Here is a 60,948-nt window from a genome sequence, read left to right as displayed (position 1 = left end):
CTTTCTAACGTTCTTCATGCTCCTGACATTAAGAAAAATATTGTCTCTGTTTCCAAACTTATTGATGATAATAATGCTTCAGTTGAATTCACTCCCTTCTTTGTGCAGGTCAAGGACCTACACACGAGGGAAACATTCATTGAAGGAAAGAGACAAGGCAATATGTATGTCTTTGAAGAAGCTCCTTCTCATGTTGTTCGCTCTGTCCACCTAAATTCAAAGCCCTCATTAGAGTCGTGTTCATCCTCTTCTGCTAATGTTTTTAGTATTTTTGAATGTAATAAGACATTCTTATGGCATAGTCAGTTAGCACATTGTGGGAGTCATTTTATTGAGAAACTTGTATCTAATAATCTCATTCCAAAAGAAAGTCTCAATAGGGATGAGAACAATCATAAATGTTCCAGTTGTCTTTCCTGCAAGAGTCATGTATTGCCTTTTCATTCCATTAATAAGAGAGCTTCAAAACCTTTTGAGATCATCTGTTCTGATGTATGGGGACCCTCCCCAATTGCCTCTGAATCTGGAAGCAAATACTATCTAATATTTGTTGATAACTATTCTCAATACACTTGGATATATTTCATAAAAAATAAGTCGGAAGTCTTCTCTTTGTTTCAAAATTTTCTTTCCCTTGTCAAAAATCAATTTTCTGAGTCCATTCAATCTTTTCAATATGATGGAGGTGGGGAATTCTCATCCCGTGATTTTATTTATTTTCTTCAAAATAACGGAATAGGAAGAAGGGTGTCATGTCCTCACACCCCTCAACAAAATGGAATTGCTGAACGAAAACACAGACATATCGTTGAAAGTGCCATGAGCATGCTTCATGACAGCAATCTTCCCATCAACCTATGGACAAAAGCTTTTTATTCTGTCGTGCATGTGATAAATAGACTGCCTATGGTTGTTCTGAAAAATAAGTCTCCTTATCACTGTCTTTTTGGAACTCATCCTTGTTATTATGATCTGCGTGTTTTTGGATGTGTTTGCTATGTGCATATCGACCAGTCCCTGAAAAACAAGTTTCAAGACAAGGCCCAAAAGTGCAGATTTGTGGGACATGTAGATGACTACAAAGGATATAGGTGTTATGATCCCACCAACAAACGCATCAGAACTTCAAGAAACGTTGTCTTTGATGAACAAAATTTTGATCACGGAGCTGACACAACGAATATGCCAACTGAAATTTACTATCCTTGGCTGAGCTCAGAATTTTTGGTTGGCTCCAATGAAGCATGTTCCTCAGATTGTGTGCAACAAGAAGGAGAGGTGTTTGAGAACACTGGGACGTTGGGGTCACAGAATGCAGAGGAAGTACCGGGCAGATACAAAGGCATTGTCTATTCTAGACAGAGACCGACAACATCAAGTCATTCAGATCATGTCTCAGTCGCCAATCCTGCGCCTTCTCATACTCTTGCAGCCAGAAAATCAAACCGCATACGACATCCTATTGACAGGTGGGTTAGTTATAACAATTTGTCCTTGGATCTTCAACTATTTTTAACTGCCATCAATAAGGATGAAGAGCCCATCATGTATTATCAGACAGCCGCTTCTATGAAATGGGTAGAAGCCATGAATGATGAAATGCAAGCCTTGCATGAATGTGGAACATGGAAAGTTGTTCCGAGACCACCTGACAAAAATGTTGTCGGATGCAAGTGGGTCTACAAAATCAAGTACAAGCCAGATGGAACCATTGAACGATATAAGGCAAGGCTTGTAGCAAAAGGATTCACTCAAGAAGCAGGGCAAGACTATGATGAGACTTTTAGTCCGGTTGTAAGAATGTGAACGATTCGAATCATCATTTCTCTGGTCGTTGAACATGGATGAAAGTTGAGTCAGCTTGATGTAAAAAATGCATTCTTACATGGGAATTTGAATGAGGAAGTATACATGGAACAACCTTCTGGATATCAAGAATAAAATTGTAAAACCCATGTATGCAAGCTAAAAAAAACTATCTACGGCCTAAAGCAAGCATCTCGCTCTTGGTTTGATAGCTTCTCGCTAGAGATTCAGAAACATGGATTTTCACGTTTCATGCTGGACCACTCATTATTTATTTTTAAAAGCCCGCTTGTGACCACTCTATTATTAATTTATGTTGATGATATTATCATCATAGGAAACTCTGCGGACCACATCCAAGAAATAAAAGACTTATTAGGTCAAAGGTTCAAAATGAAAGATCTTGGAGTTCTACGCTATTTCCTTGGTGTAGAAGTTGATAACCAGGCTCATGGCTTGACACTCACTCAACACAAGTACACCGTAGATGTTCTCAGCAAGGCAGGCATGAAAGATTGCAAACCTCTGGGAACTCCGAGTGTAATTCATCAAAAACTTAGCGCTCATGATCAAGATCTGTGTGATGACCCCACCAGGTATCGTAGCATAATAGGAATGTTACAATACCTCACATTCACTAGACCTGATATTGTTTATTCAGTCAATCAAGTATCTCAATTTATGCATACGCCACGTACTGGACATATGGAAGCAGTCAAGAGGATCCTTAGATATCTGAAAGGGACTATTGGGGATTGATTGATATATTTACCACCGTCATATGGCCAAGATGAGCACGAAATTACTGTATATTGTGACGAAGACTGGGCAGGAGATCCTGACGAACGAAGATCTACATCAGGATATTGTGCCTTCATTGAAAGAAATTTAGTCTCTTGGAGCAGTAGAAAACAAAAGGCTATCGCTAGATCAAGCACTGAGGCTGAATATAGATCCATGGCTGCTGCCACTGCCGAAGTCACATGGATCAGGCATCTTCTAACTGAAGTAGGAGAAAAGATCTCCCACACTACCTTGCTCTGTGACAATCAAAGTGCTATCAACATGTCATTCAATCCAGTACATCACAGTCGTGCCAAGCACATTGAGAACGACCAACACTTTGTGAGACAGAAGGTTGAAGAAAAAGAGATCTTTCACGCACGTGTGCGTGTGTGTGCATGGTCAAATTTCTACTTTTCCGCTCATTGATTTCTATTAACAAAACTGTATTTTATGTTTCTTTGCAACATATCGTGGTATGTGAGCTTTACCTTTTTAAGGTTTTTGAAGTTTGATTCACAATTTTCCATGTATGCTTTCACCTGCCCGTAAATTTTGAGGTTCAAAATTATCTTTGTGAGGTAATCTACGTGTGCCGTTGTTATTCATGCTGGCAAATCTGCTTCAGTGGATCAGATGCATGGGCTTCATTCTTGTATGTGCTCAGTTTTGGGTCTTCAGATCGTTCTAAGCTTTGATCTTGCTTCTGAAATTCCAGAAAGAAAACTCCATGAATTTCTACACAAGGAATCATGTGTAATGATCTGATATATTTTACCTTTTTCATTAAGTTTTTTGAAAATGAGCTATCTAGGGCTACAAAATTGTAATTGAAAAACCGAATGCTACTGGTATAGAAGACAAAACATCAACTGGACGTGACCTCTGATGCACTTGCAGGCTCAGGGAAAAAATACCATTTATATAAATCCATAATAGGGGCAGTTACAAAATGTTCCAAGATTGCATCAAGAATATCAACGAATCACAAAGATACCACCACGATATATTACAAAGAATTGCACAACAAAGAATGATATAAACATTCAATCTGGGCGACCTGCACAAAATTACCAAATGCCTCTGCTAGACAGTTGGTCTCGCACACTCACTCAAGTTGTACATCATGTTGATACATGCACAACTTTTTTTTAAGGTACTGATGTCTCATCTTTGATAGCCCCTTCTGCCAATGTGTGCAATTTGGTTCTCAAAACCGATAAACTTGTGTTTCACCTCTGCTTCAGTTCTTTTTCTAACAAAATGGTAGTCAATCTGGAAATGTTTTGATTTATTGTGAAATGCTGCATAAGCATCCAAGACAAATGAACTTTTATGATCATAATAGGTAGTAGAAGAACACGGCTTGAACCCCAAATATTCATAAATCCTCTAATCCATATAATCTCTGCAATAATGCCTGCAAATACTCTGTATTCTGCCTCTGTACTTGAATCGTCCATGCTCTTCTATTTCCTACTTTTTCAAGGAACTAAGTTTCTTTCAAGAAATGTACAAGACCCTCGTATGAATTTTCTTGTATTGGCATCTCCAGCCCAGTTGAAATTTGAATAATCATCCACTGATTCAATTGCATATTTGTTTGGATCATTTCTTTTGTAAATAATGCCATGACTAACAATTCCCTTCACAATTCACATATCCAAGAATGCTCTTCAAAGCCTTCGTCTGAATTGTTGTTGATGCATTCATGAATTGATACACCTGGCTGACAACATATGGTATATCTGGCCTCGTGATGGTGAGGTATTGTGGCACCCTAATAAGAGTTATCTTTATGGTTCTCCAAGTGACTTCTTTTAGATAACCTTCAATTCATTACACATTCATTCGATCATCCAATGGGGTTTATTGTTTCTTCAATTCTGCAAACTGTTTTTAGTCTGATTTAAGGACTGGACCATGAAGGTGAATTTACTGCTACGGTTGAGAAGTATTATCAGAGTGGACAAGCATTTTGATTTCAGCTATGGGGGCCTTCAGGATTGTATTTCCATTTTTCTACACAAAGATGGGTTTGACACGGGAACTGGTTAAGTAGGTGTCATTCAAGTCGGAATATGCTCTGATATGTGCTGCTGTCTAGACGGAAGTCTTTTTATGTTTTCCTATTAAAAGCTTATTGGCTCTGACCAAGCAGACCTTTCTTAATTATGCCAAGTCTTTTCCGCAAGACTGGTTTGCTGTCATTTTTATGATTGATACCTTCTGAACTTGTCATATAGTTTATTGGGTAATGGTGATGCCGCTTGGTGTAGCCTGTTGCCTTTAAAGACACATTTGAAATTCTTGTTGGCCTTGGATAGAGCGGTTTATTCTTTCGAGGTCTGCGCTCATATGCAATAATCACCCAGGAATAATTTACTAAATGGTGGTGGTTGTATATGCTTCATGTTTCATAGCTCAGCAAGTAAATTTGCCTATTATCATTTGTCCATTGCATTTAGCTTTTAAATGAGTAACCTTCTATTTGTTTTGCAGGATGATTGTGTTGAGGATTCAAAAGGGCTTCCCAGAAAAACAAAATCATTCTTTGTTCAAGCTGCGGATACTTGGGATGCAGAGTTCTATGCAAAGGTTAATGATGATGTCTTTGTTAACTTAGGTTAGTGACAGACACATATCATCAATACTTTTCTTAACCTTGCTATAGTTGCTATTACTATTAAGTTTTATAGTTATATTACTTGAGTATGTCTCCATACTTTCCTTATTATTTGCCCTGCAGATGGTTTAGTTTCTACTCTTAGAACACATTGGCATAATCCTCGTGTTTATATTGGGTGCATGAAATCAGGCGAAGTTTTCAGGAAACAGTAAGTTCAATTGCTATTTTAACATTTTGGCGCACAATCTCCTATTGGTAATATCTGAAAAACATTGAGCTTTGATATTTCCTTTTTGTCTTTAAATGTGTACATTGTTCAACTTCTGTAGGAGCGATAGATGGTATGAACCTGATTGGTGGAGGTTTGGAGATGGAAAATCGTAAGTATGTTTGATTTTTTTCTCAGCACACCCTTGTATTGCCATATGAAAAATAGTTATGTATTTAATTTCTCAAAAGCCTCTTTTGTGAGACGTGGCATTATTCTATGGGAAAGGTTCTTGTACTCTTCTGATGTTGAAGATGGTTATCTCATAGTGCCTAACCAGTTGATGATGACCTCTAAATGGCATGTCTGTATCCTTTTAATTCAACTTCAAACCTTAATTTCTTTGTATTTTTATCATTAAATTCTTAATTGGACAATGCATTGGCTTGGTTTCAACTTTCTGTATGGCTTTTCTGGTATACTTTCTTTTATATGTTAGCATTTATTTCCTTGTTAGCTTTATTTTTTTGTGCTTAAATTCTCACTATTTTTCAGTTTTTTTATGGAGGTGAATTTTTTTCTAAACTTTTCACTGATGTTCAATTATTGAACCTAGAGCTAGCTAGGTGAATTGTCGATATATTTGGTGAAATCACTTGAAAGCAAATCTAAAAAAATTCGGTGCATGTGACAACGAGTCGTGCACATATGTGACATTGTGGATCATATGCATGAAGTACACATCACCTTTTTTCTGAGGAAGCCAGCAGTAATGGTTTGGATCAGATATATAATTTGACTAAACTTGTACGGTCAGGTTTTGAAAGGCCTTCCTGGTCTTGATTAGTTAAATGGTTTAGATTTGGTTTTAGGCTTCTATGTCCGAATAGCAAAAGAATTGTCCAAATCTGATTAACATCCAACCAATTTACATGTTAAAGTGTATCCAGTTAGGGCGGAGATAGTTGGATCCAGGTATGGTAAAGGCTTTCGCTATCCATGTCCAAATCTCTGAGTCTGACATGTTCACAGTCCCTAGATGCTTGGAGGAAAATCCTTATCAACATCCATGATCCAACAATGCCTAAATCAACCCTGAGTCTGACCTGTTCACAGTCCCCAGATGGGTGGAGAAAAATCCTTGTCAACATCGTAAAGAAAACTGGGTTTTGGTTTAGGGTGGAGTTGAGGGTTGCATAATATCCTGACATAGTATGAACTAGTGCTAGTGTTACGTTGTGCTGAAGTTCTTGTTGATTTTAGCTAGACCAATTTAGATTATGCTGATTCTTTTGAAATAGAGACATTGACATGATTTTACGACGTCACACACAGATGTCATTGAATTTTAGGTTTATAGGAAATAAAGGATAATAGGCACACGAGTCATTGTATTTTAGAGTATAATATATGCCCAGTATGTCATAACCATAATTGTTTTATTTTATGATGTTGATAATTGTTCTCATATGACACTGGTGAGGAACAGGGGTCACAGGGAGGTGGTTATGATCCAAGAGCAGATGCCTCTTCCCTCAATGTTGGTGGATCTAGGGTTAGGGTTTGGGGAGGAAGAATCAATCAAGATGTCAAAAATGGTAGTGGTTGCTTCTACTTTGGTGTAGTTACTGACGGTGGCAGAGATGGTGATGCTCTTAGAGGAAGATGGGGTGCCCCCTCTTCTTGTTTCTACCCATCACAGGTGATATATATATATATATATATATATATATATATATATATATATATATATATATATAGAGAGAGAGAGAGAGAGAGAGAGAGAGAGAGAGAGAGAGAGAGAGAGAGACTCTTTGTCATCCAAATATGCATTACATTCTCTCAGCTCTAAATTTGGTTTTGAAAAATCAATTTTCAAAAAAATTGTTTTCCAAAGCAAATTTTCAAAAAAGTTCTCAGAAATGTCATCCAAACAGCTCCTTATCTCAACTCGCTTTACTAGTTCCATTTTTATTTAGTGCTACAACTTAGCATACTTTACAATCTTTCATGTCACCCCTCAACTGTGCATACTTTACAATCTTTCATGTCACCCCTCAAGACATAAATGTCTTCTTTTTCCATTTCCTTGTATCTTGTCAACTTTTCTTATAGAAACTGTAATAGGCTTTCAATGTAACTAATTTTTTTTATATTTACACTGAGAAACCACCCCTGGTATCAGAGAACTAGCTACACTGGCTCTACCTGCCATGCTTGCACATGGGGTGATGCCCATGAGATTTGATCCTAGACTGCCTGCCTAGCGGCTTAAGCCCCATTCCATTATGCCAAACCCCTTTTGGGCCAGGCCTTCGTGTAACATATCCAAGCTATTTTATCTTTTATTGGTCTACTCAAGCACATTTTGATATACTCATTCTTTAATTTCGCATTCAAAAGGACATACAAAGAAAAAGAGGCATAGCAACTTCGAAAATAATGTGGGCATAATTAGGTTTTAATTTTACAAACAAGATTAACGAGTGGGACATGTGTATGTGATTTTCTATGGAAAACAAGTTTGGTCTGTGGACTTGAAATCCCATCACCTGCACTCCGGGCTGGAAAAACAAGCTGTCACTTATATATATATATATATATATATATATATATATATATATATATATATATATATATATATATATATATATATATATGAGTGCGAACTATAAAAGATAAATGCCTCATATTGCACCAAAGCTTGGCAAAAAAATAAATCAAGTTTCTCGTCGAATTGATTCTATCCAAAGCATGGCTTTTAGTAAATAAGTGATGGACACATCTACAGGTTAAGATTTAAACAAAAAACATGTGCAACTATTTTTAAGCGTTTAGGATATAAACTATTTAAGAGCTACTTACCCACAAATGCTTCTTTTTTTTCATTATTATTTTTTTTCATGAAACCAACCTTACAAATGTATTCTACGTGTTTTGCTTAGTGGGAATTGGCTTTTGAATCATCCAATTATGACAAGTATGCAGGTTTTTATATGGCTTCAAAAATCAATGGCCAACAATGTGTGATATTTTCTTGGGTTATAAAATCTTGTTATGATTTAAAAGTCAGTTTCTTGGTCGATGTTTTCTACCCTCAGGGGTAAGGAACCCTCAATTAAAAAACTAAAATATGTTTAGTTTTTTTAATGCTTTTTGCCCATCTGATACTCCCGATGTGATTTACATGTTTGTGTTAGTATGAATCGGTATTTGGATCATGCTATTCTAATGTGTATGTAGTATTTTTAAGGATTAAAAATTCAACAGCCTACTATGTACTGAATGTTCAACTCTCATTGTATTGAAAAAGTATAATCTTTGATTAGATTCCTGCTGTTTTGACCCTGCTGAACACATGCATGGGTTTAGATTTGGTCAAACAATGTCCCACTAAGGCTACCAAATTCTTTCCCGGATACATGGATAGGGTTAATGTTTGCTATACTCATGGATGAACCTGATGCAGAAATTTGAGTTTAAGAGATTCATTTGAATCCAATTTTAGATTTGATTTTTTTTTGTTTAGATTTGAATCCCACTAAGGGTACCAAATTTTAGTTTGTTTAGATAGGGTTAATGTAGTGACCATCTTAAACTAACCCTGAGTCCATACCCGCTTCAGACACTTTTCCAAACTTGGATATGGACATGGTTAAGTTCCAAACTCATAAGTCTAATTTCAAGGATTGTTTAAGTTAGTGAATAAGTTTGGGTGGGTCTTTGTGGGTTTAAGGTTGTGTTTTGATCAAAATAGGTTGAATACATCCATGGGATTAGATTTGGTCAATCTTAGATTTTTTTTTTTTTTTGAAAGGCAAGCTGGGGTTAGGCAGACCCCTACCATATATCTCTTATGCCCCATGTGGCAGAGGGATTCGAACCTGGGCCTTCAGCTTGACACAGGACCCTGCTTACCACATGGGTATTTCATAACATATTGGCCCAACTTAATTCAAGAATTCATTCTTACTATTTTGGCCGTGTTGTCAAAACAACCTCTCACTATGAGTTTCAACTAAGGGGTTCCTTACCCTGAGGATAACAAATACCTCTCATATATATATATATATATATATATATATATATATATATATATATATATATATATATATATATATATATATATATATATATATATATATATATATATATATATATATGTGTGTGTGTGTGTGTGTGTGTGTGTGTGTGAGAGAGAGAGAGAGATCAAACACACAACACTTTATGCTTGATTAACCTCGATCTGATCTTTACAAGCAAAAACTAAACATTAGATCATGTTTAGCATGGTTATTTTATTATTTTCTTGTGTTAAAGTTGAATCCAACATAATTTTCTGGGCTATTTCTTGACTCAAACATAATGTTTTGGGCTATTTCTAAACCACATTGATCTTCATGAATCGTGAGTTGTTGATTTTTCACCTGTTTGAAATTGAATCTTATATTTCTAAAAAATGCAAGAAAACTGCATCCTCATGCATTACTTCATAATGCCCTTTTCCTCATTTTCCCTGAAATATTGATGCCATGGATCAAAACAGTGTTTTGATTCCATGGATTTCAATTCTAAAATCGAATAAGCTGTTTGTTTTGTGGGTCATGCACTCATGCCAGATGTGGGGGAAAAAAGAAGGGCGTCCTTAGGCATAAGGCCTTTTCCTCATCTGCTGTGGAATGTTCATTCTGCTTGTCAAAACAAAAAATCTCCATCCTATGAATCAGATTTGGATTCCACAAACCAAACGGAAACCACATCAGGCTGATGATCAAGTCCCTTACAAGTGATTGAAGCTCAGCAGTCTAATCCAGCATTGGCACTGGTCAGGCTTGCGTGTGCCATGGTTCTATTGTTTTTTTTTTTTTCGTCAGAGAAGGCTGGGGTTAGGCAGACCCATACCAGTTATACTATCATGTACCATTGGGATTCGAACTTGCAACGTCCCAACACAACCTGATGTGCACTAACTGCTCCTGGCAGACAAGCCGAGCTCAAGGGTGATTTAGCTCACTTATTAAAAAAAAAAAAAAAAAAACAATTAATTTTTTTCAATATTATTTAATTTTTTGTGACATCGGTCATTTTTTTATTGAAAGCTAGCCGATTCCGAATCCAACTCAGAATCGGCCGATTCAGCTTAATCGTTTACAAAACGATTCAAGGCCCGAATTGACAACATTGGTCATACCTAATACCAACACCACCAGTCAATCTTGACCACAGTAACAAATGCACCTTGGGGTCAATGGCCATATTCGTCCAAGCTGAACCAGCCCACGGTCATTATCGTAATTTCCCTAAAACACCTCTGTCTAAGTCGACGCAGGGCCCACCTTCCCCTCTCGTCACGTCTTCCCATCCGAGGCGGGGCCCACTCCTCCCCCGCCGAGCGCAACAACCGCTGCCGAGTGAGCTGTACAGTTAATCACGCCACGTCAAACGGCCCAATGACGTGTAGATCTCTCGCTTACGTCATGCCCAACTACCACCCACGTATTCCTTTTTTTTTCTTATCTTCACAAGCGTCATTTAACTAATGCTGACAGCTCAGCCTCAAGCAAGAGATACTGAAAGGTCACCCAATAGTTGTGCGCCACGTATCTGGTACCACGTGTGACGCTCGGGTCTTACACGTCGGCCACCACAGAAAACTCGCGACGGATGAGCTGTCGTGGCTTCCCTCATCCTTGTGGCGGGCCCCACATTCACTGTTCAACCAATCAAATATTGCCAAAGCAGGATCGGGGACCACCCACCGACGTGCAAAGAGCTCCTTGCGGGACTCGCGTGCCCTAATACGTGTCGATCTTCCTGCAGTAAGTGGGGCCCGCGGAAGGGGTCTCCAGTCTCCACACGTGGTCGTGGAGTGGACGTAGGAGAATCTCTGCCGTCCGATCGAGGCCAGCGTAGGAGTCACGTACGGTCGTGGGTCCCACGGGTTCCCAGTGGGAGCGTCGGTGGGCGCTTTAGCCACGTGATCTCTGCGAAGTTACACGTGGGCTGAGATACGGCCTTTCTTTTTCTTAATTTTAATAATCGTGCTCAATTTTATTTTTTAATTAAATACCCAGCAAAGTAATCTCATATTTCTATATACCTCAAGTCAATGCTTTCTTTAAGCAAATACTTCCATTTTCCTTACCATCTTGGTTTAATCTTAGGTTAATGTCGATCATGAAGTTAAAACTACCATATTATCTATAAAAGAAATGTACATACAAACTTCCCTCATTGTGAATATAAATTTTCTTTCTACCTTTAAAATGCACAAAATGCTCAATAATTTGAGCAACAAAAATTACATAGAGTAAAACAAGATTTTTATTTGTCAATCACTTTTATTCCTCTAGATAAAATTGGCAGGATAAGGTTGAATAAAAATGTTGTATTTAAAATAGGTCTAGTTTTGCAAAGGTAAGTTGGCTTTTCTTTTATAATTTTGATTGGTAATCGAGGGATAAGTAGCATCGGATTCGAACTCAAGACCCCTCAATTATGATACTGCAACATAACGATCCACTATCTCATTAGAACATTCATAATTGTTTATTTCAATGAATAAATTTGAGAGAGAGAGAGTTAATTGATGAGGTTATTTGGTTAGCACAAGTTAAGTTTTTTAAGGGAGTTTGAAATATAAGGAAAGCCTCTAGCGGGTATTTTGATTAAGAGCAAATTTTGGGGGGTGAGTTGAAAATTACTCTTTTTCAAAAAAAATCTTGTTTGATGAGATCTGAAGCCAACGGCTGGGATTCGTCTTTTGTCTTCTGAACAAAAGAGGGCGTCAAAAAAAAAAAAAAGAATAAAAGAAGATGGTTGGGGGACACGTCAGAGCGCGGCGATGACTTAACGGATCAAAATCAATATTCTGATTTCTCAGTTTATCCTTGCACCTTTTTTTTATTCACCAAACTGGTCGACAAACAAAAGTTGGGCGAAAATTACTGAAGTATCCTTAAGCACAACTAAAATGACAAATACATTTTTTTGTATGAAATTGACCAAAAACTTACTGCTCTCTCTCTCTCTCTCTCACTTTTTTTTTTGATGAAATTGACCAAAAAACGACTCTCTCTCTCTCATATAAACCCCAACATGAATTGAAACCCATGACCAATTGGTTAGGGGGGTGACCACCATGAGATTCGAATCCGAGACCTCTCGGTTATAATAGTGTGGCCACACCATCTAACTCTCTCATTCAATCAGATTACAAGCTAATCCAATCTTATGAAAGGAGCTGGCTGAATAGGAATCATAATTTCCAAATTTTATTAATTTTATTAGCATTAATAAGGATAGTAAATGTAATCCACCATGGACTCACCATTGTGGTTATGCCACATTGGAATCAATGTAGCCGCCCTTGGTTATTCATCGACTAAATCATTGATGAATTGCTATTCTCATTTAAAACAATTTGGCGATCATGGTTTTCGTTGAAAATCGTCAGATCGCTAAATCGCCGATTAAACCCGTGCTGCAAAAGGCTATATACATGAGAGAGAGGGCGCATTAATTGAGGGGTGACAAAATGGAGAGAGAGAGACCATCTATTATGGGTGGTAAATGCTATTTTAAGATAAGGTTTAAAATTATTTATAATTTATTAATTAAAAATAATATAAAAAGATATAATTTTAAAAAATATATAACATGCATATTCATTTTTATAAGGTAACTGTAACAAATTCAATAATGCAAATTTAAAAATATTTAATAAATTAATAAGCTTTTATTTATTTATATGATTTAAAATTAGCTGCATATAATTATTAATGTGTATGCCAACTTTTGCCGATTAATCATGATTTACTATTTTATCAATTAATCACGATTTGGTGAGGAGTTTGCATGCCGAGGTTGATCCATTTTTATCTTGATTAATCAGGATTTGCTGAGCAAGGGCCATTCTCGAGGAATTGCCGAGGACGAATTTGGCTACTATGATTGCAATCACCGGTTTGAATCTTGGTTGTCTTGTGTTCGATTCTCACTGGAATTATACTTGTAACTTGTTGGTGAGAGTATGCCTTTTGGACGTTCAAACTTGTCCTATAAGACAAATTTCTTAACGAGACACGCACTTGGTTAAATGCACCCGCCCCACCCAATTTAGAAGAATTTTCTCTTTTTCCAAAAGTTTCTCATGCAATCAAACGGGTCTTGGAGACAAGTATCAAACTTGTTTTTTATATAAAAAATACCATTACTATAAGGAGGCGATTGTAATTAGATGTTCGAATATTATGAATGAAGAAAAAGTGGAAAACTATAACATAACAAAGTTGATCAAGTATTTGTCTTAGTTGTTGTTGTTTGGCTCAATATTAATAACTTTTTTAATCAAGTTCTTTGGCTAAATAACCCTCTCTTTGCTAATATTTTTGAGAAATGAGTCATGAATAAAAAGTTTATTTTAAATGTTTAGTTTCATATTGAACATTTTTTTTAACACATTGGGTTTAAAATGTGTAGAGTTAGAGAGCAAGGGCCTCGAGGGGCTTGTCAATTGGGTTTGTCGATTAAACTTTAAACATTATATATGAACATGGATTTGGATTTGACTTTGACTTTGGATTTGAACTTAAACTTGAATTGAGATTCAAATTCAGTTTCAGCTCGCCCAACTCTTGCTCTGTTAAAGCTTTCTTAAAGAATATTTAACATAAAAAATTAGTTTGAGAAGTTGACGAGCGAGTCAAGGGTAATTTTGGATCATAATTGAGTGTCATCGAGCCTTAACAGTTAGCTAAACTTTTTCGACGTTAGTGGGTTCATGCAGTGGTTTAAGACCATTAGTGGGATCTATGCATGGTTTTAAGAGCTATTATAGGATATGATAAATGTTGTGGTCAATGGACCTGACTTATTAACCAATCGATTAACCTAGGTCTATATATACCTTGAAAGGTCCTTTAATCCATAGATAGAGACTTAGCATTGTTTGACTGGTGTAGACCCTCTTTTTCTTTATTCTTCTTCTTTTCATCCTTGAATCAAAGGTGTTTTATGATAGATTTGAATAGTTAGATGTGTTTATCATGCACATTTTAGTGAAAATTGACTCTTGGATCATGTTTTTTCAACAAAAAAATGTTATGAGTCCGGAAAAATTGATGTCTTCATGGTCATTGATTTTGGATCACCGAAAAAACTTGTATACAGGTTGGATTCCGGTGATCCAAAATCCGGTTTCCACTAAACAAAACCTATAGATCACATCTATGATATTAGATGTGAGAAAAAAAAATACTAAAAACTAAGATTTTTGAAAGAGCCTAAGGGCAGAACGAGCTCATTACTCAATTAAAAATGGTTTGGCATAAACAATAAAATCATGTACTTTTGGCATCATTGTTAGAAAGAGATTCTCTCGTAAATACTCAATTTAGTGTCGTACTTTGGCATCAGATGCGGCCTAATGATGTATAAATATGGATGGAAAGTATATTGACAAATTGGGTACACTTATACATGTGTTTGATTTGAATGTTAATCAGATTTCTATTTTTTTCAAAATCAAATTTAACTCATTTAATTTGAGTTGGAATGCTTAACCATATCTGACTAAACAGATATGCAAACCAAACCTGATCTGTTGAGTCCAGCTGACTCTTGATGTTGACTAGACATAAACATGATTATGCAACCCTATGCATGATTTCCAGCTAAAAAATGATTTCATAGATCTTTATTTACAAGCATATCAATTTGCTTCTCCAAAGGTGTTTTTCACTGCCATTAATTTACAAGGAGATTTAATATAAGGACACTTGTCTCACTGTGAATGGATCACTTAATAGGTCCCGCAAACCCTGGGTGGGGTCACCGACACCCTATCTCTTACCGAGCCCACTAGTTAAAGGCATCCACACAACCCAAGGGGGAAGCGAACCTGAGATGAAAGGGCCAGCACCTTATCCCCAAGTCTACTACCACACCAAACATAAATTTTAAAATCCCCTTTCAACCTAAAATACACAGATCTCTAAAAGAAAGAAGGGGGTATGTAGTGTATCTCATATGCCAATCAAACACACCTTAAGGGCTGTTTGGATGACAGGAAGCAGATCAGGTCATGCTGAACATGAGCGTTGGAAAACCTCCTCCCTATATTCCAAGTTTACAACTTGGGGTTTTTCATTTAGCCAAGTTTTGATAAAAACTTGGTTTTGAAGCCAAGTTTTGGCATCACCCAAATGCAACTAAAACGTGATTTCTCACCCAAAACTCAGTTTTTCAACTGGGTTTTGTGGGTCATCTAAACTGTACCTTAAGACTTAAGTAGTAGTGACATATTGCCTGTATTAACTCCTCATATATGATTACTATGGCACGTAAAAAATTCAAAGTATTTTTCATACAATATGTAAAAGTAGAAGCAAGTTACCCATGGCAAAGATTCTTACCTAGGTAACTTGTTCAAAATGACACGATTTTCAAAAAAAATAAGAAGGTTAAAATTCGATTTGTCTTCATCATTATCGTAGCACACATGCTAGTCGGTGTTTGTGTTCTGTTTAATATTTTTACCTTCAGTGAAAATATTTTAATATTCCAAAGTGTGTATTTTTCTCCGAACATCACTTAACACTTTAGCAATGCATGTCCCTATTAAACATTGTTTAAATTAGTTTTTACTAATTATTTTTACCCTGTCCACATATCTTTCGGGAAAAGTTGCTTATCTGCTTCACAAATTACGTGATCTTGCTCATATCTATAGTTCTAATCATGGTAATTATGTTTAAAATAAACTTTTTTTCCCTTTTTTTGGTGATGGATGGATGTGAATTGAAGAAAATGCTGGGATTAATCGTTTTTTAATGCTTTCTTCATTTAAGTAGCATAATTTACTATAGCCCGGCAGCATGGGTAAATTATGCAGCATCGCTGCTTGCTCAGCATGCAACAAACTGCCTGACAGCCACCCATCTTGGCATTTCTCAAGATGGATGTGGTGTTGGTCATCAGCAATGGAGCTGCATGCTAAGCATGTCATAAAGAAATTATCTTAAGGTTCAAACTTTAGGTTCTCCAATCACCCCCACCCACAAACTTGGGGGGAACTAAGGCCCCTTCTTTTACAACAGTTATTCAACCACCTGATTGCTAGTAGGATTCGAACTTGCAACGTACCAACACATTGGTGAGCAAAGCCCCCCATTGGTATTTCTTTAACTTCATAGTTTTTTTTTTTTTTACAGAGAAAGCTGGGGTGAGTCCGACCCCTGCAAGTTAAACAATAATACCATTGGGATTCGAACTTGCAAAGTCCCAACACAAGGTGACGTGCACTAACTGCTCCTGCCAGACAAGCTGAGCCCGATGATTTCTTTAACTTCATAGTTGGCAACAACATGGCCAAAGGCCTTAATTTCTCAAAAAAAAAAAAAAAAGGCTAGGTAAAACTATTTCATTTGCTCAGGAACCCATTAGTGTAAGAACGCTAAGGGGACGTTCAGTTCTTTCCCTCAGAATCGCTTTCTCAGGAAAACGTGAGAAAACAAGGAAAACCTGAGAAAGTGATTCTAAAAGCCTGAAATCTATGTTTAGGCTGTGATTTGGACGGCAAAATCTCACAGGTTGCCCTGAGATTTTAAATCAGAATAATTTTGTAATGATTTGAAATCATTCTGATTTTTAAATCCCATCTAGTTGAGGCACCCAAAGTACCCTATATCTCCTTTGCTCCAAGCGCACTCAACTTCAGCATCATGGCAAGGGACACCCACTATAGGTTTCGAACTTGTCACGTCCACAAGTTGCTCCTACTAAATGAGCCAAGCCTCTCGTGGAAAGAAAGACTTATCCTTTAAAACTATTTAACAAAAAAAAAATGGCCATAATTGATCTTAACAAAATTAATTAACTATCACCTGCTCAGGACTTTTTAGACATTAAAAGAAAGAATTTAGGGTATTTTTGTCATGTTGAAAAAGGGCTGGGCCCTAAAGTTGCAAACAGATCAGATACAATGCGGATCTTTTCTGATCCGAATCGATTCCAATCTTGTGCAATTGATCCAATCCATAAAAGCTGCAATTGTCTAACTTCGGATCTGGATCTGAATTAGATCCATAAAATATGTCCAAAACGTTCTCTTTACATGTGAAAAAAATGTAATCGGATCGGATTTTTATTCGAATCCAGATTACAGCCGACTTAAAACACTGAGCCGAAATAGGATATCCAATCCGTTTGCAGCTGCCCGTAGGGTAGGGTAGTCATATTAGGAAATCACGAGGGTAACTCCGATGAGAGAGAGAGAGTTGACGGACGCGAGAGGAAGATGCCAATTCGGTTAAATCCGAGAACACGTCAGCCACATGACGGGATGGATTAGCTGGCAGGAGGAGGGGCAGAGATGGACGCGTAGGCGCCGCTGCGACCGGCCATGTGTACGAAGGAGATGACGCGGAATAAATTAATGGCGTGCACGAACACCGATGGCCAACTCAACGACCACCATTGGCAAACCGTATATACGTGGCCCGTATACCCCTTGGATATACGGACACGCGTTCGCTGACGTGGCGATCAACCTGGATCTCCCTCCCTCCCCATTCTTCTTCTTCTTCTCTCTCGTGAGAGGAGCGAAGCAGGAGCTCTCTCTCTCCTCTGAAAAGCACGAAGAAAGGCAAGGGTCATCGGGGAGCGGTTTCCGAGACGTACCGAGACTCGAACCGGGCGAGCTGCTTCTGGATCGTCGGAACGGGGGGATCGGTTTTCCGATTTTGTTTCTTCTGCGGAGCGTGTTTTTTTCCGGTGAGATCTCCGGCGGTATGAGGGAGAGGTGAACCGGGAGGCAGAGGTGCATGCTTTTCTTTTCTTTTCTTTTTTTTTTTACTTTTTCCCGTTTGAGGTTCCGGTTCGTTTGTTTATCCTTTTAATTATGCTTTCGAGAGTCGGATCTGTTGGGGGAATTTGCGGATTTTTGGCGTTTGGATGCAGTTTAGACGGTGGAAATTCCGGTTTTCTTGTTTTGTTGAGCTGAGATGGGATTTTGGCTTCATTGCGTAGCGTTACGTGCTTGGAGATTCTGAAAATTTGCATCTTTAGGTGCTTCTTCTGTTTCTGAAGTAGAAAATTGAACTATTTAGTGAAAGGGGAAAATATTTACTTGAATTCTTGGAAAGAGTAATTGAATCGATGTTCCTTTATTTCTTTTTCTTTTTGGCGTTTTTTTATTCTTGCAGTTTCTAGTATTTCTAGTGTTAGTGATTTTAAGTAGAAGAACGGAGCGTTTGCTGAAACTCGTTAATTTTACGGAGGAAAAAGGCACTGCTTAGGGAGATATCTGAAGTCTGGACTCTGAACTCTGTTTATTTATTTATTTGTTCTTAAAAAAAATAGCACTCTTAGAAAAAATCTTTAGGTAAATTTTTTATGGAAAAAAAGGAATGGAAAAGCAAAAGAAATGGAGGCAGAAATAATTCAGGCCCGTGCGAGCTCTCACGTACGAGGAGACTGGGGGAAATCGCACGAACGGAGGATGGGGAAGAGATTTGTTATCTGTGACCGATTTGTACGAAATGACGTACGGATAACTGGATTAGGGAGGGAGGAACCGGACTCTTATTTTCCTTACGCGGAAGAGAGAGAGAGAGAGAGAGAGTCGGCATTTAGGAGTACTTTCACGTGCAGTCATGGTTGTACAGAAGAAAAGGATCAGGTATAGGTGGTCTCTTTCATGCGTAGTCAGACACGTTTGGAAGCAAGAAGAAATTTCTTGGGAAAAGAAAATCTTGCCTATGAGAAGTTTTGATATGATAATTTTTCCAGATGAAATATTTTCGCTTGTTTGTGTAGCATGAGAAAAACAAACTGGAAAAATATGAGAAAATTTCTCTTGTTCGTGTGTAATAAGAAAAATAAGGTTGGAAGCTCTCTCTCTCTCTCTCTCTCTCTCTCTCTCTCTCTCCACATATCATCTTGTTCTGTTTGCAAACTCTTAAAAAACATCTAATGTTTTTTCCACTAATGGCGTTGCAAAACTGAGTTTGAATACCTTCTGAATCATTTCAATGATCTGTGGCATGTGATCTGATACACGTAGTTCATCAGTAGGAGACAGGCACTAAAGGTCAGCCATATCAAGAGGAAACTCTGCAAAACCGAGAGGAAACTCTCCAAAACCGAGCACTCAAGCTTATTGGATCCACATCAACGACCATTGACATGGTTGTTTTGTGCCAGAACAGTTTGCCACATTAAATTCAACATGAAGGGCTTTTACTACCTATATGCAGCAGAAGATTTAATTTTCCAGGATAGACAGATGGCATTCGGATGAACTGTACATCATGCCTTCTGATGAGCACAACTGTAATAGGAAAAGATACTGCAAGAAAACCTACGGATCATTTCAAGTAGCCATCAAATAACAGTGGAATACATGGTCTAATCTCATATAGAACAGATCAGACCCCTTTACATAGAGAGAGAGAGTCGATTTGCTCAACCCCCCTTCAGAGAAAGGGAGAGGTGGGTCGACCAAACCCACGAGAGAGAGAGAGAGGGAGGGTCCACTAGACCACTTTATATATATAGAGAGAGAGAGGGTCGATCAAACCCCACCTCAGAGAAAGAGAAAGGTGGGAGCATACCTGGAAATGGCATTGCATGGTAGGAAGACGAAGATGGAGGAAGGCAGCTGATGGACTGAGTTGTATGGTAGGAAGATGAAGATGGAGGCAGGCAGCTGGTGGAATGAGTTGTGTAGGAAGAGGGAGAGAGAGATGTTTTTCCCATGGAAGAGGGAGAAAGAAAGTTTTTTATATGAAAAAAATCCCCCTAGGTGGAGGAAATTTTCATATAAAAAATCGACTTTTTAGAAATTTTTACCATTAAATTTTTTTCTCTCGTTTGGAACAGATGTAAGAGTTACCACTTTTTCTTTCCTATTTGCATTCTTCCTACCATTTTTCCGCTTCCAAACATGGGGAAAAAAGGAAAAAGAAAATGGAAAAAGCACCGTGTGTGTGTGTGTGTGTGTGTGTGCACAATTTTGAAATATGGTATACCTTCTTGGTGGATCTGGAGAGGTCATCAAGAGGTGCGTGTGCCACTCTGTAGGATTCTTTACCTGCATCCTGGTTCATGCAGCTTCCTTGGTTGCAGGATGAGTGGCTGAATGCATAAAGTTTGCAACTGCTCCTGCTCCAATAGTTTGATCTATTGGCAAAATATCTAGTTTTATAGGTGAAAGGTTTAACTTCATTAGGCACGAGCAATTTCAAGTATGGTTGCTTCCAATCTGTATGGTGGCCTTTAATAAAATTTGAACTACACCAGTGGATTGATTAATAAACACAAGTTCGATCAAGATCTGTCGTCATGATAATCCCAATAACGTGACATGATCTAAACTGGTGCCTCTGTCATCGACATCGAATGTTATAACTCAGCCTCATCGATGTCAGCCGACATGGTGGTGGACTATCGTGCTACTAATGCTTTGAAGCATAATATCTATGGAACAAGTAGATCAAGTGATATACCTTGAATTGAGCACAATTTCACTAGCCCATGTAAAAATGATTTCAAAAGTGACTTCCTCAATTGGTTGGAGACAGACCCATTCCTCCTATTTCATCCACTAGATGTCCACGCTGCTAAGCTTATAGGCAAAGCTAGTTGCCAGACACCACAACATGACTTAAAACTCAACAGACACACATGTACCTTTATCTTTAATGCAACTATTGTTCTCCCTTTGGGCACATCCTATATGCAGTGATGAAAACTGCCACGCCTGGTGACTGCTGATGCAAGAGCTTGCTGATAGGTTGACAGATAAGTAGAAGCCTCAGTTGCATGGAGATGAAATCTGGGGAATTCTTTATCTAAATATATGTTGTTTATAGTTATGTTTCCAAGCCTGTGGGTTTGAAACTTTGAAATATTTTTCCTTGAAATTTTGTCGATACTTGTGCCCACATTTCGTGAAGACATTGTTTTCTTGCATACTCAAATACCTCAATGATGTGAACATGAACATAAGGCTTTTGTAATTGCTAATATTCTGCATGTTTAGCCTCTGCGATCTCAATGTTTGTGGCCTCACTTTATGGAATGTATTTGAGCACTGTGTGGCCTCATCTTGTTTAGTTACCTCCAAATTGTCTTCTTTTTGTCCAACTTTCAGTTCCTTGTAATTTTATAGTATTTGATGCCTTCATGCTTGCTTTATGTGTCAAGTGTATATTTGGCTCCCATTTGGTGTCCCTTTATATCCAATAATGGAAAAGTTCACCAAGATGGCCATATCCATGTGGCACAGCACAATGTGTTTTTGTGTGTGTGCATATGTGCATGTGTATGCACACGTGTAATAGCTTTTCCATTTTTGAGGTAACCACGAGATATCTTGTAATTGGTGAATGCTATATTTTCACAACCATAAGTGTTATAGCATCTCTCAGCGAGTCAGCTGTGTTAAACCAGTTGATGTCAAACGTCAGTCCTATATGATGATCAAATTTTTAGTTTTATCTCCATTATAATGTCATGTTGTGCTGAATTTGCAAGCAGTCTTACAATATCCTTGATCTTCATGAACCTGTGCTTAGAATACTTTTTGTTCTAAATACAGTTCCCTGACTGATTTCAGGCATAGCGAATTGCATTGTGACAGAAGAGATTGTCCTGTCACGCTGTGATTAACATTAAAATCGAAATTGCTTGATGGGCATGGGGAACTCAGAAGGGGGGACACCATCAAAGTCCGACAAAGCATCTTCACCTGCACAGGTCAGCTGATTTTTGTTTTATTTATTTTGCATTATTTTCAAATTAATGAGTTGTTGGCTCTTGCTTAAGTTCTACCCTAAAAAGAAATTTTCCCTTGAAGGTTTTGTATGATGTCAGGTTTTATCTAGATTTCTCGGTGTGCAACATCAATTTCAGAATGTTGATATCGTTTTTAGCTTTTGTTAGCTGTCTACATGTTAACAGGGTTATCCTTTTATAATGTCAAGACATTTAAAATGCTCCGAAGGATTGGGGAAAAGATTTTGTCCGACAGGGAAGCATTTTGACTTTTAAGGGGATGCATGAATGATTGGAAAGACTGAGCCAGTTCATCTTCTGCTTCTTTTTATTTTTCTTTCAAATGTAAATTGCCAACCGAATATGTGGATGGAATGTGCTATTGAGTTCATAACATCTATGACATTTCAAAGTAATGAGGATATTGGGTACCACCAGCCTTTCACTACTGATTTCTCTGGTTCTTGCTGTTTAATATTGTCACCTTAAATTTATCATTTGGAGTTTTAACTGAAGTCCTCATTCCTTCTGATGTTCAGGAACATTCTACCATACCTGCTTATCCTGATTGGACAGCTTTTCAAGTGGGATCTCTCTCTCTCTGTGCATGCTTTTGTTCATCACAGTCCTTTTTATCAAGGTTTCCTTTGTTTGTTGGCTGTGCAGGCATATTATCCAGGAGTTGGCATGCCACCCCCTTATTTTGGATCTGCTGTTGCATCTGGTCATCCTCCTCATCCATATTTGTGGGGACCACAGGTATTCAAGCTTCTTATTTTGGTTTACTCTATATCATAAGATGTGCAAATGTGAAGAACAGAACGTTCATTTTATTTGCATTCATGCACAGTGTCAGTCTGAAGGTCTTCTAATAAAATGATGTAGGATGTTTGGGTTGGTGTGTCATCCTTATTTGTCAGGGAATCACTGTATAGGTTCTGCAGGGCCTTTTCTGTTTCCTCTAAATTTCAATAGCTGGATTAATCAATGATACCATCTTAGCCAAGGGTTTTAGATCCGACCAGGGTCGACCTTCCCAAGAGGAGGAGGGCTGGCAGAGTTGTAGGTTTTTGGTGGTCGGCAGGGCTGTAAAGTTTTTTCGATTATTCTTGGAGTGTTTGGTTCTGTGTGAAAAGTCTCCTGTTTTTGTGTTAAGTTCCATGGCCGTGCATGGATGTTAACTAGGTCACCTCAAATTCATGACTTTGACAAAGTTTAAAATGATATGGTGGTTTCCTGCATTAATTATCATCACCATGGCCGTTTTAGTAATTGTATAAAGAAGACACATTAGAAGGCATCGTGCATTTCAAAGTAAAGCTAATAAGTGTGTTATTTGTTTTTTATAAAATAACTGAAATGCCAAAGGTGGTGAAAACTAATGCATGATACCATGTCATTTTAAAGTTTGTCTAGGGTATGAATTTGTGGTGAACTTATTAGTATCCATATATGACTGCGTTGTTTCACAATTTCACTACTTCATAAATCTCCAAAATTTGTATTATTTTCTTGTTTCTAAAACATAAACAACAGTCTAGCTAGATTCACATAGTTGAGGTTTCTGAACCTATCTGCATTTTCTCTTTGTGCTGCAGCCTCTTCTTCCACCTTATGGATCACCAGCATATGCAGCTTTGTACTCGCATGGAGGGATGTATGCTCACCATCCTTCCATGGCACTTGTGAGTCTTGTTACTTTTTTTACAATAATATTTGCACAAGTTTCTTTTCCTACATTACTGAAGTTTCAGAACATGTTGGTTGCCAGAAGAAAAATGCAATCCTTTTTTCTGATGACAAACTGTTCTATAGATTTTATCTGCTTTTATGTAATTTATTATATTGGATATTATTTTTTACAGGGTCCGCATCCACATGGACATATGGTTTCATCGTCAGGGACAAATGAAATGGTATTTAATCTGACCTGCTAAACTTCCTCATTAAATGTGTTGCTAAAATTTGCATTTAGTTTACAGAAAGATAACCTGGCCCAGAACTTGGGGTAATTTGATCAATTTGACTCATGCAAATTAATAGTCGTGAGGCTTTGTGGGCTCAAAACTTGAGTAACTGTAATAACCTGACCCGAGTTACACCATGTCAGTGTTCTCGTGATGGAGATTGAATAGCGTGGCAAATTGGAAATCAATGTCATGGGCTTCATCTGAACGTTGAGAGAACCTTCTATTTACATTTTGAGCATTGAGTATCTAGATATGCCTTCTGTATAGCTCATTTATCCTTTCAATCCCTCTTCTTTGATTCAGGGCGTAAGCATAGAGACACCTACTAAATCATCAAACAGTAAGGATCAAGGTTTGATAAAGAAACTAAAAGGGTTTGATGGGCTTGCTGTGTCTATTGGCAATGGAAATATTGATACCACAGGCAGCGAAGGCCATGGGCAATCACAAAGGTTTGTTGACATCTATGGTACCTAGACACTCCATTTTGCCCTCCGTACCCATGTCGACACGCATGTCGACACGCTTATCCCCGTGTTGACACCTGGGCGCTCCATTTTACCATCTTATAATTTATAATTATATTTTCAGTTTATAACTTCATATTTTCAGTATATAATATATATTTTAGATATAGCATACATATTTAGATTATATTCAGTTTATTTTGAATTTATTTTGTATATATATAGCCGAATCCCCGTACCCACATTTTTTGGAATTTCCGTGTCGTACCCTCCGTACCCATACCCAGGTGACATAGGTTGACATGCAACATTATTCTTCAGTCAAGTCTTTATAAAGAAAAGTTTTCATATTCTAGTTAATTGGGACTGTGCACAAACATGCTGCTTAAGATATCCTTCACTCAATTATTTTGGTGGTTTGTTGGAATGATTTCATCTCCCGATATCTATCTATTTGTAAAAGGTATTTAATGGTTAATCAGTAGCCAGAGCTTTGATAAGTTGCTGTTCATGTTTACTTGTTCCTTTTGTTGGCTTGCGGTCTTGATTGTAGAACCTTATTATTTTCTCAATTAAATAAAAACCTTGTGCAGTGAGGATAGTGGCTCGGAAGGCTCCACTGATGGAAGTGACGGAAATACTGCAGGCAGGAAAAGAGTTGCTGAAGTAATGACATCCAAGGGTATGCAACAGAAGAATTTTGTGTATATTGCCGTGTATTTTTGGATTCATCATCATCAGTAGTATGATAGTATCAATTATAATGTGATTTATTTTCCTGCAGAGCATGTGTATTGGATTCACATTTTTTGGGGGATTTCAGTAGCTCTATTTTTTAAGGAAAATGTTAAAATTGAACTTGTTTCTGCTTTCTTTCAAAAGAGTGATATGTGGCTGGTTTCTTTATCAAGGACGCATATATCTTTCTTCTTGCTTTTGCCTCGGTAACTGATAACGGACTATAATTCTGTAATTAAAAGATGAGGAAGAAAAGTTCTCCCTAAGTTCTGAAAGGTACCATTCATCAATCGTGGTAAATTCTCCCTAAGTTCTGAAAGGTACCATTCATCAATCATGGCAAACTCCAGCTCGGTTCACACTTAAAAGTTTGTGAAATTATCATTCAAGCAAAAACCAGAATACATTCTCAGTGATGGGTGGCCAATCTGTTCGTCTCAGTTAAGACGATTAACTGAAAGTTTTGCCTTATTGACAGGCAAGAACAGCAAAGTTGGTCATAAGGCTCAAGCTGCTGTTCGTGGTGGGGAGTCAAATACATCTTCTCCTAGACCATTAGGAGTTACTGCAACACCACCTGCGATCAAGACATCAGAGGGTGTGCCCTTGTCTGGCATGACTCCTGGGATGGAGTTCAGAAACCTCACACCACCCAAAGCAAAGGCTGGAACTGCAACTCCTGGTCTTCAGGCTGCTGGCGTTGTTGTTCCAAGTCGGGAAGGTCTGCCTTCTGAACTTTGGCTGCAGGTATGATTTTGAATTTGTCTGCCACTTTTACGAAACAAAATTTTTTGTTTTGAAAATTCCATGGAAAACATCTCTGTTCCAAATGAGGAAACTGCGCTTTTTAGGTATCATGATTTGACTAATACGAGTATAATGAGGTCAAGAATTTTGGTTCCCTGGAATCGGCATCGAGTTTCACGAAGAAACTGGATCCTAGAAAAGTTTCATTCAAGTTGGTTGTGGAATGGGGACATAACAGTTGTGAGATGTTAAAGGGCTGTAGACAGACTTTTAGGATTCCACTGGCCCATGCTTACCAGTCAGTTTTACTTCATGTCAACTGGTTATCATAAGGCTATGTTTGGGAGCCTTGAATGAGTGGTTGTGTTGTGGTCTCCGACATGCTCCCATACTCTTGCTATTTGAGAGCAGTGGCGTTGCTGAAACAATGCGTTTTTTACATCTCTCAACATCACACATTGGCACAACGATACTTTGGCAACGCACCCAAATCGTGTTTCCATCCCCAAGCATAGCCTAAATTACAAGGTTCCAGGGAATTGAATTTCTTGGGAATTGATATATTTGTCATCTGCATGATTTGGAGAGGAGAAAAAGAAAAAAAAATGAATATGCCCGCTAATTGCTTAGCTTTAGCGCATAGTTCTTGTAACTTTCTTTTTGGTAAATCTATTTGTTGTGTTCTCAGTTGGCTTGGCACCATCGTTTTTGACATTTTATCCCCCTTTCATTTCTTGTTGCAGGATGAACGTGAATTGAGGCGAGAGAGGAGGAAGCAGTCTAACCGCGAATCTGCGAGGCGGTCCAGGTTGAGGAAACAGGTCTCTCTCTCTCTCTCTCTCTCTCTCTCTCTCTCTCTCTCTCGCTCTCTCGCGCGCGCGCGTTTATGCATGCAGAGCTGATCGTTCATATTTTCCAGGCTGAGACTGAGGAACTAGCAATCAAAGTCGAGACGCTGACGAGTGAGAACATGGATCTAAGAGATGAACTAAACCGCTTGAGGGAAAAATCTGAGAAGCTGAAACAAGAAAACTCTTCTCTGATGGTATTTCGTCATCCCTTTCCCTCTTTTAGGTCAAGGACAATCAGTGCAATTTCTGTTTGTTTCCTGGTTATGATTGGCAACAGATCAGATGGTTTCCGGGATCACGGGCTGTTGGGCACAGAGCCCAGATGGGCCTGGTTTCTGTACTCAGTGGGGGGCTCTCCCCTCTGTGCATCCCATGCTTTCCTTGGCATATTTGCATGAACTTGTGGACAAAGAATAATTGGATTTGTTACATTGGATTTGCAGGAGAAAGTCAAGAAGGCACAGTTAGAGCGTGGAGGAGGTGCCCTCCCTGATAGGGTTGAATCTCAGCCAGTGGGCATTGAGAATTTTTTGTCCAGAATGAGTAATTCCAACCAGGTGAATCGAAGCGGGCAGCGTGACGGTGAGGCCCATGAGAATGCCGGAAAGCTCCACCAGCTGCTGGAATCAAACTCACGTACCGACGCTGTGGCTGCGGGCTGAATCCTAGGAGCAACTTCAGAATAGCCTATTTAATTCCGGTAATTTAGGCGAATTTCTTTGGGCCTGAAATTATCACTCTGACTGTAATTAGGAAATAGATGAAGCAGATAACAGAGGCAGAGAAGCAGATAAACATTTCATCTGAACAACAAGGTGGAGGCTGTTTCTCTTTTTTTCTTTCAACGAACAAAGGACTAATTGTTGACCCCAGTTCTTTGACCTTTTTAAGGCTTGGATAATGGTTTTGAGTCTCCTTGTTTATGGTGACTTGATTCCATCTGTATATTTCAGATATTCAAAGGGAAGTCTTGTGTATCTACTTGCTTGGTTTCTTTTATGTTCTCTTTTTATGCTTGGTTTTTCTCTTTCAGTTGACAGGCAGTTCTTGCCCCTTCATGATGTGGTAAGTTTGATCCTGAAGAACCATCCACTTTATTAAAACCTATACTCGAGACTGTCTGGGTAATATGAGGATTTGTAAAAAAAAGTGTTAAAAATGTTCATATTTTTAGTTCGACTCTTAAATTACATAGTAGAGACGGGAGAAATTACATAGTAGAGACGGGAGAGAGAGAGAGAGAGAGAGAACTAAAAATATGAACATTTTTAACACTTTTTTTTACAAATCCAACCATGTGGATGTGTTGGACATAATGAATTTGTTAGGAATCAACCATTGAATCATGTATTTTGATGAAAAAATATGATTTTTGAATGCTTGAATATTTATGAAGATTATGAGCCAGCTTTAAAAAAATCTATTATAAAACCAATCCTGTAGATCACATCCTTACAGTTAGATTCAAAAGAAAAGAACAAATTAGTTCTCATATTTTTAGTTTTCTCAATATATGCACAACCAATTGTGCATTTTAAAATCATGCACAAATTATTTCTAGACCAAATATGCCATTGAAAGTATCCATTGTTATACTTTTATTTGTGTTCGTAATCTTTTTAAACACTTATTTATTTATTTATTTTTACACAATAACTATTTTACCCTTCTCAAAAGTCCATACATTTCTCTCCCACCCTTGTTCACTGGAAAAACATGGGAACCAGCCAGAAATCATGAAAATCGTGATTCACACCTTATGGGTAAAGCAAACGCCCAAATGATCGGCCCCACCGTTTTGGTAAGAAACATTGTGTTTTCCTGGGAATGCTCTCAAGGGTAGAGATTACACCCCCTATGCACGGTACTGTTGATAGGTTGAGTTGGTTCTTATTTTGGCCCTTGAATCATGTGTTTTTCATGCTCGAATGTGTTCTTCACAAAGGTGAAAGAAACCAAAGACTCATATTGCACTAAAATTCTTAATAAAATATTCAAGCTTAAATCAATTTAATATAAACAATTTTTTTTTAGATGGGATCAGGTCAGAAGCACCACGGATTAAATCAATTTAATATCACCTTGTGTTTGAACGTTTCAAGTTCAAATCCCTATGGTATAGTTAGTATAACTGGTAGGGGTCCGCCCTAACCCCAGCTTACAAGCAAATCATCCATTGTTATGGACAAAGGTCTACCGTTGATCACGCATTGATCAGAGTTAGACATTACCGTCTCTAATCGTCATTTTTTTGCCCAAAATATTAGTGCTCATTCACTGTTACTCTTATATATATATATATATATATATATAGTAATGAGTCTGTGTTAAACCAATTTGGAGTTAAACGGCGTGCTAAATGGGTTATTCGAGTTTTTTTTTCATTTTATTTTTAAATTCTGTCCGTACAGATGTGATCTATGTACTTGATTTTAGAGGAATCAGCTCTTGAAGCGTTTGATTCAAACACATTGGTGGGATTTTATAAAGTTTGAAAAATCAACGGTCCAAAATCTTTGTAAAATTTTGAGGCTCCAAACATCATTTTTTTTTCATCGAAAACACATGATCCAGGTGTGGATTCTTAGTAAATCAACCATGCCCAATACATTTATGGGGCGGGAACAGCATAAAAGGCACCACAAAAGCCCAAAAACCCATTTAGCATGCGGTTTAGCACCAAATTGGTTTAGCTCGAACCCATTTCCTTTTTTCTTTATATATATATAAGGAAATTGTCTACCCAATAAATGGTCCACCTCTTTGGAGAATATGATTGATGTGATCTTCATGAATTGAAAACATATGAATAGACTCTTGGATCAATTTTTTTATTTGTAGGTAAGATTTATTAACATAAACATTTTCAAAAAATTTTAAACCATTGGTTTTTGAAACCTTGTAAAATCGTACGTGCACATAAAAAAAATTGATCAAAAAATTTATTCATGTGTTTTCAACCATGGAGATCACATCCATACAATTAGATCCGCCAAAAACCATATTTAACATAAAGATTTTGAAAAGAAAACAAGCGGTTATATATATATATATATATATATATATATATATATATATATATATATATATATATATAATTGAACATATTAGAGGAAAACCCGTAAGAATAACAATGAATGAGCACTAATATTTTGGGCAAAAAAATGACAATTAGAGACGGTAATGTCTTACTCTGATCAATGCGTGATCAACGGTGTTTGACTTGTGAAAGCTGCTTTTGATTCCAAAAGGTTTGGATCTGACTGCGTGGAATCTGCCATGACTGGATCTTGTGTTATAGAAATTCCAAGCTCTCTCTTGGATTTTGATGGAAAACTCTCAACCTAATCCGGGTCCAATTAGCTCCTCAACGATATCAATACAATTAAAACTATTAAAATTTAAACAATAACCGGTTCGGTCACAACGTATCAGTCCGTCGATGCATCGTGTTGTGTCTCACAATCCGTGTAAGCTAAATCCCAAATGGTGTCAATCCGGCTATTTTTTCAAATAAATCTTAAAAGTGGTTAAAAATAGTTTTTTAATATCTTTTTGATACTTCCTTCTATGGTTCAAAGTTGGAAGATTCAAACTATTCAGACTTGAATCGGAATCGCCTCCCTCCCCCTTCTCGATTCAGGGTCCAAGATGATTCTTACTAGGGGTGGACAATAGCCCAGCCCAGCCCAGCCCGCTGATGGAATGAGCCGTTGACTGAAAAACAGCCCGGTTCGGGCTCGCCCGTGGACCTAATTGAGCCAGGTCAAGCCTATTATATAATATATTATATATAAGAAAGTTGGAAGCCTACAAAATACAAAACCTACTAAATAAAAAATGATAGTGAATTTCTGGTATTTTTTTTTATTCCAACCCTATAGATGTGTTCAACACGATTGATTTACTAGAAATCAAGGATTATGCATTTTGATGAAAAAAAATGGTATTTGAAGACTCAAAATTTTATAAAAATTGTAGGTTGTTGATTTCTAAAACCTCCATTCTAAGAAGTGATTCCTATAAAAACAAAAGTATAAATCACACTTGTACAGTCAGAGTTTCAAAAAAATATTAGAAATTCATGAAAATCAAATTGTGTGTTTTATTTAATTGGTTTTGTATTTTGTAGGTTTCTATTTTCTTTATTATGTATATTATGTTATATATATATAATATAATATACATATAGGGCCGAGCCAGGCCACAGGCTGGCCCATGCCAAAAGCCCGACCGTGGTGGGCTGAGCCGGGCCACCCGGCCCAATACCCACCCCTACTTACAACATTCCCTCCCCCATCTCTCTCTAAGGAGGATCAAGTGCAATGTGCTTGCACACTTTTGGTGTGCTGCTGCACCTGATCACCCTCCATCTTTGTGATTCAGCCTGTCAGCTGTGGGGCACAACAGCAGAGGGCAGGCAATGAGGTGCATCAGCACACCAAGAGCGTGCAAGCACATTGCAGTCTAATCCTCGTGAGGCTCCTCCTCAAGTATACTGACTAACTACAAGTACTCTAAAAGAGGACAATTGGTGGTGAATCTCATCATATCACTCATGATCTTAATGCAGTCTCATTGCACACTCCATATAAAGGAAAGGATATAGTTAAGATAGGTGATGAAACAAGTTAAAAATTCAGTACATTGGATCTTCTCAATTTTTTATTGGTGTTTCAAAATTTGATCTTAAGGATATTTTACATGTTTTTCATATTTCTAAAAATTTACTTTCAGTGAATAAGTTTGTCCTTGACGATAATATGGTATTTGAATCACCCTGAATATTGTTGTGTTAAAGGATCTTGCTTCAGGAACAAAGATCATTCGTAGGATGAGCAATGCTAATGCTGTCATAAAAAAGGGGGTCAGTAAATCGCAGGTAGCTACACTAGTAGGAGAGTGTGCATCATTGGACCAATGACACCAGAGATGAGGACATCCAACCATGCATGTGGTTCATAAAGTGGTTAATCGATTTGTCTTCCTTACTATAATCATGCTGTGAATAATGTTTGCAGAGCTTGTCAGCAAGGAAAAAGTTATTATCTTTCCTTTTCTAGTTTGTCTCATAAATTTTTTGAACTGCTTGAACTTATTTATTTTGATGTATGGGGTCCTGGTCCGATTATTAGTCTGGACGGATATCAATTTTATGTTCATTTTATTGATGCATTTTCAAGATTTATGTGGATATATACAATTGCTCACAAATCTAATGTTGCAAATGTTTTTTGAAAGAAAAATTAAGTCCTTGCAAACCTACAAAGGAAGATAGTATAAAGTCTTGGAACCCTACTTATAGAGCATAGTATTTCACATTGTATTTCTTGTCCCCACACTCACAAAAAAAAAATGGTATAGCTGAAAGAAAGTACCATCGTATTGTTGACACATGACTAACCTTAATGAGTCAAACAATTTCCACAAAATATTGTTCTTCATTAGTCTTAGAAATCACGCACCTGTAATCTTGATCTTCTGTATCACTACGGTAAGGAAGAGGAGAGAGGAGGTAACCACGAGAAGCACGATTCTTAATCAAAAAAGAATTGTGCCCTATTCCTTGATATATATATATATATATATATATATATATATATATATATAATATACTGATCGGATCGGGTCTGAGATTCTTCAATCCAGACCCAACATTCCAGATATCATCTATTATGTGGGGTTACAAGGATACGGGTCCAAATATGGACCCGTATGTACATATACATTCTTAATAGTCTCCCTCAAGTTGTGCATGGTTTCGTACCATGGACAACTTGTTCTTCAATAACCAAAAGTGGACGTTGGTAAGTCCCTTAGTAAACAAATTCGTCACTTGATCAGTTGTGGAAACATAAGCTGGCTCAACTTCTCTATCTTCTACCTTTTGCCGAATGGAGTGTTGATCAATCTTTATATGTTTGGTATCACTGTGATGAATGGGATTGAAAGTAATTTGTATGGCACTTTGAATATATGAACAAAGTCAAGAGCATCACAGACCAATTAGCAATGGTGGGATGTGTTATTCCGGACAAAGAGAAAGTTCAACAGGCACTGAATGGTCTTGGATCTGACTATCACATGTTGGTCACCTCTTTTCTATGTCTTTCTTCATTGCCTAACTTTGATGATTTGCCCGCAAAACTCCTGCAGTATGAAGTTACTATTAGAGGTGAGGAGTTGACTTCCAATTCCAGCAATCATGAGGTCCTTGTCACAGGCATGGTGGCAGGATGTGGCCGTGGAGGCTTTCGAGATGGACGGGGACAGAGAAGAGGTAATCAAGGAGGTTGTGGATTACTTCTCACGCCTAACATGTCACCCAACTCATTCCCAGCTAACCAATCTTCTAGATAGATACCAACGTGTTTTCTGTGTAATAAAAAGGGGTACATTAAAGCAAATTACTGACATAATCCACAAAACAGAGGCAAATTTGGTGGTGTTGGACCTTCCACTAAAGGACAAGCAAGGGATGAAAAGGAGAATGTGAAGAACCTTTTGATTTCTGCCCTTTCTGAGTTAAGTTTCAAGCAAACTGAGCAGGGGACTTGGTACATTGACTCTGGGGCTACTGCACATGTGACAGGTGACGTTGGTAAGATTTCACAACCCATTCCTTATCGTGGTAAATTTTGTATTAAAACTGGAGATGGTGCCCTCCACCCTATATCCCATGTTGGAAACATTTCTCTTCTATTCCCCAATTCTTCACTTCCTTTATCTGATGTTTATCACTCACCCAGTATTGTTAAAAATATTGTTTCTATTTCTAAACTTGTCGATGATACTAATTCTTGTGTTGAATTTATTCCTTCTTCTGTATGTGTCAAGGATCTTCTCACGAAGAAGACGCTCATTGAAGGAGAGCGACAAAGAAATATGTATGTCCTCAAGGGGTCTCTTTCTGCTCGTGCTGCTCAAATAAATCCACAACCAGTTCAGCCAGTGTCATTTAAAGATTGTTTTAGACTATCTTAGTGTAATAAGTCAAAAATCTGGCATTGTCGTTTGGGTCATTATAATCGTTCATTCATTGAGAAACTTGTGTCTAGTGGACTTGTTCCACAGTCCAATTTGAGTATTGAGTCTGATATTTCCCTTTGTTCCAGTTGCCATTTATGTAAGAGTCATGTTCTTCCATTTTACTCAATAAATCAAAGAGATTCTGTGCCTTTTGAAATTATCTATTCTGATGTTTGAGGACACGCCCCGCAATCTTCCTTATCGGGCAGTCGCTATTATGTCACTTTTATCGACAATTATTTCAGATATACTTGGATCTACTTTATGAAACACAAATCTGATGTGTTCAAGCTTTTTCGCTCGTTTTGTGCCTTAGTTTGTAATCAGTTCTCAACTCAAATCCAACATTTCTAATGTGATGGTGAGGGAGAGTATCTATCAAAGGAATTTACTCAATTTCTTCAGGATAAAAGAATAAGTCGTTGAATATCTTGCCCGCACACACTGCAACAAAATGGTGTGGCAAAAAGAAAACACCAGCACATTTTTTAAAGTGCATTGAGCATGATACATGGCACTCACGTCCCTTTAAACTTGTGGACAAAAGCTTTTTATTCTGCTGTATATATCATAAATCGATTGCCAATGAAATTACTTGTGAATCAATCTCCTTATTTTACACTCTTTGGGACTCACCCTAATTATAATGAATTGTGAGTGTTTGGTTGCATATGTTATGTTCATATTGATAGTTCTTAACGTGACAAGTTCCAAAACAAGGCATGCAAGTGTAAGTTCGTTGGTTATGCTGATCAATACAAAGGTTATCGCTGCTATGATTCTACTACTAATCGCATCAAAATCTCATGGAATGTTGTGTTTGATGAGACTCATACTGAGAGCCCAGGAAGGGTAGAAGAACATAGCGTGAATGATGAAGGTTATCAATCGTGGCTTGCTGCTGAGGTGTTTGATCAAATGGCTACACATGATGCTCCCTCATGTCATACAATATCGACTGAACAGAATAAACCTGATGTGTGTACACAAAGGGAAAATACGCCGACCACGTAGGATACTATGCCTACCGCTTCAGATATTACCAAGTTTCAAGGGGCTGTCTATGTACGGTGAAATAAAGACAATGCTCAGTGAACCGATGTGCACCCTAGAAGGCTTGAAAGGATTCGTCATCCTATTGAAAGATGGGTTAGTTATAACAACTTCTCTACAGACATGCAGTTGTTCATCTCCCAGATTGAAAAACAGGATGAACCTATTAGTTTTTTACAAGCATTTATGTCACTCAAATGGGTTAAAGCCATGAATGAGAAAATAAAAGCTTTACATGAGTGTAGAACTTGAGAGATTGTTCCTAGATCATCCGATAAAAATGTTGTAGGGTCTAAATGGGTCTATAAAATAAAGTATAAACCATATGGATCTATTGAACGATACAAGGCAAGATTGGTGGCAAAAGGTTTCACTCAAGAATATGGGCAAGATTATGATGAGACTTTTAGTTCTGTGGTCAAGATGAGAACTATTCGATTGATTTTGTCTTTGTCAGTTCAGTATGGATGGACTCTTAATCAACTTGATGTCAAAAATGCATTTTTGCATGGCAGACTGAAAGAAGAGGTGTATATGGAGCAACCGTCTGGTTATGCAGAATATAGCCCTAGCACACATGTTTGCAAACTACAAAGAGCCATCTATGGGTTAAAGCAGGCTTCTCGTTCATGGTTTGACAGTTTTTCCCTTAAAGTTCAGTGATATGGTTTCATTCGTTCTCACCTCGATCATTCATTGTTTATTTTCTGTGATCGTCAGGTACGTACCTTGATTCTTATATATGTGGATGACATTATTATTACTGGAAATTCAGATAAACACATAAAAGCCACGAAGGACTTATTGAGTCAACAGTTTAAGATGAAAGATTTGGGAGTCTTACATTATTTCTTGGGAGTTGAAGTGGATAGACAGAATGGATCTCTTTCATTAACCCAACACAAATATACCTTAGATCTGTTGGAAAAGGCAGACATGGCAGATTGTAAACCACTATCCACTCCTAGTGTATTAAACCACAAGCTCAGCTCTCAAGATGGGGAATTATATAAAGACACCACGCAATATCGTAGTCTCGTTGGAATGCTTCAATACCTCACCTTTATCAGACCAGACATTGTATATGCAGTGAACCAAGTGTCACAATTCATGCATGATCCACGAACAGAGCATATGAATGTTGTTAAGAGAATTCTTCGATATTTAAAAGGCACTCTTGGAGATGGTCTAGTTTATCATCAGTCCAAGTCCAAAGGGGAGCGACATCGATTAGATGTTTACACAGATGCAGATTGGGCTAGAGATCCAGATGACAGGCGATCAGTTTCTGGATTTTGTGTTTTTCTAGATGAGAACTTGATAGCGTGGAGTAGCAGGAAACAACGTGCAGTTGCACGATCCAGTACAGAAGCTGAGTACCGATCTATGGCAGTCGCTACAGCAGAGGCTACATGGCTGAGACATCTTTTGACTGAGATTGAAGAATCTATTATGTGGGGTTACAAGGATACGGGTCCAAATCTGGACTCGTATGTACATATACATTCTTAATAATTAACACTATTGTCTATCTCATTAATCACTTACCTTTACCTGTCACCCACAATAAGTTCTCATTTGAAATCTTGTTCAAACATCCACCTAACTACACTTTTTTGAAAACTTTTGGCAGCACCTGGTTATCCTTGCCTTAGACCTTACTGATCCAACAAGCTGGATTTTAAATCTGATAGCCATGTGTTTTTAGCCTATAGCAATTCTCACATAAGCTATTATTGTCTCAACCCTTTCACTGGCAAAATCATTATATCCCACAATGTGGTATTTGACGAAACTAAATTCTCGTTTTATTTTTCGACATCACCACTCACTCTGAAATTGATCGTGAATCTGATTCGTATCTTTGCTCTCATATCTCCACTACTTTCCTTGGCCACTCAGGTTCTACCTCTTATTCCTAATTCAACCAGTGAACCTAGTTCAACCCATTCCTCACCAGCCGAATCTCTTGACTCCTCCCCATCCTAAGCCCCTCTTTGAGCATCCACTGAACCCCATAACCCAATCAGTGACTCCTCCTAACCCAACCCTATTCTTGTGACTGCTCCACTTCACACTCATTCTATGTTTACTTGTTCTCAAGATGGGACGTGTATTCTCAAAGTCTACCTCACTACTATACATCCTCTTCCTATTTCCCTATTGACTCAGTGCACTCAAGACCTTGAACCAAAAACCTTCCATCAAGCCAATTAGAGTCCCCACTGGCATGCTGCTATGGCTCGAGAATTTGATGCCTTACTCAAGAATGCTACCAGGACCCTTGAACCTCAACATTCGTCTCATGTTGTAAGTGGGTGTTTAAGATCAAGTGACTGATGAATGGATCTCTCAAATGCTACAAAGGCTCATCTTGTGGTAAAAGACTATAATCAGGAAGAGGGTGTTGACTATTTTGAGACCTTCAGTCTGGTTTTCAAGCTTACTACCATTCACACTATCATATCTCTTGTCATAAGCTTTCAATGGTCAATCACCCAGCTTGATGTTCAGAATGCCTTCTTACATGGTGATCTTCATGAAACTGTCTATATGGCTCAATTATCTGGTTTTCAAGATGCTCGATTTTTCAATCATGTGTGTTGGCTATGTCATGTTCTATATGACCTTAAACATGATCCCCGTGCTTGGTACCAATGTCTCAGTAATGCTCTCACTGCTATGAGATTTACTAATTCTTATACAGATACATCCTTATTCATCTTACGACAACCGTCTTTGATTATCTTTATTCTGTTGATGATATTTTTGTGATTGGCAACTCTCCTACTTTTATCAAAAGTCTTTTATGTTGCTTGAGCTCGTCCTTTGCAGTTAAATATCTTGGCAACTTGCATTTTTTCCTAGGTATTGAAGTCATTCCTGGTTCACAAGGTCTTCTGTTATCTCAACAAAAATATATTGTGGACCTTCTCACACAAGTTGACATGGCCGATGCCAAATGAGTCTCCACTTCGCTATCCTCCTCTGTCACTCTCTTTGCAACAATGGGAGCCCCATTTCATGATCCCACGTTATATTACAATATTGTTGGGGCCCTTCAATACCTCACACTATGCCATCTATATTTGGCTTTTGTGGTTAACAAAGTGTATCAGTTTATGGCCCTACCAACTGCGGATCATTGGCAATGGTTAAACGGATCTTGCGATATATTAAAAACACAATTCATTTTTGCATTATTATTCAACCATCCAAAGATTTATCTCTCTCAACATTTTTAAATGTTGATTGGGTTGGATGCCCCGATGATTGTAAGTTTATAGGTGGTAATGTAGTTTTCCTTGGACCAAATCTTCTCTTTTTGAGCTCCAAAAAGTAGCACACAGTTGCATGTTCCAGTAATGAGGCAGAATATCGTGTGGTAGCTAACAGTGCGGCGAAGTTCCTTTGGATCCAATACCTTATTCATGAACTTGGCATCACTCCATGTGTGATTCCTACTATTTGGTGTAACAATGTCAGTGCTACCTATATGGTTGCTCATCCAGTCTTCCATAAACGAAACAAGCATGTAAAAATTAATGTGCATTTTGTCAGAGATTGTGCTCATAAACAACAACTAGTAGTTAGATACATCTTATCTCATGATCTGATCGCTGATATCTTCACCAAGGCACTTCCAGTTCAGCATTTCACTTTTCTTCTTTCCAAACTCAACGTCTTGTCCGGTCCATTGAGTTTGTTGGGGGATGTTAAAGCAATGCCATTGTAAGCTACATAGCTCAAGCCCATATGTGATCCTCTCACCACCAAATGTTCAACTGAAACGTTCTCAATAGATAATGATTTGGTTGCTCAATTAAGAGTTCCGCCGGCTAAGAAATTTTTTTATAATAATCCTATTTGCATAAACTACTTATTGGATAAGTTACCGAACAACATGACTCTTACTAAAGTAAGAGATCCTATGAATGTAAACCAGATTTGTAAAATGATCTCTCAAATCCATCAATGACTTATAATTCATTATATATAATGGTTAACTCACACATTGAATTATAGAGTGTGAGACCCTTGAATCGTGGATATTGGTGATTCTCACCGAACTATGTTAAGTCTTCTTGTTCAGTTTTCTATTTATCTTTGTTTCTTTTTGTTTTTCATGTGATACGTCACGAATACAATGATGAGTAGGCAGGGCATGATGACATCCTCATCGATTCTGATGTGATTTACGGTGATGCCCTTTGTCGGCCTACAACTTCCTCCACTCCAGCAAGTGGGCAGTTTTTGAGCGGCTTTCAGAGAGGCTTCAGACTCAGCAAAAGCAGAGGGTAAGGATTGGGGTGAGGCTTATGATCTTCATCAGATCAATAAGAGTGTGTTAAATAAAAAAAAACTTCAATAGAAAACATTCTTCCACCCTTCTCTGGAGGAATGTTTTCTATAAAAAACTATACCTTTTAGAAAAACTTTTTTAGAAAAAAAGATCTTCGTTTGGAACTATCGGAAGATCTTACATTTTCCTTCCTACCTTTGCTTTTCCTACATAGAAATCCCATCCTACGCTTCCTCCCAATCACCTCATTAATTGTAATGGTAAGATAGGATTTGCTCAAAGGTGCCTTGGAAGTTGTTCGTTTTAAAAATTAACCACACTCATCCCACAGTGAATAAGGTTCACTATGAGATGTTCAATTTACACCATCGAGGTGGTATGGTCCCGTGTGAAACTGCAGCTTGCCTTTCAAAAAAAAAGAGTTGTTTATTTAGGTCATTCAGATGTCATCCCTCTGAAACACCAAAACATCAGAAAAAATAGTGGGGCCCATCCAAGTAATGAGCATCTCATTCATACAGATTTAGATATTGTTCATCTTGAGATCAAGAGCATTCAGGGGAGCTTTGGCGGTCAGAGGCTCAGAGCTCAATCTGACCTGATCCCATCTCATTAATTGTTTACGCTTGTAACTTGTTCTTTTTACCTCCAAACACACATGCTTGTAGAGTTGACGTACCCCCAAGATTATTATTAATGCTAAGAGAGAGAGAGAGAGAGAGAGAGAGAGAGAGAGAGAGAGAGAGAGAGAGAGAGAGAGAGAGAGACGAAACATGATTTCAACATAGCCACAGAAAGGGTCAACAAAATTGAATCCAAAGAGAACAAAAGTAGAAAAACAAAATAGAAACAAGCAGGAGCAAAACAAACGAAAAACAAGCAGCTCATGCAGAAGCCGCAAAACCAAAAAGGTCTGGAGGGAGCAGAGCGACAGCAGGAGGAAACATTAGATCAAAAAGATGAATACGCAGGATTGCGTAAACGTCCACTAGGATTTTTTGTGCAAGATGATTATTGTCAATCGGAGATTCCTGAAAAAGGGCATCGTTATGAGCCATCCAAGCGAACCACCAAGTGGTAAACAACCACGACCTCTAGATTAACTGTCACCTCTTACTGCATCAAAAGCAGTCCGGACCCAAGATGAGGTCGAGCGCAAAGGACTCCTCCATAATCAGGACCTCTAGGTGCCTCCAAGTCCTACGAAAGATCTCCACAAAGGTAGGGCAATACCAAAAGAGGTAGAACACGGATTCTTCAGCAGCATGACAAAGCACACACCAGCTCGAAAGCTGAAAGCCCCACCTCTTTAAGGTAGAGTGAGTTTGGACCTTATCGTGCAAAATTAACCAAGGCAGGACTCAAGAACGGGGTGAAGGGCCCCTCGCTCAAAGCGCAGATTCGGGCAACCAGGCCGCCCCTGGGAAAACAATGATCTATAGACTTTGCTGGTCAGGAACTTCTCGGTAGGAGCAATAGCCCAATGCACCCAGTTACCAATATTGGTGAGATCATCAAAATTATCGCTGAAGAAAGCTAAAGCCGACAACCATGACTTATGCAGATGGAAAAACACTCCATGCCTCGAGCGGAGTAAAACCGAAAGAAGAGAATGAGACCCATACTTAGAGAGAAGAAAACTAGCGCAAAGATTATCTGGTTGATGAGCAAGCCAACATTGCTTAGAGACTAGGGCAATACTCCTGAGTCTGGGCGCAGGAATACCTAAATCGGCCATAGAACACGGCAAGACCACCAAACGTCAGCCAACCAGGTGGCGCTTACCCTTGAGATGACACCCAGACCAAAAGAAGTCTGCCAGCAGACGCGTCAGTTGCTTCTCCACACCTACATGCATCAGAAACATGGACATGAAGAATTCTGGAATGGTCGAGAGAAGATGCTTCACTAAAGTTCGGTGGCCAGCGTACGAGAGATAAGAAACTTGCCACGAGAGTAAATTGCGATTAACTTTAAGAAGTGTCGGAGCCCAGGCCACAGAGGAAATGTGCTTAACTTGTAATGGCAAACCCAAGTACAACATAGGCAACTCAGATATAACACAATTAAAAAATCTTCATCCCAGCCTTTAAAAGAAAGGGTTGGACGTGGAACATAGAAAGGAAACACTTTTGCTCATTGAGAGAAAGGTTGAAAAGAGAGAGAAAAATGTGAAGAATAAGCTTGAACTGAAGCATCTGTTGAACACTAGCGTGACAAAAAATGATCATATCATCGGCATAAATAAGAGCATGAGCATGGAAGTCTTGAACCGATAAGGGATCCATGAAACTGCAGGCAACGGCCCACTTAAGCAGCACAACAAGACCCTCAACGACTGCATCGAACAATAAAGGCAAAAAAGGGCAACCTTGACGCAGACCCCGCTCCAGCTTGAACCGTTTCCCAAAAGTGTTGTTGATATTCAGCATAGCCTGGGCATTCGAGACTAGTTCTCTAACCCAACCAGAGAACCGACGATCAAACCTGAAGTTCGATAACATTTAAAATAAGAAGGGCCATTGCACATAATCAAAGGCCTTATGAAAATCTAATTTAAGAATGAAAGAAGGCTGATCGCAAAGATGCAAAGAGTGCATAACCTCGGTTGCCATGATAAAAGAATGATGAACCCTCTTATTATGGATGAAGATGAACTGAGAGTCTGAGAAGATCTATTGAGCCACCGATTTCAGCCTATTTGCCAAAACCTTGGCAATCATACGATAAAGAGTACTCGTCACCGAGATCGGGCAAAATTGAGAGATATCCGAAGCGTCGACATCTTTAGGAATAAGCGAAATAATGGCTAAATGAAAATTGTAGGGCAGCCTGGAATTGCGATAAAACTCATCGAAGAGGCTAACCATGTCTGGTTTGATAGAATCCCAGAAAATCTTGAAAAAGTCAATATGAAACCCATCAAAGTTGAGCACTTTCCAATTAGACAAATCCTTAATAGCACAAAGGATCTCAACATCTGAGAATCTTCTTTATAAAGCATAGGCTTGGTCATGAGAGATCGGTCGTAGCATGACAGACCCAATTTTTCCCTCTGCAACCACCGAAGAGGCATAAATAGACATAAAATAGCGTGTGACGGTCGGGTTGACAAGATGATCAAAGAAAGAGATACCTCCAATAGAGATAGAAGGGATGGCTTTTCTCCGATGATGATGGGATGCATAGGAGTGAAAAAATTTAGTGTTGCAATTACCCGCTTTGAGCCAATTCACCCTAGATCGTTGCTTCTAACGGATTTCATCCTTGACTCTCCAGTTATTCAACAGCATAGATGCTCAATGGATCTGACCTAGAAACTCAAAAGTTGAGGTTCAGAAAAAACGTCAGGGGAAGACATAGACTTGTATAATTCAGAAAGCTCACACTCTCAGACATCCAAACGCTAAAATTTCACAACGTTGCAATTATGGATCCGGGCCCTGATATCCTTAAGAATATGTGAAAGCTTGTTGATAAGCCAAAGAGCAACTTAGTGCTTGGCATAAGGTTTAGACCAAGAGGCAGAAATAACCAAATTGAAATCCGGCTTCTGAAGCCACCATTGCTCAAAAATAAAGCACCTGGTAAAGGAGAAACCATCCCCCCAAAGAGTGATGAGCTGACCATGGTCAAAGATAGAGGGCCCAAGCAAGACACATTTAACATCAGGGATGAGGTCTAACAAAGAAGAGGTGACAAATACCGTGTCAAGAACCCGACAGCACGGGTGCGATCGCCTATTCGACCAAGAGAAGCGCTCGTCGGTAAAAAGAAGAGGATAAAGGAGATGCCGATGAACAAAGTCTTGAAAACCTTGAATAGAGTGATTAGAAAGGATGATAGAATTAGAATCATGAGGAGAAAACAAACAATTGAAATCGCCCATAATAAGGTGGCACTGATCATTAGAAGTAACCACCCTATCAAGGTCATCCCAAAACACGGGCCTCCTGGCAACGAGGTGAGGTTCATAATCCATGGACAACAGTGCTCTCCGACCAACGACTGTAAGATGAAGGCAACAAACAAAGAGTAGAGACCCATGTCCAGCTACAATAAATTTAAAGACTTCTTACCAAAGTGGAGAATATCACCAACATGGTTGACAGCGGGCTTAAAAAAAAATATGCACTCTGCGATGCGACTGCAAGTGGGATGTCATCCATTTTAGTTTCGCAAATGGCAAACAGATAAGTATTATCATGTCTAATCTAACTCGTCAAAAATAAGCGGGGGCAGAATTGAGGGAGGGAGAGAGAGTTTTGCTTTTTATTTGCTTGCATAGCAGTGCATGTACTTAGTATATGCACGAAAGGTGGTGGTTGAATCTCTTTTCTCTATGACCGTTTATGGATTTCTTTTTGTGAATCTTTTCACCAGTTGGGTTTTATGTGTTAGTGTGACTAGCAAGCTCTGAAACAGGCTTTTGAAAGCGAAGCAGGTGGGGGTACGTTGATTTTTTGGGGTTTAGGATTTTCCTCTTTGTTTTTTCCCATTTTATGGTTTTTTTCTTTTGAGGGTTTAATGGGAAAGAGCTAAAAACTTTGGTGGCTTGCTCAATATTTTGAGTTTTGAGGTGGAATTGTTGGTTGGCATATTTTTGGAATGCAGAGTTGAGAATTGAGAGTTTATCTTTTTGCCTCGCTCTTTTTTAGTATCTTTGTGGGGATCTTTGGGAATTTGGGTGGTTTTATAATTTCCCCAAAAGAAGAATGCTAAATATCAAATTGGGACTTGTGCTCTTCCTTTTGGCATTGGTTTTGGATTGAGTGCCTTTGGGTGTTGTTGGGGGTATGTTTGTTGTATATTTTGGAAGTTTGGGTAGTTTCATATTCGTCTAAAAAGCATTGCTTAGACTAATGAGATTCTAATTTGGGTACCATAGAGTAGAGACATTTGATATCAGAAATTTTTTTGGTTTTTAAGTTTGTTCAGAGTAATACTAGGAGGAGATGCCATAGCTTGCTCCCATTTCATAGGATTCGTTTTCTAGCTGTAGTTTATCTAGATATTCTCTCTTTGTTATGAGTTTCGTGATCAGATATTATACTTGCAATATTATTCCCATTTGCAGATTGGAACTAGACTTATATTGGACAGAGGGTAGAATAAAATCGACTCTCCTACTGCAAATTTATGGTCTTCTTAGTTGGTCTTAGAGTTCAGTTATGTGATTTGCTTTCACATTTAGTTATAAAGCCGTATATCCTTTATGATGTTGGTAGTGTTGAGTTTTGACTAGGAGCATTTCTTGGCGTGGGGAGATTCGGTGGGAAGAAGATGATGTTTAGGTTTTGGTTCACGAGTCGATGAGATTCAATCACATGAAAGTGCTTTTGAGTGTAGAATTTCAAACTGGGTTAGACTTTGTTGGTTGGTCAGTCAGTAGTTCATTTAGTGCTCAAAGGGCCTATTTGAATGTTTGTGAGAGACAGCAACAAGGACACCAAGAGGCTCATGTGAATATGAGGCAGAGACACCATTGAGCAATCCCTCTTCATTTTCATGCTCCCCACTCATTCCCCTGAGATGGGTGATTGTGCTCCTTTGAATCATAGGGCTGCCATTGAAGTTGCAAAAGATTGGAATGGTATTGATCAGATCACAATTAGAGAGCCTCGAGGTGCATCTGCTCGGGTTAGATTTTTTTGCTTTAGCTGAAGTTTTTTATGGTGCTCTTGTATATTCCATGGACCAGTTTTCATGCTGTTGTTTTCATTTGCGTGCGAGCTTACTCAGCCAGAGTCAGGGTATCTGTATTTATAGCTCAGTCTTATTCTCAAAGGATGATATTCATGTTTGGCCTTAATCTAGCATGTTGGTTCTGATGGAAAGTGTTCTTTTTTAGCTCCTCTTTTTTTGGTAAGCAAAAATTGTTTTGTATGACGTCTTTACTGAATGATCTCCTGTGGGAATTTCAGGTGAGCTTACATGGAGGGCAGGTTATCTCATGGAGAAATGGTCACGGGGAAGAGCTTCTCTTCACAAGTAGCAAGGTGTTTATTCTATCTTTATTTCTTAATTAATAATGGCTGATTAACATGAGTGTATGATGCATAACATATCTTTGAAATCTGAAATATGTTTAGTTCTTCTTTATGATAGGAAGATTGTTGGTTAGTGCTGAAAAAATTTGGCAGAGAAGCAGGGCTTTTTTCTTGTCTTGCTTCGAGCTAATGATGGCTTAGCACTGTCTGTATGTGCTGCATAACTTTGAAATATGAAATTTTATTGGCTCTTCTTTATGACAGGAAGATTGTACGTTAATGCTGATAATGTGGACTCTTTTAAGGAGTATTGTTCTAATCGACTCTAGGAATGGTCAAAACTATTCACTCGGATAAGATCGTCTTGTCCATTTACTCTCAGTGCTCAACATGCATTGCTTATGGTGTATAAACCGACACTTTTATCACTACCATGTGATGTTGAAGGGAATTCCCTGTTATATGGATGGAGACTCCTGTTTCATGATGTTTGAACCTTGTATTTGTTGGCATTTCATCCCTGGATTTATGAAATGAACTGCACAATGGAAACCAATTAGCCAAACATGCATGTCTTCATCTTTTGCTTACAAATCTTGTCTGTTAGCTAATTCAGGCAATATTCAAGCCTCCAAAATCAATAAGGGGAGGAATTTCTATTTGTTTCCCACAGGTGTTCTTTATCCGCATCAGGCATATGTGCCTTGTCAAATATATGTTGGCGTACTGACCATTTCCCACATGCTCTTGCTCTTGTAGTTTGGTAACTGTGGATCTTTGGAGCAGCATGGATTTGCTAGAAATAAGGTATGGGAAATTGATGATGATCCTCCACTCATTCATCTGAATGATGGCGATGGTAAAGCTGCCATAGATTTGTTACTTAAACTAACTGAAGAAGACCTCAAATGTTGGCCTCACAGGTATGACGTTAGCTCTTCGTGATAACTTCTTTTTGCCATTTCTTTTTTGTCAGAATCTCCAAGAGATACTGCTGGAACCATCCTTTCGGCAACAATCTACCGTTTTGGATCATAGTGCATCAAACATTTTGATGGGGAAATGTTCTCCTGCCTTATAGTAGGGAATCTTCTCGCAAATGGGATCACCATCTTAGCAGCTAAGAATTTTTTTTGGAAGTTCCCTAGTAAACTCTATGGTGCAGCCTCACTGGTATGATGTTCGCTCTTCGTGATAACCTCTTTTTGGTCAGAATCTCCAAGAGATACTGCTGAAACCATCCTTTCGGCAACAATCTACCGATTTGGATCATAGTGCATCAAACATTTTGATGGGGAAATGTGCTCCTGCCTTATAGTAGGGAATCTTCTCGCAAACGGGATCACTTTCTTAGCAGCTAAGAATTTTTTTGGAAGTTCCCTAGTAAACTCTATGGCGCCTAAAACTGTATAAAGTACAAGGGTGGTTAGACTTTTAGGATAACAGACCTTCCTGTCCCAGTTCTGGGAATAGACAAAAGACCCTGTGGAATAAGTGCTGTTCATTATGCTGTTTCTTTTTATGCTACCCAGAATTTCTTCCTGACATCTTTGTCATAGCACTCCGGGTATGTACTGGACAAGGCAATTTTAGCTACCATGCTTGTCTTCTTGATCACATAAACTTGCTCACATCTTATCTTCCTCATTTTAACTAATCTTGTTTCTGCTTGCCCCAGAGCTTCTAAATTTTGTTTGTGATTTCTGCGCATTTGTGGGCTTTATTCAGGATTTACCGTCATTGATACATAGAAACAGTAGCATTGTAATAAAAAGCTTCACTGTTTTACTTCTCTGTCTTGTTTTTCGTAGTGTCATATTCATATTTTTCTACAGGTTTCTAAAGAATACCAGTTGAATGCAGCATGTTATATAAAATGGCTATTTTTTGGGCCTATCATGCTTGTGTCAAAAGAATGATGAAGCCCCCTTGAAATTATTGAGGGTATGTAAACCAAAAGATTGCCATAGAGGGTTGTGTCAAGCAACATTGAAGAGTCCAAAGTGGGGTAATTACAAAAACAAACATTTGGTAATATCTGTAGCATATCAATCTAAATGTACCAAAGCCTGTTCTGAGCTTATTGCACTTGATACCAGCTTTTATGGAACCTTTTGAGTCTCATAAATTGGTTACATCTGTAGGTTTTCATTAATTATTATCTCATTCAATTTAGTATTTGATGATCTTAGATATTGTATTTGGTTAAAGCTCATGGATTTGTATAATGATTTTGTGTCCATACTCTTCTTCGTACCTGATTGTGGCTGGAAACAACTTGTACTTGGTTTTTTGTTTCAGCCATCATCAATAAAATTCATAAACAAGTCTTCAGATAGGCCCGTAATTTTCAGTAAGGCAGTAATTTTCAGTATAATTTGTATATGCTGGACACAAGGAACACATAAAGTCATTAATTTTCGTAACATACTTATAATATTTACAATTTTCCCTTTTATTTTTAAATAATTGATATACACTTTGAGGTTGTATTTGAGCGCCCCTAAAAAAAACCTGCAGGGATAATACTCCTGCTTTTTGCATTGGCGGGGAGTTTTTCTCCACATTTTTTCAGGAGAAAAATTTGGAACCATGGGGGGTCTGAATATGAATCATGGTTCATATTCTTCTCTGTTTTTATGCAAGATATGTGTTTTATTCTTCATGGTTGTGTATTCTGAGTGTCGTGTATGGCAATTTTGTTTTCATAATGGTTATCTTCATTGTTTCAGTTTTGAGTTCCGTCTCAAAGTGGCTCTAGCAGTTGGTGGAGATCATGATGATAACACGCATCCGGAATGTTGATAGCAAGCCATTCAGTTTCTCATTTTCTTAATGCATACTTTTCTGTTTCGGACATAAGGTAATGGCAGTTACTGCATTAGTTTATACCCAGCAGCTTTATTTATCAGTTTTCTTTTCTTTTCTTTTCTTTTCTTTTTCTGTTCAATCACTAGTGGCAAAATTGAAGTATGATGTCAATTTGTTGTTTGAGCTGCAATATTTACATGGTCCTCTTTTGGAAGATGTGGTTAGTAACTCTGCTTTGAGTGGTCTATTACTTGAAATTACATTGAGATCTATCATCACGAGCTAGAGGGTCATCTTACTATGTTCTTTTTTAATTCATAAAAAAAAGTTTTTTTAATTATATTCAAGTATTCTTTCTACTAGATTGTAGAACTTGTGTCTTATGTTTTTCATACAATTGTGACCCAGTGAGGTAAGGATTGAAGGTTTGGAGACACTTGACTATTTGGACAATCTGTATCAGCGAGAACGTTTTACTGAGCAAGGAGATGCAATAACTTTTGAGGATGAGGTAATTTCTCTTGCACATTATGGTCGTGAAAATGACAATTGGCACACTAAGAACAGTTATTATAAATGCATAGGCACAACACTATTCTTTTTAGAATATTAATCAGTTTGAGTTGTAAAATGTACTTTTTCTAGTAGTAAGATTTCCTTTTTATAGTGGCCTCAGACAAAAAGTTTGAGAAATTTGTGAAATACTTGTATCTGCAGGGTCAATCAGAAATTTCCTATTCCAGATTCTCTGAAATATCACGCCTTCCTTCTTTTTACTGCTACAACTAAGCTTGCATTCAGCACTTATAAATTATACAATAACCTCATAAAGGAAAAGCTGATGGACCTTGGCATACACTGCAGCTGGCTGAGGTGAATCAACCTAACCTGTGAAGTTTGGTATACACAAGCCAAACCTACATGAATTTCATCTGCCCAACCTCAACTTACAATACACCCTCAAATTAAAACTTTCCAAATATATGGATAATCTGAGTGGATGACAGTCTCTAGATCTATCGATTTTGTAAGCTTCTCATTGCATTTTTCTGTGATTGTATCATTAGTCATCACAAAGTTCTGCAGCCAAAAACTGTATACACACATTTGTGCGAGACCTTGAAGTAGAAGCTGTCAGTACCTTTTTATCTGGACTTGAAGGTGTTTTGTTTGTCTTGTATCGCTATGCATTTCCTTCCAACCAAAATTTACTAATTGATACCTTTCTCAGTTGGTGAATGTTGTTTCTCTGTGGCCACTGTGACTTGTGGATTATCAATGGATTTTTGCAGATATGGTATTAGCATGGTTAGAATTCATTGACTGAGTTTGCTTTCAAGTGGTCAGAATTGTGAACCAGAGTTTATACTGGAACTTTTCTGCATGAATGAGTTGGATGTCATTAACATCCTCTTAACAAAGTTTACCTTTTGTATGTTCATTTTTAATGATCACTTTTGTTTGTTTTGAGCATCTTTTAATGAAATTCTAATCGAGAATTTCCTATTAGCTAACAAATTTCTCTGGTAAATGCCCAAAACTGTACCCTGATCTAACATGCTTCTTTGCCTCATCATAGTAAACACACCATCTTATTCTAAACAAAACTTTTTTGGAGTTCTTGAAATTCCATTCTCAGGTACCTTGTATTTTTTAAGGAAATCTCCTTGCATTTGCCAATGGAGTGGTCAACTATTGTCATTTTTCCTTTGGGGTTAACTATTGCTTTTTTTTGGGGGTAAGCAAGCTGGGGGATAACCCACTTGGGATTCAAACCCAAGACCCCTCACTTATGAACTTATGGTAGTGTGACCTAACCATCCAGTTATCTTATTCAATCCTACACAACTTATTGTAATTAGCTCATAACTAATGAGTTTATTTATCCCAACAATTCTTAATATACAGACACTATTACAGGAAGTATCGTCTCATGCAGTCTAGCCTGGAGAAGCTGTGCTTCTGTTTATAGTTGAAATAAGAGCACGTTTTTCTGTAGAGGAACAAGTCTCTTGTTATTAATTCATAGAAATTTGTATATTCTTATTTATCCCATGGCACCTTCAGTGATACATGTTTGTTATTTTCAGATGGACAGAATTTACCTCAGCACACCAAATGTGATCGCTGTCCTTGACCATGAAAAGAAGAGAACATTTGTTATAAGAAATGAAGGACTGCCAGATGCAGGTAAACCATCCATGAGAATTCCTATTTCATGGTTTATGTTCATTTCTAAACTGAGACTCTTACGCAACTGCCAGTTGCAACCAGTGTTGCCGGTGATGATTGATAAACTGCTTGTTAGCAGTGGTACAACTGGTTCCAAAGTGATGCTTTCCAATGGTTTCTTGAGAAAAAATGGAGGTGATATTTTCATCTTCTGCAAATTCATCGAGAACTGAACAATAGTCTGCCAGCATGAGGGTTGGGAAAAGACATTGATAATGTCAAATGCTCCATTATCTGAGGCGTATAAACTTTAAACACATTTGAGTGCTGTAGAAAAAGGGTTTAGTAAGGGGAAAATGGAAACAATCATCAAATGTAAGCATTTTACCATCTTAACTCAGATTTGGGGTTCTAATCGCATGTTTTGTGATTAAACTTCAAAAAGAAATATTACAGAGACAAAACGCTACCACTTTCTCGTGTATGTTAGACAAACTGACGGTCTGAATTATCAACCCTGATAATTTGGCAACTCAGATTATCAACATTCTTTTGCCTACATTTCGAAGTTGACATTCTGCTGCTATATATAGTCATCGGTTTTGTGTGTTACTGTCCAGTTGCTTTGACACTAAGAAGCTTCTTATACTACTGTTTTGTTCCTTGAGTCAAGATGACTGTCTCAGGCAAATCGTTCATCTGCGTCTATCCTTTCATCCTTTAATGATTCTACTCAGTTGTTTAATATCTCAGTTAAACTCCCCAAACTTTGAACTTCACTACTTCATTCATAAATTACTGCAAAGATTGATTTTTTCTTTTCTCCTTTCTTTATAGTAGTCTGGAATCCATGGGAGAAGAAATCAAAATCCATGGTAGACTTGGGAGATAATGAGTACAAGCAAATGGTATGTGTCGATGGTGCCGCTATTGAGAAGCCGATTACGCTCAAGCCTGGCGAAGTTCAAGCTACTGCTGTTGATCAGCTTAATGTTGCTTTCTAGGAGTACCAATTTCTAAAAAATGAAAGAATTGGGTCATGGGGTCCTGTTCTGTCTGCTCTCCCTGATCTTTTCCTTATGTATTAGCCCATTACTTTGGAGCACACTATATGAAAATATAGGTTTTTCACCCATTGGGATCAATTTTCTATTTTTCAGATAAGGAATGGATTTGATGGGTGATTTTGTTTGAATGTTATGTAACTGTCACTGTAAATCTGCATATGTTAAAGAAAATCACAACCTTGGGTTTTTTTTTCTCAGTAGAAACACTCTTGATGGTTAGTGCATGGAGATTTTCTCACCACAGAAAAATCTCATGTGAAGGCATGTCACCAATATCGGCCATTTTCTGAAAATCTCATGTTTTTATGTCTGGATTTCAAAAAACCACTATAATTCTGAAAAAATGCAATATTTTCAAAATATCACCTGTTTTAAAAACAGTGTTTCTATCATTCTATTGTTGCATTATTTAATGTGATATTCATATATTTTATGCAATTTATATATTTTCAATATTTTCTTCTTGTAATTTTTTTAGTTTCAATATATCGACATCTTCCCGATATTTTTTCAAGAAAAAAATTTATTTATTGAAATCCTTTGCTGAGAAAATCCCGATAGTGTGATTTGTGACTATGTGTACATATAAACAATAATGTTTCTTTCAAAAAAAGTATATATAATTTAGTGTGGTTTTATTGGTACTTGAATGCATCGCAATAACGGGCGAATCTCGCTTTTCGTCTTTAGTCAAAACAGAGTTTGTGATGATGTTTGCTGAGAAAATCCCGATACTGCGATTTGTGACTATATGTATAATATATTAACAATAATGTGCAAAAAAGTAGCAAGAAGAATTGGAAAGAACTTGTCAAGATCAAGTTAAAATCGCGATATAACTGAGAATAAGTGATGTCTTGAATTTAGTGTGATTTTATCAGTACTTGAACGTATCGCAATAACGGGCCAGTCTTGCTTTCGTTTTTCGTCAAAACAGAGTTAGTGATGATGTTTTGAGGATTGTCTCGGCTTTTGAAAATCGCGATAAAATCGAGATATTTTCAAAATGTGGCCGATATTTTTTTGCTAGTACGTTGCCAAAGGACGTGAGAAAGAAAACTAGAACTAAAATTTCGAGGCAAACGATTGTTTTTGGGACATGTTTTGCCCTTGTACGAATTTTGATGTCTATTTCTGTCATTTAACTATTTTTTTCTTAATGACAGGGCAAGATTGAACTTCAGCACTAAAGGAAGCCTAAGGGGGCGTTTGTTGCAATCAGAAACACGTGAAAGAGGCCCATTTTCCCATGGAACTGTAACAAACATCCCCATGGGAAAGCACTGGCAGGGCCCCAGTTTTTCATACGGAATGGCCAGTTCCATATGAAAACTGGTCCTATCGAATTACTTAAAAAAATGGAGGCATGCTAAAATAAAAGCTTCTTTTTCATAGGTTTTCTTTTATGGTAACTCGATGCTTGTGAAAACATGACTTTCTTATGATTGGACGTATAGGTCTTCTTTAGTGCCTTTAAAAACATAGATCCCTATAACTTTTGACAGTAGGGTGGTGGTAAAGTTGTTAAAGAAATAATGGTGAACAGCCATCTAGAGGAAGGAAAAAAAAAACAATGGTGAGAGTTAATCAAGAGGAGAAAAAAATCATCCCCATATCACACAATTAGGCACGTGTTAAAGTCACTAAAATACTACTATAAAAAAAATTAATTTAGAGCTATTTTTACATTTATTAAAAAATATCCTATTCAGGTCAGTATCACATCAATTTTTCTGGCGATACGATACATATCGGCAGACGGCAGGCCAATACACACTGATCTAAACAATGAAGTTCATGACACATTCTCGATGGTCCCGAGTTGGAACAGTATTCTCCAACATTAGCTCATCAGGAAAATACTGTCAATCCACTCTTTGGTAGTGAAAGTTTTTTATAAACCGATATCCATTCCCAAACTCTAGCAGCGACGCCACAAAACATCAAACGCCAAGTCACATTTCGACCGCATTGCTACACAACCTTTTTAGGAATGTTACCGACACCAGAATGAACCAAACACAATGTTGGATTACTGAGCACAAAATCAGCTAAAATCTGTGTTGAATTCCTACGATCAATTCATCTTATATGCAGAAGGTTGACAGAGAGAGATAGCTGCAAATTGGCAACAAGCAGAACCAAAAACAGGCCAAGTCACCATGTATGACATGGAAAGAACAGGCCAAGTTACCTTGTTTGACATGGAAAGAAGAGTTTTTCTTGGTTTTCAACTTTAGATATCCATCAAATCAAAGAGTTTCAGATCCCAATAAACCTATTTATTGAAAGGTTTCGATACAAGGTTGATGTCCTGCGTACTATTAGTCAGTATGACCTCAGACAAAAGAAAGATAAAGGTACCCAAAACTTCATTAATTGGTGGAGAGTTGTACATCATTGCAGGAAGGACCTGATACGTGAGTCACAAGTAGGGGCGTCAATGGGCCAGGTTAAACCAGACCTGACCCGCACCAAACCCTATAAGGTTCAGGTATGGTGATAAATAAGTCCCGGGTCCAGACCTGAAGGGTCTGATTAATACATGGAGTTGGGTATAGTTTGTAAAATTTTATACCAGACCCAAGAATGGATTATGACTCACAGATTTTTAATGTAAAAATGATAAAAATAGTATTTTACCAGGTTTGGTTCACGTAGCTCTTATCAGGTCTAAGTATGGTTTCTCTTATAGGGGGCCCAATTAGACCAGAGTCTGGACCCGATACCATACCCTAAAATCAAGTCTAAGTCTATTCCACCAAGGTCTGAACCAAACCCGACCCATTGACACTCTTAGTCACAAGCACGCACTATAATCTTAAACTACTTCAACCAACCGTTTAAGGGTCTCTTAGCTTCTCAAAGGTGCGAGATATTTATTGATCTAATTGAGTCGCCACCCGGATAGAAGGTAGCTTTAAAAGAGACATGTATGATTAAATTCTGGTTAACAATGAATTTAAAAATGATGTCCAATAAAAAAATTACCTAAAAACCAAGTTAGTGTGGCTATTTCTCGAAGAACAAAGAAAAAGTCCAAGGGCATCATTCTGATTTACTTTCTCAAATGAGAGGGAATCTGATTTGTATAAACAGCCGAACATAGAAGGTTAAACTGTAAGAAAGTGACTTTCTAATTTGCTTGAAATTCAAAATTACATGAGACCCCATGTGATTTTGAATCTCAAGCAAATTAGAAAGTGATTATGAATTATATTTTTTGAATGGAGCAGCCGAACACACCTTAACTCTACAAGCAAAACCAAGAGCAAACCTAAAATCATAGATGACCTTAAGACAAGGTCAAGCAAAATCAATCTAAAGTCCTATATGTTTTATTTCAAAATGATGATTTTGAATTGCCTAAAATGTCAAATCTTACCCAGATGAAAAGGAAAGGGCTCAACAGAGTATTGCAAATATCATCAATTGAGTCATAATACTAAAGAGTGCATTCATCTAAAGCACATAATTCAGAACCACATTAACAAAAGTGAATTATTCACAAAATTTGAATAAGCTCAATAAGAACAAGGTTGCATTTAGAATAAAGAAGTCCACCTGATTAGCAAAATTGAACCACTATTAAAAAAATTTATCATAATTCAAGTTTATGTTAACTTTGTTCATAAAAAATGAGCCTCAGAGTCACCTGAATTGACACAGTAAGCTTGCCTTCATGTCTACCAATGTGAAACTCAAGTTGAGAACATTTTGAAAGGATTGCAATCTTACCAATATCAGCCCATTTCAAGAAGCCAAATCGTCTATTTGTTAGATGAGACGCTTTATTTTCCTTTTCTCAATTTATAATTATAGAAACCTGATGAAAACATGTAAACCCCTCCTGAACAATGCACTCTGGATGTCATCAAGAGTATGCATTTACGAGAAGACACAACAGTCAAGTGTGTGTCCCATATAAGGGGATTCAAGGAAACAAAATTGGCATAGACGTTCAATTTGTGTGGCACAAATACCAAAAACTTGTTCTTGCAAAAATGCACACGCACGCACATGTTCATATATAATTATGCCTGAAAATTCTCTTACATCCAATGGGCTTGGTTTTTGTGCATGAAAAGAAGCTTAATGGGGAAAAGGTTAATAGCTTATATAATACACTATGTAACCAACCATTTAAGACATAAAATAGTTCTTAATTTGAAGAGCCACCAAGCAGTGACATCTTCAAACAGTGCAGCAAATGATTATAATCTATGCACTAGCACATTCTACAACCATAAAAATTGTGAAATTTCATCAATATCTTATAATGTAATGCTTCCAAGAGTCCAAATCCTTAAACATAACCTCAAAATACATATGAATGGAAAAAACTATTACATGCTTTAGTTGGATGCATTTTGTGATCTGCAAAATTGGATGTAGCTTGGCATGAAAAGAGCTGATCCCAAATGGGGAGCTGTGCAGAAGGATAACATCTTCAAACTCATCACCTATATGCCCCTCCGTAGTTCCAACTGCTTTGTGTTCTCCAGCAGCACCTATTATTCAAAAGCAACCAGGAGAAAGTACGGCAAGGTTACAACCATTTGCACTTACATAACTACGTATCTACACAATGCAGGAAAAGGCTTACAACCAAAAGAAAGAATATCTCAACAATGACAATTAAGGTATAAACATCAATCTTGATGCACGGCCAACTAGATATCGAATCCTGCCATAAGTTTAACAACTTTAATTTGTTATATTGGTACTTTTTAATCCTTTGACACATGTCAATCATAAATCTTTTGTAATTTTGACATTTTGGATATGTAATTTATTTTATGATAATTTACTTGTTACATTTTGATTTGAATACTGAATGCATGAGAATGAGATATCCAGTGCTAGGTTATGACCTGTCAAATGCACGTTTGAAAGCACGCTGTTGGACAAAAGTGATTTTTTTCCATCCAATGCCATATTTATCTTTTTTAAGGAGCCATTGATGGGGAATTATCGCCCCCGGCAAGTACACCAAAACTGCAAAAAACTGGAATCCACTGACTTTAATTTTGTCTGTTATTAAAAATGTAGTGAGTATTGGCATCGGATCTGAATCGTTTGGCCAACGATTCAGGTGAATCGGCTGATACTGATTCTCAAGTGAATCGGCCGATACCGATTCTCAAGTGAATCATTTTGAATCGGCTAAAAACTAATTAAAAATATTTTGTATCGATCAGAACGTGACACGTGTTAAAAAAATTAAAAGCATATTTTAAAAAATTAATTTTAAGATTTTTTTTACATTTATTAAAAAATAGGCGATTCAGGTTAGTATCGTCGTATCGGCTGATACTGACAACATTGGTTATTAGCAATACAGGAAAATTATTCCTTGATTCCAGCCAAACTCATACATGGCATCACAAACATGCCCTAACTTAATGTATTTGTGTTAACGGCTATGTCACCTGGGTACGGGTACGGAGGGTACGACACAGCAATTCCAAAAAAATGTGGGTACGGGGACACGGATATATATATATCACATAAATACAAAATAAATTCAAAATAAACTGAATATAATCTAAATATATGTGTTATATCTAAAATATATATTATATACCGAAAATATAAAATTATAAACTGAAAATATCATTATAAATTAAATACAAACTTGTATGTATGGAGGGTAAAATGGGGTGTCCGGGTGTCGATGCGTGTCAACACGGGTACAGAGGGAAAATTGGAGTGTCCAGGTACCATAGGTTAACCGTTAACTTGTTGGGCATACAATGAATATAAACATCAATCCTAGAATTATGGCATCCAGCACCATCTACTTAAAATATAGGTAGAGCCGCTATTGTACTTTTATCTTTCTTTCCTAATTTATTGACAAGGTGCACATCTTTTCTTACTCATTCTTTGTGCTTTTTTTTCACTCCTTTCTCAAAACCTGTTATCGAGTATTATCTCGATTATCTCATTCTCTTGTCTTGTCTAAGGTATTCAGGTTCAAAAAGAATGGAAATAATAACACTCATTAGGAAGAGTAGTCTATCATCCCTCAAGAATACAAAAGAAAATGGATACAGACAAATTCCAACAACCGTGAAGAATTCAAAAACAAAGGACAAAGACCAACAAATGAAGAATAAGTAGAACAATGCCGCTATGTGCTCAATCTCTAACACCTTTTATAGTTGTTGAAGGTTAAAGACATCAAACATGGTTTTATACAGCTCCCTAGGCAAAGATAGCACGTCATTTATTCCCATAAAGAAATCATGAGGTGGGAACACTGGGAAGTTTTGCAACAGTAGAATTGCAGATTCTGGCAGATAAGCAAGCATATTTGAAAGAGGATTATCCTGCAAATCTATAAAGAATAGAGGTTTGCAAAAGCACATTAAAGTCCATGGCAATCCCTGTAATGCAGAGCATTAAGAACTTTTCCCCTCCCAAAACACACTTAACAAAGTAAGACTGCACAAATTACACTTTCTGTGCACTTAATTAAACCAATATGGAAACTATCCAAAAAACTTAAAATCACAGATTGTTAATTCTCACAGGTAGGGAATAGGGCTGGTAAACAAGCCGAGATTGGACTGTTCGGGCTCGGCTCATTAACGGTATACCCCAGCTCAAGCTTGTCACGAGCCAAACCGAGCTTGGCGATCCAATTACGAACTGGCTCGTTTTTCTTTAAAAATTTATTTTTAAGTGTTTTTAAACTTGATAATATATAAATATATATTATATATAATATGTATAAAATACATATAATATATAATAAATATATATAACACATATAATATATGTATAAAATATATAATATATAAAATGAGCCTATACGAGCCAAGTCGAGCTTGCCATGTTCGTGCTCAGCTCATTTACCTAAACGAGCTGGCTTGTAGCTCAGCTCGCTGAGCTCAATTTCCGAGCTGAGCTTCTCACAAGCAGAGCCGAACGTCGAGCTGCTCGCCTCATTTCCCTGCCCTAGTTGGGAGTAACCCAAGCTGGCCGATTTAGAAGGACCTGCAGTCACTAGTGCATTCTCACTCACAAATTCAATTGATCTACTACTATTTCAACCGTTTTGGTTCAAATGAGCCTGAGCAAGTATATGTGGGATATATCTTTGATTACAGCATCGACCAAATTGCTGCATCCACTTAGCATGTTAAATGACAAGTCAACTTGGCAAGAGCATACTTTCAAGTGATAAGTCAGTGAATCATCTAAATTTTTCTCCAAAAATGCACATTTGCCTAAGAATAGAACAAAAACAATAATAAATAACCCAGATTATAATGGTTGCATTTTGTAAGATGCAAAAGATATTAATCTTATATGAATATGAAAATTTTCTGAAAATAAAGCACCATAAGGAACCGCCAGCATGACATACTTCCCGAATATAATTTGCCACAGCCTTGCAACCTGCAATTGATAGTTCCATGACATTTTCAAATATGTCCATGGGTAGCTTTGCATCCATCTGAGATATAAACAAGTAGCATCAATATGCAAAACTATCTAAAAAACATATAAGATTAGGCATGAATGAAGCAAGCACTGAACGCAAGCAGCAAATTATGATAGCTTGTCAAGAAAATAGCAATGATAGAAGTATCATTGCATATTATATAACCAACTTCACCCAACCTCAGCCATCCCCAGCTTTATAAAAAAAGAGATAACTAATCATGGAGTACTCTCCTCACAAATCATACTCATTGTTAAAATTCTGCATCTTTCATATATTTTACCAGAATTTAAAAACATAAAGAGATAAGCCAAAAAATACAAAGGAGTCAAAATTCAATGACTGAAATGAGCACAAATTTGGGCATGATTTATTTTCAATTTTTTATCATTCAAAAATTTCTGTTCATATTTTGTGGTATATTAACTTGTATAAAGGATTTAAGATAATACCAACCAAACAGCCATTATGCTATAAACCAGTTATATTACGAAATAGTTCTGAAGACCAAACTAAAATCTAGACCATTGGTTAAAATCTTGCAAGTTGCAACCAAAGAAATGGTTAAATGACAAGAAAAGGTCCTTTAACCTTTCTACAAGATAATGACAACACCAAACTTGGTTCTTCCATGAAAAAAGGATTCCCTATTGTGAAGATATATGAACTTTTCCATCACAGGTTATCGCGAGCAGTGGAACAGTGTGCCTAGTTTTTTCCTGAAGACTTTATTCAAATCGTCTCTTTTGCAGGCAAGGGCATTCTTTTACATTTGGATCAGAAGGCACTTATTAGCTTCTCCTTAACAACAAAATTCTTTTTTATTTTCAAAAGAGTAATTGCCTACTTGTTTTCAGCAAGCAAATCAGAAGTTTGCAGTGCTTCCCCATATAAAGCACCAACTGAATGACATGAAAAACTCCTGAAATCCACTCTTTGTTCCTTAATAGAAGTGTTGTTAAAAATGCGCCTCAAGGTGCAAAAAGCATGCCTCACCTCAAGGTGATGCCCTTTGTGCCTTGAGGCACAGGTAAAAAGCACAAATACCCTAAGACGCACGCCTCATGGGTTATGAGGCATACGCCTCAGGGAAAGGTGTACCTTAGTGTGAGAGGCGCACCTCAGTCAAATGGGGGTCGCCCCCATTTGACCAAGATTTTGGGGCTGACTCTCGACTATCCCTCTTCTCTCTCACCTCTCCCTCTGTCTGCATCTCGTCTCTCCCTCTCTCTCTCTGCAACTCAACTCTCCCTCTTCTCTCTCGCCTCTTGAATCTCCCTCTCTCATGTCTCGTCTCTAAGAAGAAGAAAAAAAAAAGCAGAAGAAAAAGTGCAAACTTGACTCTCTCTCTCTCTCTCTCTCTCTCTCTCTCTCTCTCTCTCTCTCTCTCTCTCTAGTGAGAGGTACAATTAGCCAAATTTTTTTTATGTTAGGCATGTTGGAATTGCAAGTTTCCTGTAAGATAATATGCATGAAAAATGACACATGATTCATGCTAAGACAGAATATATTTGTAAGTTCAGATTAAGCAAATTCCAAAAACCTTGCCCTTTGCAGCTGTTTAGGGCAACTTATGATATAAGACTATTTAGCACCTACTTGTCCCCGTAAGATGTTTATATACAGTTTTTTTCTTTGCAAGTTCATTTGCTCATGGTTTTTTGCTATTGGATGCTTATATTTACATCATCACCTATCGGTTGGAAAGCCTTTGCTTATATTTTATGTGTGTATTTGGATGCCCAAAACAAGACAACCTGGTTTTTTATTGTAAAAAGTAGGAAATCCTAATTTTTATTTAATTTTTTATATATTGCCAAGATATTCCCGAGATTGATCAACTTTTAAAAATCTCTCTGAGAAATACCCTCTCCGAGAAATAACATTTAACAATATATATATATAGAAAGAGAGAGAGAGACTTAAAAATTGCAAGATGATATGTTGTAGTAACTCACAAAATCCATATGACAAAAGAGAAAGTTTAGCAGAAGACCTGGAGAAGTGTGACTTTATCAAGTTTTGTTAGCATTCCAACAGTGACATCGGGGCCTCCAGCGCTATCTTCTACATAGTTCAAATCTGTTGA

At 37.7% G+C, this 60,948-nt stretch overlaps 2 protein-coding genes and 1 pseudogene across 6 annotated transcripts in view; 2 read left to right on the top strand and 1 right to left on the bottom strand.

Moving 5' to 3' along the window:
• The first annotated feature begins 18,004 nt into the window (after nt 1-18,004).
• LOC149836620 (G-box-binding factor 3-like) lies at nt 18,005-27,957 on the top strand. 3 transcript variants are annotated; one of them, XM_090005490.1, is made up of 13 exons: nt 18,007-18,246; nt 22,048-22,187; nt 22,392-22,617; nt 22,745-22,789; nt 22,872-22,964; nt 23,804-23,890; nt 24,071-24,121; nt 24,479-24,627; nt 25,236-25,324; nt 25,859-26,127; nt 26,871-26,948; nt 27,047-27,172; nt 27,422-27,957. In XM_090005490.1, exons 5-13 carry the CDS (start codon nt 22,893-22,895, stop codon nt 27,638-27,640), a joined length of 1,140 nt encoding a protein of 379 aa, XP_089861616.1. In that variant the 5' UTR covers nt 18,007-18,246; nt 22,048-22,187; nt 22,392-22,617; nt 22,745-22,789; nt 22,872-22,892; the 3' UTR covers nt 27,641-27,957. The 3 variants fall into 3 exon arrangements, with proteins under 3 accessions (XP_089861614.1, XP_089861616.1, XP_089861615.1); XM_090005489.1 differs by having other exon boundaries at nt 22,392-22,633; XM_090005488.1 differs by lacking the exon at nt 22,392-22,617 and having other exon boundaries at nt 18,005-18,246.
• Nucleotides 27,958-44,895: 16,938 nt separating this feature from the next.
• On the top strand, nt 44,896-51,340 carry LOC149836619 (putative glucose-6-phosphate 1-epimerase; annotated as a pseudogene).
• Nucleotides 51,341-55,644: 4,304 nt separating this feature from the next.
• The window catches only part of RRP41 (3'-5'-exoribonuclease family protein), an 11,418-nt gene continuing 6,114 nt past the window's right edge, over nt 55,645-60,948 (bottom strand). For 2 of the 3 annotated variants that reach the window (XM_090007054.1, XM_090007053.1), the window contains exons 10-12: nt 60,856-60,941; nt 58,782-58,871; nt 55,645-55,914 (exon numbers count right to left, since the gene is read on the bottom strand). In XM_090007054.1, coding sequence (XP_089863180.1) covers nt 55,867-55,914; nt 58,782-58,871; nt 60,856-60,941 — 224 coding nt within the window. In that variant the 3' untranslated portion in view covers nt 55,645-55,866. The remainder of the gene's footprint in view (nt 55,915-58,781; nt 58,872-60,855; nt 60,942-60,948) is intronic. The other variant, XM_090007055.1, reaches the window with a different exon arrangement.

Source organism: Nuphar pumila, chromosome 5 (genome assembly GCF_984573655.1).
Source record: "Nuphar pumila chromosome 5, dmNupPumi1.hap1.1, whole genome shotgun sequence".
NCBI classification, from domain to species: domain Eukaryota; kingdom Viridiplantae; phylum Streptophyta; class Magnoliopsida; order Nymphaeales; family Nymphaeaceae; genus Nuphar; species Nuphar pumila.
The sequence above is the reverse complement of the archived record's forward strand: the minus strand, read 5'-3'. Positions and strand labels throughout refer to the sequence as shown.

Excerpts from the sequence above, each read along its gene's own strand:
- LOC149836620 (XM_090005488.1), top strand. The coding sequence starts at position 22,122 with ATGGGCATGGGGAACTCAGAAGGGGGGACACCATCAAAGTCCGACAAA. Across the intron at positions 22,188-22,744 it reads AAGCATCTTCACCTGCACAG|GAACATTCTACCATACCTGC; the intron begins GTCAGCTGATTT and ends TCTGATGTTCAG. Across the intron at positions 24,122-24,478 it reads CGTCAGGGACAAATGAAATG|GGCGTAAGCATAGAGACACC; the intron begins GTATTTAATCTG and ends TCTTTGATTCAG.